Source organism: Mixophyes fleayi, chromosome 8 (assembly GCF_038048845.1).
Source record: "Mixophyes fleayi isolate aMixFle1 chromosome 8, aMixFle1.hap1, whole genome shotgun sequence".
NCBI classification, from domain to species: domain Eukaryota; kingdom Metazoa; phylum Chordata; class Amphibia; order Anura; family Limnodynastidae; genus Mixophyes; species Mixophyes fleayi.
The window spans coordinates 65,373,296-65,445,384 of record NC_134409.1 but is presented as its reverse complement, the minus strand read 5'-3'; positions in this window follow the sequence as shown (position 1 = coordinate 65,445,384).

Genomic DNA, 72,089 nt, shown 5'->3' with positions numbered 1-72,089 from the left:
GACATATTGTTTTTCACTGGTTTCATCATCTCCAACTGTGTTATAGGAGTGCTCTGGGTGACGGCTATCTCCTCGTCTTCATCTTCTAAATCTTCGTCTGCAGGGGGCAGTGACACACCCATTTGTTTTCTCAGGTCTCTTAGCTGTTCTTTAAACTGGACATATTTATCATCCTGCCTCAGGGCCTCCTCTGTATTATTCTTCTGCAGCATTTAGGACTCACAACTACGAAGATGAGCTTTTCAAATGGATTGTTATTGAGGTCTTCACCTTTAGCAGCCGCCTTTCCCGTAGAGCTTAATGTGCTCACAGGTACTTAGATGCCTCCAGGTCTTAAGCTCAGTGTAGTGAAAGCTCATCAATGATGGCCGTTGTCAGGGTGACAAGTGAAAAAGCAGAGTCCAGTATTCAAGCCAAAGGGTCAGGGCAACAGGCAAGGGTCACATCTGAAGGTCAGGCAAACAGGAATCCAACAGCAGGTCAGCAACAGCACAGGTCTGAAGACGCTATAACCGGCAGGTAGGTCCAGTCCTCCCTGCCTTAAATACACAGAGCAGCGAACAGCTGCTCTGGGTATTTAGCACAAAAGCTCAGCCTGACCTAATCGGTCACAGGAGGCTGATAGTGAATAATTTATTAATACGTACACCCCCGGCTAATCTCCCCCCTGGGATGCGACGTTTTGACAGCACCCTTGGATAAATCTTCGTTAGTAATTGGCAAAACCCAGAAACCTTTGTACAGCTTTCAGACTAATGGTCCGCACCCAATCCAAAATAGCCTGAACTTTATTTAGGTCCATAGAGAATCCGGTAGAGGATATTATATATCCTAGAAATGATACACTATGAACTTCAAACTGGCATTTTTAAAGCTTGGCAAAATGATTTTGTAACTTATGGAGAACCGGCTGAACATGGAGCCGGTGCTGAGACAAGGAGTGGGAGTATATTAACATGTCATCCAACTATACGACCACGAACTGATCGAAGAACTCCCGGAGAACTTAATTTCAGGTTTTTGAAGACAGCTGGTGCATTAGAAAGACGGGCGGCATAACCAAATCGTAGTGGCCAGAATGGGTATTGAAAGCTGTCTTCCACTTATCTCCTTCTCTGATGCGGATGAGATTGTATGCCCCGCGGAGATCAATTTTGGTGAAGATGGTAGCACCTCTAAGTTGATCAAACAGGACCGAGATGAGAGGAAGTGGAAAGGTGTTTTTTATATATACATATAGAAACCGTTTCTATATTCCTACACCGTTCACCTGATTTGGATGTAAATACCCTCAAATTAAAGCTGAAAGTCTGCAGTTAAAGCACATCTTGTTAGTTTCATTTCAAATCCATTGTGGTGGTGTATACAGCCCAAAATATGAGAATTGTGTTGATGTCCCAATATTTATGGACTTGACTGTATAGGTGTGTGTATATGTGTGTATGTATATGTGTGTGTGTGTGTGTATATATATATATATATTTATTTTGTGGCAAGAGCCCGCTACTGCTGAAGCACACGCGAACAACTTCTTCCTTTTTATGTAGTTTTATTGTCAGGATGGTAAATGTTTTGACACCGTACAGATTTCACAGCAATACTTGGAGACCTTAAACGCTAGCTAGACATAGCTCAGCTTTCTCAAGACCAGCCAGCTTCCCCAGCGTTGATCTCCCTGAACAAGTAACACAGTCAAGCTTTTATACATGATACTCCTCCCCCAGCCTTAGCTTGATGGGCAGGTGACACACCCACCTTCTTTTTATAAGGAAACGCCCATCACTGCCTCTGTTTGGACTAATCAGACACACCCTGTCTGTTTGCTAAGAGGAAATCATGTAAGTTAGCAAACTTTAAACTACACATACGTTTTTACCTGGTTTAACCTCAACCTAGGTGCATAACTGTGCCAATATTTTATTCTGTTTGTATACTTTCTCTGCCTCTTGTCAGATAAATGCCTCCCTTTGTTACAATATATATATATATATATATATATATATATATATATATATATATATATATTTATTTATTCATGGGGATTTCCCAAGGCTCTGTCTGAGGTGCCCTGGATTTACTTTTTTTCATACTGTGCAGTCTAATATATATAGCAAACCTGTAAATATTTGAGTATAGAGTTTAAATGTGTGGGTTTGCTCCCACAGCCAAAAAGCATACCAGTAGGTTAATTGGCTACAGACAAAATTAACGTGTGTGTGTTAGAGAATTTAGACTGCAAGCTCCTATGTGAATAACCACAAAATAAATTCTCTGCACAGGGCTGTGGAAGTGGTTGTGCTATATAAATGATGATGATTAGTGTACGAGCCTTACACAGCATCATGTTCACAGGGGAGAACATACAAACTCCAAACAGACAAAGCCCTGGTTGGGAATCAAACGCATGACCCCAGTGCTGGGAGGCAGAAGTACTAATCACTGAGCCTCACATGCTGCTCTAATATCCATGTCATTGTTAAAGTATGCGGATGGTGCAGTAGCAAGATTTACACTTTATTACTTTGCATCGCATTTCTATAAAAATGAACAGGTCTGAGCATGGAGTGGCGTCAGTATAAGTTCTCTGGTGGTGAGACAGGAAGTAGGATACTTAGGGGCAAATGTATTAATCTGCGATTTCTGCTTCTCGTTGATATTCGGTGACTTTGACAGCTAAATTTAAAATTGCAATGTATTTAAGGGCGTGTTTTCTCCAAAGCCCACAAATCCAATTTGGTGCTAATTTGGTATGGTGGATTGAAGAGGTCATACTCCGGAGTGAGTAATCTTAACATCTAGGAACAGCAGTGACTAACATTGTCTGGGATTTGACTATCTTGTTACTATATTGAAATATCTGATGAAACGGCTTAGTAATGCCGAGAATTGCGTCAGGCAATAGATTTGCTGATTCTCTTTGGAGTGAAGTGAGTATTTTTAAACCCTGGGGTTGATTCCCTTTTTTTCCCATGTGCAGTACCAGGTGTTAGCAGGAAGACTCAAGGGCTTGCAGCTGAATACTATCTCTTTGGCTCAGCATACATGTTGGAGGAACGGTGAATCACCATATTTATTGTATGGTAATTTTTTCTTACGTATACCCTGTTTTATCTTGCCTTGAAGAGGATACGCACACAGAGCTGTGCCGACTGCCATTTTGCCCAGCTGATAGCTGATTGGTAATTTATGAACCATACACAAGTCGCTTGATATGTGGACTGTGTTTCATGTTCAATTTACTATATACTGACAACACCAAGGATTTGGACTGCGCTGATTGTTTCATTTTAAGTCATGGCACTTCACCCATTCATATATATGTATTTGTTTTAATTTTTCAATGAATAGTAAATTGTATTGTATTGATTTTAAGTTTGCGTTTTTTTTTTGTTTTTTTTTAGATAAATGTTCTTTGCAGGTTCCAGAGCCTGTGGTAAAAGCAGCAACTTAATCAGATTTATTTAGGTTCATAAGCGCTCCTTTGTTGATTTTTTTTTTTTTTGTTACTATATTGGGACTTTGCCATTGTGCTTCCATTCTGGGACCTTGCCTTATCACTTGCTGGACTATTGTTAAGCACCTGGTAAAGAAAACATTGCCTGTTAAAGAGTGTTGCCATTCCATTTCCACTTATTATATTCACTTAGTAAAGTCCTGTTATATCCTCATCCATCATTGACTTGAGAGATCTAAAATGTAAATTTCATGTACACTGCTGCGGACCTTTTCTGGCATTTTATAAATAAATATCATAGTAACTAAATAGTTTACAAAGCTGTGGAAACTGATCTGTGCCACAAGTGGAGAACTGGGTTTAGCTGTTTGAAAAACTGCAAACACCATATGTAGTGAGTTCAGAATTTTTTACCATTTGAACTAGATGCATATTCTCAATCAACCAGATACAATAAAATTTGTAAAAAATCTTTGACTTTTTCCAACTACTCTCTAATTATATAAAGTTTTCAACCAGATCTGAACTCAGAAGAGTCTACATTATGCACTTTTCACTTTTAAATTCAGTGCTCACAAACCAATTCAATGTCATGTCCAGGGTTAATTTTAGGACTCACCTATGTATGGAGAGAACCCAACACTAGCATTAGGGTAGGTGTGGTAGGTTACCTAGTACTATTCTGGGTGACATTTTACTGTCCTTTTCCACACTACAGCTGTTCATTGAAGCCGCTTTATATAAAACAAAATGTTATTAAATTGTATGAAACATTTTTAAGACTAATACTTGGATCCTCCACCCCTTACATATCCAATGTGAACTCTACTGAAAGAGTAATTCAATTCAAAATTATGGCAGTGAACTTTAAGTCTATGTAGTGATACTATCTACCATAGAATTTAATAAACAGTATGAATAATATGAAAGTCATATAAGAATATCAACTCCATTCATAATTAAGTAGAGAAAAGGCTTGTGATAAAAGCAGTGGTGGATTAAGATAATCTTGGGCACACTTGCACCATGCTTGCCAACTCTCCCTGAATGTCCGGGAGACTCACTAAACCCGGGTCTGCCTCACGAACTTCCGGGAGAGCAGGCAAGTCTCCCGCATCCCGCTATTCCATGGCCAAAATAAAGTGATTTGTGGTAAATCGCGTCATTTTGGTCCTGCCCCGGTGACAAAACATTATTTTCATTGAGGGGATGGGGCCAAAATGATTCAATTGACCGTGCCCTGCCCCTCCCGCCCTCTAGTTGTGCCCCTCTCCCAGACTGCACTGCCTGAAAGTAAGCAAGTATGACTTAGATGGGGGTTTCAGTTACCCAAAATCCCCCTTTCTCTAATCAAGGACCCTCCCAGGTATATTAAAGCAACTATAAAACATTGTCTGCAGCCTAGGATGCATTAAAATTAGCAACGGCATATGTTTTCATGAACATTGGCCACAATAAAATGGCCACCATCACTTTCATCTCTAGTGTATTATTTCTACAGTTTTGGATATAGTGCTCTAGTGTTTGATCTATAGAATATACAGAAAGTAAATTACCTGTTATCATGAGCAAATCTCCGGATGTGCAGCACTGGGTAAGTAACTATAACACTAATTTTAATATCTTTTATTTTAATTGAGTGTGAGAGATTAATATTAGCTTTGCAGAGTATATTAATTTGGGCAGATTTATGTAAAGCAATGTTTGCAGTTTACTTTATACCTCAATCAATTTTCTTTTTAACAATACTTTTTATTAAATTTTCCAGAAAATTTTTTGTGGTACAGTAAAAAAGGAGGGGAAAATCGATATAACAAAAGGGAAGGTGGTTACTCAAAAAGGATGACACACCTCAAACAGGTACAAAATGCACAAGAGATGTAAAATCAATAAACAGAAATCATGTACAATACTAGAATGAAAATATATAACATAGCATCCAGCTACAAACCAGTCCTATAAACAAATGCACAACAATAAATAATTTTAGATTGAGATTGAGGAAGTTCTATTAAATTGAAGGCTGGGGGATTGGGAATGACAACAGGGTCTAATGAAGTCTGGCCATTTAAACCATTTTGTGAGAGAGGCAGAAGCAGAGGAGGAATAAGGGTTGTCTATTTTCTCCATATCAAAACTAAATTGAATTTTGGAGACAATTTTGACCATACTGGGTGGAGAGGAATTTTTCCACCTCTGAGCTATAGTCTCTATTAGAATGTGTCCGAAGACATAATATATCTTGTTTCAGAACAGTCCCGGATATAATTGTAAAAGTGTCAATGCAGGATCTGGAGCAATAGCACCCCCAATACAATAGAAATTAAGCTAAATACTTTACTCCACGGTGATTGAATGATTGGGCAATCCCAGAAAACATGCATAATATCTCCAATCTGAGTACACTGTCGCCAACAACACTTGTACTGAGAAGGCCATATTTTGTGTTACAAGAGGACGTAAGATACAGTCAACTAAACAGTTTGACCTGCATTTCGGTATGGTTAATACACTTTGACATACTAAGAGGTGAGGAACACTCTCTTAAACTGGGTAAGAGAGATGGTCATATGGAGGTCTCTCTCCCAGTGTAATTTTGAGGTTTTGAGTGAGATATCTCTGGGATACTAGCATGCTGTACCTCCTCTACTACTACCCCTTGTCAATCTATCCAAGAACTGGGAGGGGGGGTGTATGAGGAGAGTGTTTAATCTTAGAGGTGTCCATTTCCCAATGCTCGATTTGTAGATATTTGTCTTTAGACGTATATATTAAATCGTTCTTGTAGGAGATGGAAGGGCAGAGGGAGGTCCCAGGAAAGCATATTTGTCACGAATAGCAACTTCTAACCAATCCCTGATTTAATATCTTATCATATATTCACACAGTCAAACAATACATCACCTCTATTTTGTCAGGAAACCTCTTCTCACTGCCATTACCAGTCACAAACTGCACTCTGCGCACTTGTGACTTGAAGTGTTTACTGTATGGGGTTACAGACAATTCCAGCACTTAATCTTCCTCTCGCCTATCACACAGGTTACAGATTTGCCGAATCTCCCCCAGACAGTGCTCAGACAACCACACCCACTTCATTTTTGCCACCACCTATTGAATAAGAGCAATAGGGCCCCAAATATACTGTCTCCCACTGGCACACAAGGAGATTTTGTAGACTGTACTGACTAAATGATAACTAGAATCTGATTGGTTGCTGTAGGCAACATCTCCACTTTTTCAAACACGCAGTTTAGTAAATAAACCCCCTTGTGGTTAATCTAATTCTTCGGCAAGCAGATCAACAATATCCAAAATGCAGCATGTGTTATCAGAAGTCAAAGTCGTTCTAAATGAATGAAGTATTGATTGTAATAGTTTGAAGTGCGATTGCGATTAGTACGCTACTTCATGCCGGGGTTAATTACGCAATCGCACAGGCAAACAGAACAAATACTCTTTCCCTCACTTTTACATTTCTAAATAGTTTACATTTAATAAAGTTACAACTCTCAATCTTTTATTATTAAGAATTAGAGATTATTTGCACAAAGATAAACCTACATTAAAAGGTGTTTATGGTTCAGGTCCTAAAAAATGTATGGGGTTTGGTCTCCCATTAATCCACATTTTACCAGCAGGTATATGTATCATCGGAGGAGCGATCACACATAGTGATCGCTAGTTATGATTAGTGTAAGATTAATTCTCATGAATACTCTGTTAATGGGTTAGTTTAAAACAGTGTCTAGGTGGTTCTCTTATGAACAACATGTGCACAGCTTTTGGAGTGATTTGCCCCACCTTTGGGGAAGAATCGTTTGAACTGACCTATGGACTGCATTGTTCTGAATCATCATAACCCTGAACCAATGAAAAACTTTCTTAGCGTTATCCTTGTGTACATTGTGATATCATCACTGTTTTTTTCAAACCAAACTGTATATAGACAAGCACTGGACCTAGTAACTGCCTCTTTGACCACAGACTTCGCAATTGAATGGCTGTTACTGGATTCAGTCCACAAGCGTAATGTATCAATTATACTTTCTTATACTTTATTGTATTTTGTTAGACTTTGCTATTAAATCTCTTGTGCGTTGGAACTACATTCATCGCATCGAACAATCTTTATTGGTGACTATAGTAATGGACATTACAAGACGCTTTGTGGCCTTCTATAAATTCCACCTGGTCTGGACGGATCAATTGCAGAGGGTTTAGTTGATTAGCAATCAGCCATACCACTATGTAAAGTGCGTTCCAAGTGCGGGTCACGGTGACTGCAAAAAACGAAAGCTTTTGACAGAAGCGGCGTGCGGGAGTATCAATGTAGATGTGGAAGGAGACTGCTCAGCAAGCCCAGCACATCACATGGATTAGAATAAGACTAGCCAGCTAAGCGCTGTAGGGTAAGAATTGGCACTGGACTTATACATCTCTTCATTCAGTCTAGCTCACGCAGAACTCAGCTAGGACTCACTCTGCAAAAGGCTGTAAACATTTATTTCTCAACATTCATTACTCTACATTGCATTTTATCTTCTTTTGTTTTCACTACCATAGACCAATTATTGACTCATATTTCCATTTTCACTGTCTACTGTTTTGCGCTCCTTTGTTATGGTTTTTTTATTTTGATGCCTGATAGGAGCTTCATTGTTACATAGTCAGATTGAGAGCGCTCACCTATACCCTATATTTGTTGAGCAGCTTAATTGGTCTGTAATTCTTACAGTCTGAATGATCTTTACCGGGTTTGGGGATTGTGACTATCTAAGCTTCCAACACTTTAAGCTCGAAGCTACCACCACACATAGTGTTATACATTCTTGTTAAGATATAGGCAAGGTCATCCTTAAAACTGACATAAAAATTATTAATGTGTCCATACAGACCAGATGCCTTATCATTTGGAATGCGGTCAATTATGTGTTCAACCTCTTTTTGTGACCAGAGAAGATTAAGGGAAGCCAAGCTCTGTGCATCCAGGGAAGGGAGATGTAAATGTCCAAGGAATGTGGTAATGGAGGTCACAGTCGGTTATGAAGTATCAATGTCGTCCCAGACATGATAAAGGTGTTCATAGTACTTTGCAAAAAGTTTAGCAATCTGCGCCAGCTCATATGTCTAGATAATGCAGGAATCTATAAGAAGTTTTATCCTATTCCTAGCCTACTGACCCCTAAGTTTTCGGACAAGTAAACTACTGGCTCCATGCCAGCGGAATAGAACTTTTGTTGCATCCTAGTTAAGGCGGTGTGTATGTGGGATAGGAAGAGATCATTTAATTATTTCCTTACAGCATTCAGCTTTCGTTTGTAGCGCTTTTCAGGGGCAGACCTAGTTGCGAGTTTTCAAATTAGCCAGTTGAGAGTCAAGGTCTAATTGGGTTTGGGCACATCATTTTTTCCTGTCTGGGCCAATTTGACTATTCTACCTTGAAGGAAAGCGTTTAGGGCATTTAAATAATTAAAAATAGAAGTATGCTCCAGTTGATTTGTGTGTGTGTAATATATATCTATATTATATACGATTAAAGCTCCAGAGACAATAAAAGAAAGCTAGGCATTCTCTGGGGTCTGGGAGATACCTTAGTCTGATTCCAGATTCTAAGGGGACGTGATCAGACTTTGTGATAAGCAAACAAACGTGTGTTGTAAGGTCACTGGAAAATATAAGACCTATTCTTGAATAGGAGTTATATATAGTGAAATAGTATATGTATTCCCTTGCACCGGGGGAGTTAACTTGCCAGACATCACATAGGTCGTATTCCGATAACAATTTATGAAATGCAATGGAGGGGCCTGAATTGGATATGTTGTTGTCAAGACCAGGGCCACGGGACTTATCAAACTTTGGGTTGAAAGTCAGATTAAAATCACCTAAGATAATAAGGTGGCCAAGCCTCACTTTATAGATATCCTCACAGAGCAGTTTAAGGAAGGGCGTTTGTATATCGTTCAGTGTGTAAAGAGACACAATAGTCATTTTTTTCTCGTCTACTGTACCCATGAGAATAAGAAACCTCTGCGACTTAACCTTTATTTTAGAGCGGAGAGCAAAAGAAACACACGTACTTAATAGGATAGCCACTTGTGACAGGATGGACCGCCTATGCCACCCTGTCTGTTGTCGCTGGGAACCGGCTGGGCTTACTTTGCCACCATTCTTTTACGTTATCCCAAATGTGGCCTCTTGCTGCAGTAGGAGGGGCTTACAATGCTGCCACAACTGAGCTCCTTTATGGCGCTCAGAACCACGTTCCTTCTGGGTAACTGTCACTGATAGTGTACTCCTGTACAAAATATCCTCATCTGCGCTCCCTAATAAACAAACAAAAACAAACAAAACAAGCTGCCGATTAGGAGAGCAAAGGAAACCCCAAATCCTCACAGAAAAAACGATATAGGAGAAAACTCCTAGGCGCTAAACAAACAGTACAATAAAACAAATAAATCAGAACAGAACAAAAACAAAAACCACACAATAGATGTATAAAATTATATTCAAGGAGATGGTTATCAACCAATAAAAACACATGCTTCTGGCCAGATAGCATAAAAAACACAAAAAAAATGTCAATTTGAACATAAAATGTGTCCAAAAAAGTATATAAACAATTCCCTAGCTCCAAACTGCAAGCTAATTGTCTCCAATCGCATTCCAAAAATAGCTTTCTCATTTAAATCCAAAGAAAAAAAGGGGATCCGTCATCCCAGCCTCCCAGCAAAAGGAACATAAGGTGAGTACTTACTCGATTCTGTAGAAGAATCTGTCGTGCAGAGAGTTGAAGCATATAGTGGGCTAACTAAAAAGGATCAAGCATGTGGATAACCACCAATCTGTTTATTCAGCTAGCCGTTCCTGCAGCTTCAATAGAGTCCTGTATGTGGTAGCGCCCGGCACATCTAATATCGTAGAACTTCAGCGAGACACTCCCGCCGCTGCAGTGAGTTCCTGATTATTCAGCTAGCCGTTTCTGTAGCTTCAATAGAATCCTGTATGTGGTAGCGCCCGGCACAGCTGATATCGTAGAACTTCAGCGAGACGATCCCGCCACTGCAATGAGTTTCTGTGTGTGGATGTGGAATTTCAGCGGTCCAATGCAGAGTAGTACTAGACACTGGCAAATAGAATGCCCTATTCAGACTTCCTGCTGTGCAGACAGTAGCCAGCAGGCAGAGGCGATTCTGCCGGTTTGAAAGTGAAAAAAATGTTTGATCGATCAAACGAGATTAATAAGTCCAAACCTACGTGTTTCACCTGGAAATAACTGGGGTGCTGGGGCTGTGGGACAGTCCATCCTTAAATGACCAGTTTTCCCGCAGCTGTAGCACTTCCTCTCCATCCTGGGCTCCGATGGTCTCTGATAGTTTACAGGTATAGGGCAGGGCGGTGGCTGGCGAGTGGTACCCGGAGGGTTAGGTATTTGCTTTTGGGGGTGAGTAATAGAGAGGTGTCCCCCTGTTTGTACAGTCCTTTGTCGCTGGCTGTTAGCCTGGCGCTTCTGCCAATGTGGCCTCACTGCCACATACTGATCCGCCAGCTGGGCGGCTGCTTCCAGGGTGCCTGGCTTCCGGTCCAGCACCCATTCTGTCACCTCTGGTGCGCACCGGCGGTGAAACAGTTCTTAGCACATTAAGTCTATTACCTCATCCACAGTCTGGGCACCTGCTGCACGCACCCACTTCCTGGCAGACTCCCACGGAAGGATGGCAAACTCTTCTTGGCTGGCATGGAGGTCCTTTGTTAAGTCCTGGAACTTCAGATGAAAGGTCTCTGGGGTAATAGTGTACCGTTTAAGGAGTGCCCTTTTCACTATATCATAGTCCACACAGCTCTCTGTGGGCACCCAACGGTAGGCCTCCACTGCACGTCTTTGCAGTGTGGGCACCAGATGCTTAACCCATTCCTCTCTGGTTACAGCGTGTAGCCTGCAAGTCCTTTCAAATACCCGCAGGTACTCATTAATATTCCCAACACAGTCTTCAAATTTAGGGCAAGTTAAAGATAAAAGTCCTGATCCTCTAGGGGGTGCCTCACCCCTGGGCTGCATGGCTGGTGCCCTTCCCTCTTGGCGCCATGCCTCGATGACCTGTGCCTGCTAAGCTGCAGATACGTTGTCCCCTAAGGCCGCCAGCTGGATCTTTAGCCCGGCAGCCTTGAGCTCATCATAGGAAAGAGGGGCTGGTTGTGCGTGTGAAGTCTGTTGGGTAGAGGTGTCTGCAGGCTGTTGAGCAGGGATCTCTGCTGTCTGGGCATCTGGGGTACCATGCTGTTGGTGTCATTCTCTCAGCGCTTCTCTCATCTCCACCCTGTTTGGCGAATGGCTGATGTCAATGCCGTTGGCACTGCACAGAGTTTCGAGTTCCGCCCTGGACACATTGGTGTAATCAAACATCCTGTGCGCTCTCCTGGCTGTAGTTATTCCTCTCCTGAATAACCCGGCTCTCCTAATTGGTTCCCGAAATGCCACCTGCGGTTATCCCACTGTTTGCCACTAGAAATCTGTGACAGGATAGACCATCTATGCCACCCTGACTGTTGTTGCTGGGAACCGGCTGGGCTTACTTTGCCACCGTTCCTTTGTTATCCCAAATGCGGCCTCTTGCTGCAGTAGGAGGGGCTTACAATGCTGCCACCACTGAGCACCTTTATGGCGCTCAGAACCACGTTCCTTCTGGGTAACTGTCACTGATAGTGTACTCCTGTGCTGGTACACTTGGGCTGGTAACTCCGGACCTCTTACTATGGATCAGGGTTGCTGTGGATGGATGCTGCCTGGCCTATCACACTGACCAAAGCTGCAGCGTAGTGGCAGAGCGGCGGTACTGGATAGCTGGGTCCAACCTCAGGAACAGCCGGTGAACGGATTAGATTTAGGGTCTAATCTGCAGGTCACAGGATTACAACAATATTGAAGAAGTTGTCAAGCAGGGTCTAGAAGCAAAGAGTGATGATTTTTTTCGCTCAGGTGTCCTGACAAGGACAGTTCCACTGATTAAAGGTATCAGTGGTCAGGTCAGATGGAACATCAGAATGATATATTTCATTGTACAGTACATTGCTTTCTATACAGATTTGGACACAGGCTATTTTTAGAATCAGGATGTACCCTGTTTAACATAACATAGATTTACATGCATCGCAAAGCTAACATTATTTACACTTATCTGTGAAATTCTGGAAACGCTGTGATGTCTTGCAAATTCAGTGATGTCCTGCATCTTGCTTTTAGACACGGGAAATCTAGTAGCAAGTTCTTAATTAACCCTTCCTATCTTCAAAAGGCCTCACACATCAAAAGGCCTGATTAGCATGAGACCTTTTGTTCCAACAGTTGCAGAATACACATTCCCAAAGAACGGTATGAACCTCTCGCAAGTCATTTCCCCACATCACAATACACAGCAGACTTTCTAAACAAAAACTCATTGTATCATAGGGCAGCGCGGTGGCTAAGTGGTTAGCACTTCTGCCTCACAGTGAGTTCAATTCCAGACCATGGCCTTATCTATGTGGAGTTTGTATGTTCTCCCCGTGTTTGCGTGGGTTATCTCCGTGGGCTCCGGTTTCCTCCCACACTCCAAAAAAACATACTAGTAGGTTAATTGGCTGCTATCAAAATTGACTCTCTCTCTCTGTGTGTGTATGTTAGGGAATTTAGACTGTAAGCTCCAATGGTGCAGGGATTGATGTGAATGAGTTCTCTGTTCTCCACTGAGGAATCAGTGTTGCTATATAAATAAATGGTGATGATAATGATATATATATCAAAAATAAGGTATTTCCTTTAGCAAGGGTAAAATAGAAAAAGCAAATTTTCTACCCTGGTCTCAGAAATAACGATTTCCTATCTCAAAATATACACAATATCAAAATAAGTGCATTGGCAATTATATAAATAAGCGTCTTGTGCTATTTCCTTTAAATAAATTTATACCATAAGATATTTATACGTGATCCAGTCACACCACTCCATTCCTGTTAAAGGGACCATCAGCAGCTTAACACATGGATAATCTATTGTCCCTATAAAGGGGGTGCACTTGGGAGGAAAAATGCATTTCCTGCAATGTGATAATATCCGACCTATGTTTATGGAAAGTAGTAAGGGCCAACCACTGTTTGTCTGGGGAGTTAGACCCCTAACATTCAAAGAAAAAAACTTGACTATAAGGGAATCAGATGGGCAGGATAGTAGAGGTGAGGTGTACTGTGGAATGGAGCACGAAAATGACAAAAAAAAAGTACTCAACTGTATTGCAGCATGGAGATGTGTCCCCGGAGTAACACAGAACCAGTCAAAGGAGAACAGGGAGGAAAAAAGCAGAAAAAAAGAGGAAGGGGAAGCAGAACTAGACCGAGGAACTGGGCTAGAGCATTCTCCCAGGGCTGCCTTCAGAAATTATGGGGCCCAGTACGGGCCCCCCCCCTCCCGATGAGCGGCCCCCCCTGCAACACATACTTACCTGGGGGCCCGCTGTCTTGCAGTCCGCTCTCCGCTACTCTGTCTTCAGCCTGGCTGTCACCGTGACAGCCAGGCACCAGAATGCGATTGCAGAGGTAGAGGAATCATTCCCCCTGTGATCATGTGATCTGGCTGAAGACAGAGTAGCGGAGAGCGGACTGCGGGCCCCCAGGTAAGTATGTGTTGCACTGTTGTACCGGGCCCCCTGGTGAGCCCGGGCCTCGTACAACAGTACCCCCTGTACCCCCCTGATGGCGGCCCTGCATACACCATAGAGAAAAGAATATAGCAAAATGTTTTTAGGTGGTTGAGGTAAAGACCACCAATCCAACAAACTGAACAATAAAACACTGGGACAGGTATCATGGAAACCAGGTAAACAAGCTTTTATCTAACAAACAAATAACAGCATGAGACAAATAAGTACGTTTCTAATACAGTATGGCAAAATTGTAATCAGATTTATGGCAGAAAGAGATAAAAGAGAAACCGCACACAAACCAGAAAGTAAACTGGAAAACATATTCAGAGTATACCGTCAAGCACAAGGAGGAGTGCGGACCAATGTAAAAATAGAATAATGTGTACTCAAGCTGTGTTGAGGGTAGCTTATGTAGCAAAACAAAAATAGGGAAATAAATACAATATATGTAGCATGGTTCATGGAGGAATGGCAAGCAAGTTCCAGGTTAAGGAAAACAGACTTGGCCCTTTCCAATTGAGGTACGAGGAGGGGCCTCCTGTATGGAAGAGCCAGGATGTAGAGGAACCTGCTATTCTTCCAAAAACTTTCTACCAGTTTCAAGGGAAGATATAATGTATGTATAGCCATCGTGTTTGACTAAATGGAAATGCCCAATGGTAGGAAATATTTTGCGTTTGTAGCTCTGTTGTGATCAGCTGCGCTGCACATCTCTTGTTGATTGTAGTCAGGGAAAGGTCAGAGTACAATTGAAGATCCCCTAGAGTATCCACATTATCAGAATTTCTGGCAGCACACAGGATGGTCTCTTTAACGTGGACCCTAAGGCGGGTATCCCTATTGTAATTCCCAGAGGCAGAAGGCAGTCGAGGCAAATGATGGATAAGGTTGATGTGGAAATCCTTGTCATCAGCAGTAGACAACAATTTGTGAAATTGCAACAGAATCAGGGATCTCCTGGATTTTGTCATTTCTCCAAGAACAATCCTCCAGATTAGCAAGTTTATCTTTAAGAAAGGGGACTTCATTTTGTAGGTAGTCATGAGTGGAGATTAAGTTATTGTGCAAGGCCACAAGTTCCTCCATTTTGGTCTCCAGGTGGTCTGTTCAATCACCTAATTCTGAGATTTAATTTCCCTTACCGACACTCTCATTTCAGTAACCAAATTGGTTCTCAAGGCCATCAGCATCTGGTGTAGTGTGCGTACAGTGCGAGGAGCGTCCATCTCCATGCTAAGCTCCAGATCAAGGTGCAGGACAGTGGCTGTCTGCAAGGGGTTTGCAGAGGGGGGATTTGAAGGGGGCCTATCCTGTTTACTAGGAGAGGGTCCCTCGCCGCTCCATATGTGTGGTAAGAAGTGGATTGGAGAGGCTAGCGTGCTTAGTTTCTGCTTTTTAGGAGGCATACTGCTGAGTTATACTTTGAAAGATAGAATGTCCTTCGTCAGAAGTTTTACAAAGAGTCCCAGCTGAAAGGGAGATTGCAAGAAGTATCACATGTTTGGCATTTCCAGGCTACTTATCCCTCAAACATTTGGAGGGAGTTGTAAATGGTTAGGTTGGTGAGAGCTGCGATCCTAGACATACAGCTGGACCTTAGTGCCAGTGTGTGGGATAGACAGCGGCTGATATCGGTGAAAAGTTTAGTATTAATTATCATCTTCTCAAAGTACAGGAGTAATTTTCACATGCAGAGCTGTTTTAGAGAAGAGCTGAACAGCAAGTAAGAATGTATACAGAAGTGCTTGAACCAGACCTCAATAGCAGGTGGATATAGGGAATATGAGTGTCCACTCTGCAGTGTCACATCCTAGAGATAGCGGAGGCCCTGGTGAAATAGGGTGCAACAGAGGTGAGTGGGCAGCCCTACTCCATGTAGAAGTACTTTGGGTATAGTGGACACATACCTGTCAGGGAGATAGTAGTCTTGATGTGTTCACCAGGGCCTGAGAGTCATCAAGCAACAACAGTAGTGGCTGCAGCTGTCCAAAGCCATAGGCTGTCCAGGAGTTAGGAGGAGACAAGAAACTAGTGTGGGTTAGGGTCATCAGGACCCCTGATCAAAAACTTAAAATTCCTGGTAAAATTCCCTAAATATTCAGTCAAAATGCAAAGATACATAAGATTATAAATGTAACATAAAAGCTGTTGATCTAACTCCCTTGTGTTATTTCCTTTTGTACTTTCAGTCTGCAATTTGTATAATATCTCGAGTGGAGTTACCTGGTGCAGGACCTCCAGCTTCAGTGCCTGCCCTATCACTTACCATGTTAATTATTTTGTAATAGTAATAATAATATATATTTCCCTTATGGTAAGCAATATAGAAATATTTGCAGAATACACATTACATCTTATTCCCTTCTAGGACATATTAATTCAATTTATACCATATTAACTGATTTCCCATCCTGTGCAGACTCAACCACACTTCTTATTTACAGTAAAACAATTTCACTGTTGCACGTTTGTTTTGTTTTTGTTTTTTTATCTTTGCTTTGTTCTAAAATAAAAATATGTAAAGAACCCCCTACTTGCCACATATGTCCCTTTGATGATCACATGCTATGAAAACACCTATGTTAGGTGAGTCTGAGACACAAAAATCTTTCATGTAATTATTATATATTACACACCATATTGCCTTTTATTTTTACTTTGAGGGATTATTGTGCAGGATTTGTTGAGATTCTACACAAGTCTCACACCTTTCTTATCCTTGTCACATACACAGTAGGATTAGAGCTGGGTTAGTTGCTGGACTGTCCAGTAGTGGAAGTGAGAGACATGGGCATGAATGCTTCCCACCACTTTTCCCTACATAGTATTTCAGTCCCCTGGCAGTATGCTAGAGTGAATGTGGCCAAAGTTATGGTTCCCCCTATTCCTCTGCATCTCCAGTGATCTATATCTTCACTGCTATTATATAATCCACCTCTTTATAAAGTAAGAAAGATGTTAAACACATAAATGTTTGGCTTAATTGCACTTTTTTTTTCTGCTACAGGATATGTTTGTTACTGATTAATGTTAAAATACCATCAAAATAATATATGGTTTCACCTGGTTAAGCTGCTTTCTGTTGTCCCATAAATCACTCTGAAGTTTTACAGCTATTTATTTCTAGTTTGGACTATCTCACCAGAAAATATCAGCAACATTTGCTTATCAATAGCAATCACTGAGCCTTTCTGTCTTAAACCTCTTTAATAATGCATCACTTCCTAATGATTTAACGAGCATGACTGATGAATTTCAATTGTGGTCAGAGTCTACTGTTGTGTAAGTAGATATTGAGTTACTGCAATCTGTGGAAGGGAATTCTGACTTATTTGGAATTTCACCAAGGGTATTTGGTTTCACATAAATAGTATTGGTTTCATTATTTGTTGAAGGGCTTCAGCAGAAATGCTTTAGGGTTCAGTGCTGCTCGGACTGTAGCATGTGCTATATCAGTAATACCAGACATTTAAAATGCATTGCACAAGAGAAAGTATTTGGTAAAAATGTTAATTTGTTTCAGGAAAACCAGTGATGTATTTGTAAGTCACATATCTTATACTTTATAGTGAGCTGACTAAATACCAGTTGTCCTCAGACATTCGGGAAAAGAAATGATGAATGATTAAGGTAATTGTGGCAAATACTATTTAACATATAGAAATACAATATAATGCAATCTGGGAATACAAACCATATGATTAATGATGCTTTACCCGCAACAAGGAACATAGAAAAAGCACTGGGTGTCATTACATTAGGAAACTCTGACAAGAAATAAATACACCACAGCAATTGTTTAGCAGATGCAGGATTAAATCACTTTGTTCAATTTAAACAATCCCAGTTAGATAGTAATATATTAAAGTAGCAGTGTATTTATTTATGTGTTTAGCGCATTGTAATGTTTTTTTCTTGGTATTGACAAATTTTTCTTTGTAAAGTGATCTTCTTCTTTAGGACAGCTGCGCCTTGTGGCAGTCCAGTGAGGGTCCATGGTGTATACAGCTCCCTGAAAAGCTTGATTCATTAATGGAGGAGTGGCTGAAACAACTAAGATATATATATATATATATATATATATATATATATATATATATATATATATAGTGAAGGCAGTATCTAAATAGGCTGCGATCATCAAATCATTTAAAATATTGTAAACCCCCCCCCCCACACACACACACACACACACACTTACTATTCTGGTCATTGCTGTTGTAGTGGAAACTCAAATATAAATAATGTTTACATTACATTTTAAAATATTAAATGTTTTCAAGTTCCAGGTGCTAATGTCAAAGGTTCAGGTTCAATTAGCTGCGAGGTGCCTCTGGAAATCACCTCAACGTCTGGCTGCGCATCCTGCTGGCTAATATGGTACAAAAATCTCTGCTCATTTTCCCTCACAATTCTATGGGACGAAAGGGAAAAGCTGATAAGCAATTTGTCTCCGTGGACTGTTATGGAGACACATTGAGTCCCAGGGGAGGGCTGGCAGACTTTAGCCCGGGGGGCAAGCACACAGCACTGGCCCATAAGTAGTGGCCCATCCTTAAAGGGTGGATTTTGGTACAATACATATTTATCTGTATAAAAAAAGGCTATTTTAGTGTTGGTTAATCTATATATATATATATATATATATATATATATATATATATATATATATATATATTACACATTTTTATGCCCAGAGCTGTATTAAGGCTCAGGGGGCTATGGGCACTTTAGACAGGGTAACATGGTTATCATTTTAGATAAATACACAGGCAATACTGTGTGTACTACAGTTAGGTGGATGCAGCTCTGCCTTCACAAGTAGTACAGTGTGAAGCAGGACATACCTTCCAACTGAGACAGTCGCCCAAATTCGGGACTGTCCCACCAGATGCAGGACAGTTTGCAGACTGTCCTGCTCTCTCCTACCACCTGTTCTTTCACCAGTTGTGAGTGCTGATTTCTTAACTCATTTGCTGCTTGTCTGGATCCTGGAATGTTGGCTGCCCTATTAGGAAAAAAAATGAGTACATAAAATTTAGAAAACTCCAAACAGTTCCAGTGTTAAATTAATAGCACCCACGTTTTATAATTAGGCCTCCCTCCAACCCTAACCTAAAATAATAATATTCTCATTTGCTAAATAGATCTAATTCTCTCCAACCAACCCTAACATTAAATAGCAAACACATTTAATAGATAAACCAATTTCTCTCCCTCCAAACAGCCTCATCAATAAATTAAATTGCCCCACCACCACCCCACAAATAAAATAGCACCCATTAAATAACTAGCCCCCTCCTGCACTCCATCATTAAATAGCCTACCTCCCACACTAAATTAAGACCCCCCTTCCCTCACATATTATATTAACATGCTCCCCCTTCCCTCACACAGTATAAGGAAATGCTACACACACACACACACACACACACTATATTGAAATGCTACACACACAATGTATGGACATCTCACACACACACGGTATTGACATCTCACACACACTGTATTGACATCTCACACAAACTATATTGACATCTCACGCACACACTACATTGAGAACACACACACACACACTGTATTGCCAGCACACATACAGACGCACTACATTGCCAGCACACATACAGACGCACTACATTGCCAGCACACATACACACGCACTACATTGCCAGCACACATACACACGCACTACATTGCCAGAACAAACACACACACACTACATTGCCAGCACAAACACACACACACACACACACACACAGACACACACACTACATTACAGAGTCCAGCCGTCACTTACTGGATCCAGTATCTGGCATGCTCCAATAGCCGCTCTTGGCAATGGTTCCTGTGCTTCTGTTGTTTTGGTACTCCTTCTGGTTCTGATCCGGCTTGTCCTGGCATTCCCTCCTGTTCTTTGTTTTGGCACTGCACAGCCTGTCCATGGACCAGTCCCAACTATGTCTTTCTTTTCATCTGTAATGCTCTTTTCACTCCTGGGGGTATATTTACTAAACTGCAGGTTTAAAAAGAGTGCAATGTTGCCTATAGCAACCAATCAGATTCTAATTATCATTTAGTTAGTACATTCTACAAAATGACAGTTAGCATCTGATTGAATGCTATAGCCAAAATCTCCACTTTTTTGAAACCTGCAGTTTAGTAAAAAAAAACCCTGGAGTGAGGGCAGATGACCACAACCTGTGAACTTACCAGCAGTGGAGCCCAAACCCCATTGTGGGGCTCCCTGGTGAAAACCGGGGGTTTATTAACCTCGACACCTCTGTTACTGCCGGAGTGAATCTAGGTTGGAGAAAGAGAATCCTTTCAACCTTTAGAATCATGACAAATATCCTTTGTTGCCATGTTTTTCCAAACTCCCAGATCTCAGTTACAGACAGTTTTGCATAAGCCTTTAAGTAAATCTTACTGAAAATGCATGAAGTATGTCACCTATATTCTTTCCAGTCAAACATAGAAAACTATAACTAAAATGATATAATCTATACAATGGAAACACTTTGGAAATAATGTGACATACTATTCTATAAATGTGAACTTGTGACTTGTAAAATGTACTAGTTTACCTTCTACTATATTTTAATAATATATGTCACTGATTATACCACTATACTGCCACAAATTATCTGCTCACAAATGGCAGAAAACATCAGAACTTACCTTGTTCCCTATGTGACATACAAGCTCCTAATTGTAATCCAACTTGACAGTTGCTACAGGCTATTTGTCAGAGGAGGCCTGTTTTCTCGGTATGTCTATTTTTAATAGTACCTTAAGATCAAACATGGCCTCTCTGAATGATATTATGCAAAGGTTATCATAGCAATATTGGTCAGTGTTTCCTAAAGGCCCATTTTAATTAATTCATCCACAGATTAAAGTAGTTTAAGTGTTATTTGCTAAATCTAAGATGATATTTCCAATGTCCTAGTAATACGATTTGTCACAGTAGGATATAATTAGGTTGAAAAATGTTAACAATTAAATATTTGATGTCAAGGCATTGCGTGATTCTTCACTATAAAGTTAAACACACATAAAATTAACTGATTTTCATTACCATTGTCTATAGTTTTATTTAGTTTTTATTAAGTAGTGTGTGGTTGGTCTCTGTTCAGAGACACAGTATCCACAATATGCCTTAAGTGTCATGTGGGCACAGAACACATTTCCAGCTACATGCGCTACAAACCACCTTTTTCTCGTATCCAACGAAGTAAACCAAACATTGAAAATTTATTTTAAAATTGCTTTTGGGGGGCGTGGCTTCATTGCCAACATGGCTGGCCGTTTCCTGTAGGAGCTCCGCTGTAACCTACTCTGTTTTGAACCCAATAGTTGGGCAATGGCTGGTGCTGCAGAATCATCTGTTGTCTCAAACTGAGCCCTCCACCGCGCACAGTCGCACTTGGTATCTTAGAGGCTGCACTTTCCCCGCAGCCCTGCTTTGCAGCCATTGTGGTAAAGGCACGACTCCTGCAGAGCACCAAACTTCTTTTAACTTGGCACTCAGTGCCACATTCATCACTCCACTACACCACCTCAGGGATCACCTCTCTTGTCTTTTTTTTTTCCTTTCCTTTATTTAGAGAATAATTTATTAGTTCCTGTAATCAACCTGGATAGTGTAAATAAAGACCTTACATATTTTCATACAATGCCTTTCTCTTTTACTCTTAACAGAGCAAGGCTAAGATTGGCTGTCAATGCTTTACAATGCCAAAAAGATGAGTGGAAGTTTGATGTTGTCAGGGGCAGGCTGGGCTGAGAATGAAGGGGGCATCTACACCCTGGGTTGGTTCCATAGTGGGCTACCTTGGGCTGAGGAAGACTGGGCCTCCTGCATTTTATTTTCCTTTCCTATGTTATTAATAGACTGCTGAGTCAAGTTTTGCCCCCCGGGCTAAAATTTGCCAGTCCTCCCCTGTTTGTTGCAACTGTGAAAGAGGCTGGGCTTTTATGGGCTCAGGAAACTCTGAGTCATTTGTGGATGCCTGTGATTGAATGGGTGCTGGAGGATGACTTAAAGATATTGCTGCAGATAGTGTGTGGATTATAACCTGTTGAGCAGCCAACCCTGGGTCTGTAATGCTACCACTTGTTGCTGCTGTTTCTTCAGAAATCATGTTGAAAATTTGGAATTTTGACCTCGTCCTTTCTCACCAGAACCTTTTTTGTTCCACACCATTTGCTCTTTTTTTCGACACTCTTCATCCTGTAATCACTTTAGCTGCTTTTTAGAGTCTGCTTCTGTGAAACTATCATTAATGTTGGACTGAAAGTCTTCTAGTGTTGTTACTTAAGGATTATCATCTATGATCGCAACACTTGCATAGCTGTTCAGGTCAAAATGTGACAAGGCAGCCACCTTCTCTTTAGGCTTTATTTTACCATTAGTTAAGGCTCTTTTTTCTTCTTGCCTAAAGCATGATTGGGGAGGTACATCCATCTTCTGTGTGTGGGCCATAAGGGTGGTAGTGGTGATGGTGACCACTGCTGCCACCTCCAGATAAATATGCTGCATTCATCCCTGGAGTCTGGTCATTTATTGGCCATCTTTTTCCCTTCTGCAATGAAGTGCCACTTCTTCTTTCAATTCTGGGTCCCGAGTTGTGTCTGTTGGGAGCTCCAGTATTTCCAGTGATTTTGACGATCCATACAAGGTCTCTGAGTAGAGAAACTTCTTTTGGTATTCTCTCTTTTGGGTGGTGACTGAGCTAAACCATCAGTTGCTGGTGGCAGTAAATTGGATATTAGTTGACATGGCTGCTTTTCTCTCATCCCTTTCCCTTTGCTTACTAAAGTCACTACTTTCAGAGGCTGTTTCCAATTCCTGGTTAGCCTTGTCAGATGAGTTATGATTTGACAAATCTGGGGTTCTGTTACCTGGGAAACCTGAAGCGAGTTCAAAGACATTGTTTGAGGTGGTCACTACTTGACTAGAAGACCTGAGAACTTCTACAGGTATGCCAGCATCTTCTCTTTCTGTCTCTTTTAAGCGTCTGAAACTTGGAAGCTTATCCTGTCTGGGTAATGGGGTAAGTGTGTGTACTGTGTTTTTCCACTACAATTTCTTTTGCAAGCTCAGATGGCCTTATAGAAACTTTGGAGTTCATCTGTACATTTCCAATCTCCTCTATTCCTGTTTCACTGTGTGTGCAGACTCACTGGATAAACTTCTGGACAAAACAGGTTGGATATCAATGTGATTGGCTTCTTCCGTAGGGGCTTGCTTCTCTGATCAATTCCTGTGTCCTTTTTTCCCTGCTTGAGGTAGCTGGACAGGTTCTGGATATCTAGTAGAAGCATTGTGAAGATCTGGCTCTCGTGGTCTTGAGAATAGATTCGATTTTTGCTGATGTTCAAATGGATTATGGTCTATTGGATAAGTTTCAGAAATGACATTATGATCCACAGATGTTTAAGTCCTGTCCTCTTCAGGCTATTCTGGTTCTTTTGCAGAGGAAGAAACCTGTGCAGTGTCTTGGTGTGGGAAAGGTAGACCTCCCCACATCATACAGGGCTCAGAAATTGGGACACCATGGTCTCTCACAGATCGAGCCATGTGTTCATACGGTCTAGGTGCCGTTGCTGAAGCTTCCATTTGTTAACGTCTCTATAAAGGCTTGGTTGGTATCATTCCAGGATGCATCTGTGGCATATTCATGTCAGGCCTTCCAGACATTATCCTAAGATCCATGTAAGGTTGCATAATTAGCCAGTGAGGGTTGAAGGCCATAGAAGTCAAATGCTGATTCTGTTGTCATAAGGGTTGTTAAAGTGGCCTGTTTGGGTGTGGAGGCACAGGAATGCATGAAGGTTGTGTCTGAGCTGGCCGAGAGAGTACACATGGTTGCTGTTGCTGCCACTGCTGATGTTTCAGCCGGTGGTAGTCAGCATATCGATGCTGACTACCCCGAAAAGATATACCCCGACATCTTCACACCGAACGGCTCCTTCCCAACCAGGCTTCAGGACGACTGATGTGGCAACTGACTGCAAGGCATCGCGACGAATGAAGAAGCCGACGAGACTTGATGATGTTACTGGCGACCGCAACACTGTTATCGGTGCTGTTAAGGGGGTAATGTAAGTATGCGGCCATGGACAATGTACAACGCTTTGCAAAGTACATTTTGATCTCCCAAATGTCACAGGGCTTTCATAGTGAACTATGGATCGGGAATGTTCACAGGACCTTGAGTGCTCACCACTGCTCGTTATGCTTGGCTAGATTGTTTATAACTTTGGGACTTCAAACTCCTCAGGGATGCCTGTCTCTCCTTGGTCTGGGTAATTTCAATGATTATTGACACTTGCATAGGTTCAAACTCATGTCATCTAGCAAAGCACACATTGAGATTACATTACAAGGTTACATACAATATACATTATACATGAATTCAACAGAAAATAACAATCAGTCATTAGATATACTACATAATTGTCACAATGTGGTACTACAACAAGGGGATAAGCAGGTGGCTTTGGGAAAATTTGCTGTCTATAAATTCGGTAATAAGCCTGGCAGGTTCTGTCAAATTTACTCAATGGCAGTAAGCAGAATGCCACTATTATGGGACTGTTGAACCACAGAGGGGAACTGACACATAAAGACACCTATATAATTATCATCTTGCAAGACTTTGCAAACAAGATCCAATAAATAGTGATCTTAAGCCTTCTTTTTGGAACTCGATCACTCTGCTGACACTCACACAATTGAATATTGATACTCTCATGTCACCCATTACAGAGGCTGAAGTTCTTAAAGTGGTTAAAAATTTGATGTCTTTTAAGGCCCTGGGCCCTGATGGTTTCAACAGGGAGTTTTATAAAATTTTACTAAAACAAGTCTCTGACCCTTTGGTGGAATTCTATAATACTATTCTTGTTAAACATGATTGCCCCCCCCCCCCCCACTTTAATACGGCAACCGTTAAGGTTCTTCCTAAACCTGGTAGGAAATTACCTGCCTTGTTCCACCTAATATCTATTCTAGATGTAGATTACAAATTGTTTACCAAAATTATGGCAGACTGATTAAAGGTTTTGCTCCCTACCATCATAGCTTATTTGGGGGGAGGCACTCTGTTACTAATGTCTGAAAAATGTTGACTCTTATTCAGGCCCTGGAGGTTTCTGGTACAGATGATTCCACTTTATTGCTCTCTATGAATGTTGAATATTCGAGACCCTCCAGAGATATGGTTTCCTAGAAGACTTTGTTAAAGTTCTACAAAATCTTTATTATTTTCCCTGCACTAAAATATTGGCCAATGGATACATGTAGTTTTCACTTGTAGTGGAGAGGGGCACAAGGCAAGGTTGTCTGCTTTCTCCATTACTCTTCATGGTGGCTTTGGAACCATTGGCTGTGGCTTTGAGAACCAATCCGTATTTTCAAGACATCAGATTGAGGCGTTGTGACAAAAAGTTTGCACTTAGTGCAGATAACATGTTTCTCTTGGTTTCTGAACAAAAATGGTCTATCCTGGCTATTATTAATGCTATTCATAGATTTGGCTCTTTTATGGGTTACAAAATGAATATAGATAAATCGGAACTCATGCTACTGACAGAAACAAAACATATTGTACATGACACCAACATTGTTTCACGGTTTACTCTATCTCCATCTAATTAATTATTTAGGAATTTATATTCCAGCTAAAATACATAATCCTTATTGATTTAACTATCCCCCTGTCATTGATAATGTTACAACACTCCTAGTAAATTGGTCTAATCTTCTCTTGTCATTACTGGGTCACAATGCTGTTATAGAGAGTGTCATTTTCCCCAAGCTATCTTATCCCCTTCAAATGCTTCCACTCAGTCTCACTAAATTTGACCTTTTCACTTTTATAGGTTATTATCTAGAGTTTTATGTCATAATGCTAAGCCCCGAATTGCTAGGAATAAATTAATTATTGCAAAGAATCAAAGGGGCATAGGATTACGAAATATATTGTCCTTTACTAAGGCAGCCTTGATCTTATACATATCGGACTGGTTTCTAAACCAAGAGAAAAAGCAAAAAGGCGCTCTACAAAGCTGATAAGTAATAAATAATAAATAGGCTGAGTATACTGGCAGCTACAAAATAGGCATCCTATTGGAATGCCTCAAGTGAATATAGTATAAGGAAATAGGAGCGCTAGTATAACAGACAGATTTATTATATTAAAATATCATAAAAATACAACATATCACATATGAACCTAATACTATTCATGTAATTCACATAATGTGTAGCCAAGGATATATATCCTAGAAAGGCAATGAACTGCATATATGTTCTCGTAGATCATATAGAGTGAAGACCTATCGTTATATAACAACCCTAAAGAGCAGTAATTAGCAAAAATACAAATAAAAATAAAACCATGGAAATCTCTAATAAAAACTAAAATATATATGAAAGAGGATTATGAATTCCTGCTGATGTACATAGCATAAAACCAAGATCACTTTAGTAACACTTTACTATTTCACCCCTATTCACCGGCACATTATTACACCTCCCAAGATCTGAAATCCAATCAGGAATTCCCTAAAATATCCTTTTTAAAAACACATATAAAGCTTGGATCCAAATCAGTAAAAATATATAATAGGATTTTTAGATATTCTAGATTTATTCCAAATTGGGGAAACCTGGATTTCCTTCTGAGACTTGACAATGTCAATTTTCTCACATGGAAAACTATAAGTCTTTCTGCTGTAAAAAATGTATTTGACCCTGGGGGCACTATGCATAGTTTCCAATAACCTTGTGATAAATTTGACTTTCCAAATTCTCAATTTGTAATGTGTCTACAACAACGTCATTGCATCCACTCTCAATTCTTAACCTGTAAAATGCCAGATCCAACGGATGCCCAAGACTCTCTTCCTTTTTGAAATTTAATTCCTATAGGATACAATATTTGTATGTTAATCTTATCCATACTGATACAGAAAAGACCTGGGCCTCTATCTGGTGCTCATAGCAAAATGATTCCCTAACTAATACCGCTTTCATACTGCCGCCCCGGCAATATCCCGGGTTTTTCAAGCCGGGTTTTTGCCGGGGCTCGGAGCGTCCCAGCTCAGAAACACCATTCATACTGCACCTCGGACCCGGGAATTTCCCGGGTTGACCCCATTCATACTGTATTCAAGTCTGTGCCCTGGCAATTTGTGGGAGTCCTCACCAGAGCAGTTTTCATTGGCTGAAAAATGGTGATACACAATATAATAATACAATAATACAATAATGAATAAAGGATACCTCCAATTGGCTTATATATTTAGTCGTACTAGTCTAGGAGGGCTTTCTGAAAGGCATAAAGAGATTGGGAAACATATATTTAAGGGAAGGTTGTAGGAGCTTTTAAAGCTAGGCATTGCATAATTCAATGATTACCCCAAAAGACTAGACTTCTAGATGGAAAATTAATGGCCTCTTTTAGGCAAGCATAAAATGAATGAGAAATGCCTAATTCCAAATCCTCCAGAGACAGGCAGACAGCCAATCAGCTTGTTTTCTGTGCAACCTGGGTTGAAAAACCCGGGTTGCACCATTCATAGTGCAGGCAACCCCTCGATAAATCCCGGGTTGAAGACCCGAGTTTTTAGACCCGGGATTTTTGACTTTTACCATTCATACTGCACCAAGACCCGGGTCGTTTGAGCTCGCCCCGGCAAAAACCCGGGATTTTGGTGCAGTATGAATGGGGTATTACTTGGACTCCTTGATACAACACTTTGAATCCACATGGTAATTTCTGACTTCATGCTCCAGGAAGTTCATTTTAAAACAATCACCAGGCCTTATCTTTACCAACATTCATGCAGATATAGGGTGAAGGGGGAAATAGGAACGTGTCCTAACTGCAAAGCGCAGCAAACAAATATTTTCCATAATTTACGGAGCTGCCAACAAATTTATAAATTCTGGAATAAGGTGGTTTATTTTATTAACACCAGTTTTAACATATGCTTGGATAGACAGCTTGCCATCTATTACATTATATCCTGTTTTAACAGTTATTTTCACTGCTGCCAAGCAATTGATATTGCGGCAATGGACATCCTCGTCTCCACCTCTCCTCAGTACGCTAAAATGGGACGAGTTGGATATTATATATTTGGATAGGAGAGCCACCCTCCCAGATATAGAAAAAAAATGTGGGAAAATTCAATAAAAAATGGGATGTATACCTCAATTCACTGGATGCCATTGCATAAACTAACGTTATGAATTTGTTGGAATCCACCGTGTGGTATTTTCTCAGACAAATTGACTAATGTGTTAAGATATATCTTCCCTTGATTGTTTGCCTTCTCCTTTTGATCCTCCTCATTTTGTCTTTGAGGATTTGCTTTCCATTCTTGTCCTGACCCTCTCCCGTCCCCCACCACTACCCTCCCCCCCCCTCCCACCACCACTCCTCTCCCCATTTTTTTGTTTCTTTTGTTTACGGAACACTACCCATACTGTTTTAGATGTGAAGGGGATACATTGAGATGCACAACTGTTCAGATTTTATTTTGTCTTTTTTATTATAATTTAATTTTGCCATTATTTGCCATAACTTTCTTATCTTTTCTGTCTGCTCTTTTTATAAGTTTTATTTTTATTTATTTTTGTGGCACAACAGATTTACTCAGTACATCTGTCTGCAAATGTAATGTCTTCTTCGTTTTTTTATGTTTGCACATTTTCTGCCATTTCTCTGGCAAGACTTGTTGCTGTTATATTGTCCATTTCTGGCTTCGATGTACCAATTTATTGAACAATTTTATGTTTTGTACTCCTATTGTGATTTTCTTGATCTAACCGTCAATAAAAAGAGTTTGCGGAAAAAAAAAAAGTGTGTTTGATATTACACATAATAAATATTTTTCACTATTTAGGTTACCAGCTTCCCCTGCTACAGTAAAACACACATATTTGACCAGAATTGTCTTCTCACTGCTATAAATGCATATATTGACATTTTAAAATAAATACTTGTTTTTATTCATAATGCATGGGAATATATATTAGATAGGAGGGCTTTGTGTAGAGATAATATGGATTTAGAGCAGAGACCAAGAAATGGCATTCTGCTTGCTGGGCTTGGTTACCTTAAGTTAAAAACACATGTTAAAAATGGTGAGGTGTGGAAAAATAGACAATCAGATTTTAATATTTACATTAGACACCTACAAAAGGAAATAGGCTTTGTCTACTTTAAACCATATTTATAAATAAGCCACTTGAACAACTGATTGTCAGAGGTCACAGAAAGAAGGCACCTGTAGTGACATAACCAATAAGCACTGCTTGTAATAACTGGAAGGAAGTATAATGAACAGCAGGGGATAGTAGGCTGATCAACAGGGCTTGCAGAAATATTAACGCCTGACATTAAGTGCACATGAGGGTGACAGCCCATTCCCTCAAGGTGAGTGATTTTTACATAGAAGTTTTGATGATCTATTTCCGCTTCAAGAGAAAATGAGACATAACCTAATAGCAGTGGTAAAACGTGCAATGGGCTCTATGATAGCAATTTCACACTGTCACATTGAGGTGGGGTAGGGGTTTGGGAACTTAAACTGTCCCTGGAAATTTTTCTGAAAGTGGCCTCCTGGTGTAGGCTGGACCAAAGTATAAATAGGCAGGATGTGACATTCACATTTAAATAGTCATTCTTTCTCCCAATGACATTAAATTAAAAACATTCACATTTAATAAATAGGCATATTTCCCCCAAACCCATCACCATTAATTTAATAACATTTACATTTAAATAGGCCTTGAATGTTGTGGTAGATGGACTCAGTTGTCTATCTCCCTTGTTCTCTCTGCAATGGTGTGCAGTCCGTACCAGCCCCATGTGATGCAGGGGGAACAACTACTCATGCCCCCTTTCCACCAATACCTCATGTCTTCATACCCTGCATCAATTCCCTACTAATTCCTTACTCTCTTCATTTCATTGCTGGGGATGGCCCCCTATAGACCAGGGCCAATCGTGATAAGATAGGGCCAGGGATCCATGTCCCACCTTTCCTAATTAAATAAAAGAGGACAAAAATGCTTTAGGTGGCCCTATGACATAATGCCTAGTTAATTTAAAGCAAACTGCTGATTGGTCTGTTTTTCTCACAGTTGCACATTTGATCAATGTAATCACATGTAGCAACAGCATCACTAATTGAAGTCCTATAGATTGCGCTAAGTGATTTTCTGGCTTTTGGCCCATATTCCTAGCCATTAAAACCCTTCCCATAAATCCACTAGAATCCTGCTCAAAGAATATTTCCTATATTCATTTCTCATAATAATAATGTACAATATTCCATGTGTGGAATGGGGTGCTCAGGAGTTTGTAGATGCAAGTCTGATGAGCAGACACATCCGGCAGGTGCTCCTGTCCCCCCTCTCTCGTGATAATGGAACAGGAGAGGGGGGACAGGAGCAGGCTTGCTCCCTCACAGCTAGGCAGCATTAAAGCTAAGCAGCATTAATTGCATGCACTGAGTGCAATGGGCTCCCGACCTGCATATACGTAGGCTTAATGAGTGCATGGATCCTGTACATGCGCAGGTCAGCCAAACACTTTAGACAATGAAGTTTTAGTGCGTTTTTGCTCTGGGACCCCCACAAATCTTAATCTGGTCCTAGCTACACACGAAGAGTAATTACATTATCATATTCAAGTGTATTCTGACATTGGACAGTTACATTCTGACAGTGCAGCTCTTAACAAGCAACATACTTTATTAAGAATATTGTGCAATCTCAGGTACTGTACAATGGGAAAAATTTGTGACAACTTCCAGAGTTCATACTTGTTCAGATCAAATATTTTATATCCAAATTTTTGCCAAACCAGCTCTTATAAAGTTGTTCAGTTTTGGTGGTGGAGAATATATATCATAGTCTTCAATTGTCCTTGAAGCTAACATGTTTTGACCTTTGAATTTGTCCACTCTCACATATAAGGTCCCCATTATTAGTCTACAAATATTGTTTTAGAATAATGGTGTAATCAGGAGTGGATAATGTGCTGTATTATGCCAAAATAACTCTGGGGGTATAATTTGTACACAAGTAACAGTTTCTTAATAGTTAATTTAAAATAACAATGCTCCATCTTTAAAGGTAAAAATGCTTTTTAATAAGCATGTCACAATCTGTAACCTCCCAAATTGAACAGCCCTATAGAATGTCTCACTTTGTAAATAAGTGATAATGATAGTAAATTTGTATCCTTTTAGACAGTAAAATGAACCTACAATTTGTAAAAACTCTTGTGAGTTCCAATACATATTCTCTTAGGTCATTGCAAATATACTGTGTATACAGTATAAGGAATTGCAGGCTCAAATACAACCTTTTCACAGCACTGTATTAAATTGTGTAGCTGCCTATGACCTTTATGTGCAGTACTGGATTTACTGTGTAAGCTTAGAGAGCAAATATCATAGCAGCAAATAAATAATTTTATGTTCATTTTTGTTGACGTTTTTGACATGCATTTATAATACTACTATAAATGATATGTGTATGCACAAATACTACCCACTGAGCTATTGTGGAACATAGAGATTTGTGATGACGATTAGATTTCAAGCCCTTTAAGAAACACTCCATTGAATTTTAAAATCTGGAATTGGGTAAAGTTCAGTAAGTTAACATCCTGAGCTTTACTCATCTCGAATGTATTGCTTGTTAGATCCACCTTGTACCTCAAAACCTTTAAAAATCCATACTCTCAATGGGACATCAGAAGCAAGTAAAACTCATGGTTGAATATTAACTTAATGATTCCACCAAAAGCTAATATTAAGTTTTGGATGGAGTTCTTTAAAACCTAGCACTGGGAAGAATAAACACATCTGATATGCCATTCAACTGATCCGCTGACACCACCGAAGCCAACAATAGTGTTGTACTATTCTGTATAGTGCTATTGCTTACCTTATTGATACAGCTAGCATCATTATCAATGCCCCTTGCCTATATCAACAACACTGTTGCCTATTAAAATCAGATGCTTGGTGCTTGTTTGAATAACTTTGTTAACTTGTTCCTATATTAGATTTTCTGTTGGGTATAATTACCCTATATTGGTTTTTTAAATTAGGACCCAAAATTGTAAAATTGAAAACAAGAACAACTAAATTGGGTTACGTTTTCTCATTATATTACATTTGTTTATTTTGTTCCAGATTCAGAAATCTGTTAAAATTAGCATTAGCTATTATAGTTCCCAATGGCAAAATCCAGGATTGTCCTTGAAGACTTGAAACACATGGGAGTGCTTCACGTACTCCTAAAACGTGCTGCTTTAATTGGAGACATCCTAATTTAGTTGTTAAACTGTTATAATAACCAGTATAATACACATACAAATGAGGGGAGTACTTCACTTGTATTACATATATTATACTTTTAGTAGTCTGCACTAAAATATTTATTTCTTACCTAGTTTGGCCTACTGACCCCTCCAGGCACCCAAAATTTAGTAATACTATATTCTTCAGACAGTGGACCAAGTTCAATAAATGTATGCTATCACTCATTTGTTGCCTTCATTTTATTTGGCATGTGCATCTCCAGTAAATCACCAGCAAGCTATAAATGAAAATTGTTTTGTTAGTATAAATTATAGTTACCATTATCAGTACACAAATAGTTAATAGCACAGAATTGAATTAAATATATAGTACATATCACAATACCAGTCATGAAAAATTCACAAAATATAACACACATTGTAAAGGTTGTGTGAGCAGAATATAAATTCATTATGACTTTTAAGGGTAAAATGTCAAGAATCCATAATAACTCAAATCGTGCTTTTGATGTAGAACTCAATTCCAGGTAAAAAATACATTTATGCAAGAAAAGTCAAAATAACCTTTATGATCTTCAAATACCAGCACCTAATGTTCTTTGCATTTTTTATTGCTGAAATTTCAACTTCTGCTCATAAAAAGGGATACAATTTCTGGTTATGCAATGTATGAGCTATCTCAAGGATACACAGATGGGACAGCAGATTTAAAAAAGTCCAGTAAGCAGATTACTCTTTAGCACATTTTAAAATTTAAGCCATAGAAAATGAATCCGTATTGGCCTTGCTTGTCTAAAGTAAGATACAGATTTTAAAATATAAAGGAGCAAGAGCACTGGATGATGGAAGTAACCAAGGACAAACACAGGACTTTTAAAGGGGGTTCTAAATGCTTGATTTTGGAAAGACGTGTTTGGGTAAATCTACTGGTGAAACATATGATAAAATTGAAAAAGGGAATATTTTGTGGAACAGTTTTGAATATTTTTCTCATTTCTAATCTTAAACTGTTGGAGCAACATAATTCCGGTACTCTTAAATCCTTTTCTTTGCCTTCAAGATCTGGAATTATGCTGCAGAAAATAAGCATTGAGTTTGTCAACCTGTTACCACTTTTGGCACAGGGTAGATAAGAACTTAGCTCTAACTTATACTCTTGCTCTATAGACTGCAAATGTCCTCAACTGTTAATAATATATAATTACTTATATATTTTCTGCCATTAATGCACACTGCCATTTGCATAAATCACAAATAGATGAAGAAATATTATATTCTTTAAGAGCCTGATGCGAAGTTAGACACAGCAATTTACGTAAAAAATGTCTACTTAAATTGCATCCAAAAAAATACTCCAGAGCAGCAATTTTCCATGGTGAATGATATATCCCTGTGTGCCCTGGATGCCAGGGCATGCTGGCACTTGGAGTTCTACAAGTGCCAACATGCTCTGGAAGCCATTATTATTCTTATACTTGTAATACTACAAGTGCCAGCATACCAAAGCAGTTTAAGGCTGCCAATGCTTGCTGGTACCTGTGGTTCACCTGTCATAAATGCATCAACCTATTCGTACAGCATTTACAACCCCATGCCAACCATTCCAGGGGTGTGGGAAAGAGCCTTAGTGTATTCCGCATGGGCATTTTTATGTTTGGTGGGGGGGATATTTGTGTTTTGGATCCCACTAAAGAATTCAGCTTCATGTCTAATGGCCTAGGGTTGGTTTTCATTATGGTAGGGGGACTGCGTGCTGCAGGTTTGCCTGCTATGGTGGTACCAGCCCTGCCTGTCATAGTTTTATTGGGGGAACCCCATGCTGTTTGTCCTCCTATTTTTGTTGATGCCAGTCGAGAGTTTGAGGAAGCTTATTTAAAAAAAAAATAGTTTATTATACAACAGTAAGGTTCCTGCAGATGATCATTATCATCATCAGCAGTATGTATCTTTCACCAGGGGTAAAGTAGCTGCAACAGATATGCCTCCTGACGTTGTAATGCCCCTTCCCTACACCTGTCCCTCCCTCTAAATGTAAGGAGTTGTAAGTGTAATATGAGTCTAGTGTATGGGAACAAGTGTCTGGGGTTGGGGCTGGCCTGTTCAAGAGGGTAAATTGGATATGGTTTCACTTGGCCCTCTCTCATTAGGCCCGTGTAGTTTTCCAACATCTTGTATCCCCTTCAGAAAGCTCACTGCAGCAACACTGTTATCCAGCACAGTAGTATTGGTTTCTGTGAAATCAGAAACCACACAATCTCTTTGCCCTGACCCCCAATCTGTCAGTTTCTTGTCCCAGTGACACAATACCTGTTTCAGGCTTTCCTTTGTAGGAATAGGGTTGGAGGTAACTCTGGAGGTAACCCCCTGCAAAACCCTCGTCCATTTTTCATGATCCAGCGCTCACCTGAACGTGCGTGATGTGTGTGTGACAAATGGTTAATCAAAAAGAAACAACTGCTATGTTTGATAATGATTAAACATTTCACTGTCTACTGCTGCTGCTCCTGCTGCTGGGGGTGGTTTTTCAACCCAGAAGCAGACCTAGAAGAAGACTACTTGTAGTTTACAACAATTGACTGTTAAGCAATCCCTTGCAAGAGGAAGCAAGTATGATAGCTGTCATCCAGTCGCACATCGGATCACAGGCGACTATGCTAGTACTAGAACTGTGTCCAATATCCACCATTTATGCAGCAGGGTTTTAGACAGTTAATTGAGGTCCTGTGTCCCCAGTACCAAATTCCATCTCAACACCATTTTAGTAGACAAGCAATTCCTCACCTGTACCAGGAGGATACAAAAAACAAAATTATTGTGCTACAAAATGCCATTCTACCCACTGTACACTTAACCACAGATTGTCACACTTTTACACAGAGAATATCACCGACTGGTATTAGCGCTACTAACCTGAGAGGCGCGGAGTCTAACACACCACCGGTGTTCACCAGGGACCCCCGCAAGGAGGTTTGGGCTTAGCTGCATGCGATGTGCAGGTCGCGGTTCTCCCAGGAAGTCACCAGTGCAGCAAATAGGGTAGTCAGACAGGCCGAGTCGAAACCAAGGAAGCGAGGTACCACGGAGAGTAGGCAAGAGTAGTCAGGGACGGTCCAAAGGTCAATACCAGTGCGGGCAGCGAAGTACAAGGGAAATCCGGAAGAGAGGTCAAACAAGCCAAGGAGTCTATACACAGGAGTTCAGGAACAGGAATGCAAACTAAATGCTGGAGCAGGGTAGAACCAATACTCTGGCACTAGACAGGTGTCAGAGGCTGCTTTAAGTACTCTTAGGTGCCTCCTGATTGGGTTAGGGAGATTTAGGCGGTTTAGACATGCTTGCTGCAGACAGGTGAGTAGAGATAGAGTTCTGCTGCTAGGCAACAGGACGTGGATTGTGGAGAGAAGGTGTCCATCTCCGGCGCCTGTGGAGAGCGCGGAGACGGCACCTGACACAGATATGTGGACAAGCGGAACTGGCCAAATCAAGTACAGCAGCAGCGTCTAACACACAATGCCAGGCCTTTCAGAGGCAAGCTACTCTGTGTATCTCCCGCTTCACTAAGAGGCTTACCGTTGATAGCCTTTTAAAAAAATCTAAGGGATGTCATTGCAACATTGCTTATGCCGCTTGGACTCTCCACAGGATATGTGATTTGCTTTCTGATAACGCCATCAATATTGTGAGAGCATTACAGTGAGGTGAATTCCATCACATTTTCTGTTTTGTTCACACAATCAAGTTGGTGGTACAGAGCTTATTAGAAAATGACAGTGACATACAGGAGATGCTGTCTGTGTCCCGAAATATTTCAGGACATTTTAGGCAACAGCATGTACGAGATTGCAGCAGCTAAAAGAAGAATACAATTTGCCCTGCCACCAAATGAAGCAAGAGGTGGTAACAAGGTGAAATTCCACCCTTTATATGCTTCTGCGGATGGAGGAACAGCGAAAAACCATCCACGCTTACCCAACAAAATATGACATTATGAAAGGAGGGGGAATATACTTTAGTGCAGCGTAGTGGAGAATACTTTCCGTGTTGTGCAAGGTGCTGAAACCATTCGAACTCGTAACCTGTGAAGTGAGTTCAGACACTGCCAGCTTAAGTCAAGTGATTTCACTTATTAGACTTTTGGAAAAGCAGCTCAAGAATTGAAGGCGGAGATGAAATAAACAAATTCCGCTAAGTATGTCAGATTTGTATATCAAGTACTTTATTTGCTTTGCCAGGATCCAAGAGTTATCAACATCTTGAAATCGGTTCACTACATTTTGGCAACTGGCAACTTTGACCCAGATCTCAACAGATGCTACTGGTCAGCATGTTGACAGGTCAAGTGGTACATGACACTATAACATCTCCTCCTTCAGTTTCTCAGGCAACTGCTGCTAGGTAAAAACTAAGCTTTCCCAAGAGTCAGTGGTGATGCAGATGAGTCAGCACAACATTTTGACCTCTGGTCTGGTCTAAAAGAATTGCTCAAAAATAGTGACAGCTCTGCCGTAAAATAAACTACAAATTCCAAGATGAAGGCTTTTTACCGGCAAATACATCAAAGTACAGAGACTTCTGTAATGATGGATTCCAGCGGGGATGAATAAAATTTTGTGAGGATGAGGGTGAGGATGATGACAGTGTAGATTGCAGGTGGTGGGATCTAACTGAGAGAAGTGAGCTAGCTAATACTGGAATGCTTATTAATATTTTGGGTAGATTGGCATGTTGGCAATTTTATGTTTTTCTAGAGTAAACTTTCCCTTTATTAGAGAGGTGTTTTTTTCTTAACCAATGTAAAAGCTTGTTTTTTGGATTTCAGTTTCCCTGACTTAAACCCACTATGCCCTTGAGCATAGGCTTTAGATGACGTAGAATGACTAGTATCATCATGACTTGTGCCAGCAGCTGGTTGCCATAGCGATGCTGCTGAGCTATGGCACTGGAGACTGACAGGAACACTGCTATACCTTCTGTTTCTGTGTGAGTAATGGCACTGAGCAATAGTACTGAGCAATGTAACTGTAGACTGGAGAGTGACAAGAACACTGCTACCCCTCTTTCTGTGTGAACAACAGCAATGAGACTGGAGAGCGACAAAAGCAATGTGGAGAGTGTCAAGAACACAGAGCAATGCCACTGGACTTATAAGAACATACCACCCCTCCTGTTTCTGTATGAGCAATGGCACACAGCTATGTCACTGGAGACTGATGAGAAGAACACTGCAACCACTCTTGTTTCTGTATGAGAAATGGCACAGAGCAATGTCACTGGAGACTGATAAGAAGAACACTGCCTTCCCTCCAGTTTCATTGTGAGCTATGGCACAGTACAATATCACTGGAGACTGCCACCAATTGCACTGAAGGCTGACAAGAACACTGCTACCCCTTCTGTGTTTGTCTGTGAAATGGCTCCTTATCTTTGTGGACGGAGGTACTTATAGAATCCAAAACTTGTGAGCTCTGACGACGCAACAATGACGCTTTGCCTCGTTTTCAGTTCCGAGGGCGCACAAAAGTACCCAGCCAGCTCGGCTTGGTACTCGGATCTATGATTTTTGGGTGAGCTCGGTTTTCTGACCCGTTCGCTGGTGGGTGGAGCTGGACAGTTTAAAAAAAATACTTACATACTCACGTGATCACGGCACCGGCGTCCCTCCTCTCTGCTCCGTTCACACTGAATGGCGGGTGTGACGTCATCAAATCACGCCCGACATTCAGTGAGGAGCACCGCAGAGAGGACCAAGCAAGAAGAAAGAAGAGAAGAGAAGACAGAAGAGAAGAAAGAAGCTAACAAAAGGTAAGTAAAGGAACGGAGAGGCAAGGGGAGGAAAGCAGAAAGGGACAGTATGATAAAGGGGGGAGAGAGGCACAGAGTGATTAAGAAGGGGGGTGGGGGAGACAGGCACAGAGTGATAAAGAAGGTGGGAGGCACAGAGTGATAAAGAAGGGGGGGAGAGAAGCACAGAGTGATAAAGAAAGGGGGCACAGAGTGATAAAGAAGGGGGAGAGAGGCACAGTGTGATAAAGAAGGGGGGAGAGACACAGTGTGTTTTAGAAGGGAGGAAAGCAGCATGGAGGGCGCAGTCTAGTTGTGATGAAGGGACACAGTAATGTGTGTGTGATGGCACAGGGGGCTTGTTGCAATGTAGTGTGTGTGAGGTCAGTGGTGGCTAATTAATGGGTGCTATTTTATTTGTAGGGTGATGGTGAGGCAATTTAATAGTGGGGACTATGAATTTAAGATGGGGTGGTTTGGGGGCTATTGAATGTGGGGGTGAGTTTTGGGAGAATGAGGTCTATTTATTAAATGTGACTATTTAATGGCAGTGATGGTTGTGGGAAATAGGTATTGCTGGGGCTGTCTGCAGGGAGGGAAATAGGTTTATTTATTAAATGCGAATACTATTATTTTAATGTTGGGGCTGGAGGAAGGCCTAATTATTACTCGTGGGTGCTATTGATTTAACATCGGGGATGGTTGTAATTTTCTAAATGTACCCATTTCTTCCCAAAATAGGGTCCCCATCATTCCAGTATCCAGAGAAGCCGCAACTAAAGAAAGCAGCAGCCACAGGTGGTGAAAGTGAGAAGAACAGGTAGGAGAGAATAGGAAAGTATGTGAAATGTTGTGATTCTAGTGGGACAATCCCAATTTTTGGTGAGTTTTCTGCTCAATGTCAGCGGCAGGCCAAGACTGTGAACTGTTTATGTACACACTGCATTCTTTCTATACTACACTATAGTGCTAGATGTCCTGAAAGTCATGAGGGCTGGAACAGATGTCACGCTCCGGTAAGCAGGCACTGCACCTTTGTGTCAGTGGTGTACACAACAATGCAGGTTTTTTTTCTGTAGGAGGGTGGCTTAGCGTTTCTTATATGCTAGCCACGCCCAATGATGCATAGCCACGTTCCAATAGTATGACCACACCCACACCAACAGCAATAATACTGTAACATTATTCTGTGTGCCGGGATCTTCATCTGTGTAAATTCTTGCTTTTTCAAACTGTCGGGAATATGAGCATGTCACCCATCACACCTTCGCAATCATCATGTCGTAGTAAGTATTGTTGGATTTTTCCGATATTTAGTATCCAAACCCATGAGTCTATAGTATTCTGAGCTGCTAATAGTAACAGTCTCAGGGCCTGACTCATAAAGGAAAGTTAAGTAAAAAAAAAATGAGTAAGTAGTCATCTGGACAAAACCATGTTACAATGCAAGGGGTGCAAATTAGTTTTCTATTTTCCACATAAGTTAAATACTGTCTGTTTTTCGTGTAGCACACAAATATCAACTTTAAATTTCAGTGTACAAATAAGCTTTCAAGTATTTGTGTGCTACATGAAAAAAATGACAGTATTTAACTTATTTGCAAAATAGAAAACTAATTTGTACCCCTTGCATTGTAACATGGTTTTGTCCAGGAGACTACTTGCTCAATTTCTTTACTTAACTTTCCTTAATGAATCAAGCCCTCAGAGGCCATCCACAAATGTTTTTCCCTGTTGTATTCACTCATTTCTAGGGATAAGTAAAAATGAACAAATTGCTCAAAATTAATATTTATGACTTGACAAAGAATCACAAAACTGGCCACTGTAGACGGCAGTATTAGAAAAGCAATGCACCTTTGCAATATGAATGCTACTATGACTGCATGTTACTTTTAGGATATATATTATACACTACATACATTGGTTCAAGTAGTCTGTCATAAGAGCACTTCTTCCCTCTGCTTTGATTGTGTGGGATGCTTCAAAGTATAAAGGGAGGGAAAGTGGGACAGGCAATAACCAGACACAGGAGAAGGGATGATTCAGTGACATTTTCCATAATGCTATATCTGCATGGACAGTTTGATGGCTATATAGTCATGCAACTGATTACAGTATACTGAATATATATATATATATACACACATATATATATATATATATATATATATATATATATATATATATATATATATATATATATATATATATATATATACATATGAATGTATGTGTAAATATATATATATACTAGCAGAATACCCGGCGTTGCCCGGGATTTAAAGAATTTTAAGACACAACTGTGTTACAAAGTGTTTCTCTGAGTTTGAAGAGACCAGTTACTGGATGAAGCGGCATTAAACCATTTCCAATATTTAACAAATGATCAGCAAACTGACCGTCCATTGTGTTGCCATGCAGAGAAACTCTCATATTTGTGGTTAGTCGCAAAGTGCGAACATGCCTGCAAAGATGTGATGATTTAAGGCATGCATTAATTTCATCCGCCATTGTTCCTTTTTGAATGACCGGCAATGTTTGTCGAAAATTTCCAGCCAATACAACAGTGACTCCACCCATTAGTAAATCATTGCGTCTTAAAAATTGAAGTGTTTGATTGAGGGCCTGTAAAGCATTTTTGTGTGACATGGTGCATTCATCCCATACAATGACCTGACATTGCTGCAGAATCTGAGCTTTTTCTGTTTGTTTAGTGATATTGCAGACGGGAGTTTCACTTCGGGCCAGATTAAGTGGTAACTTGAAAGCTGAATGTGCTGTTCTTCTACCAGGGAGCAAAGTTGCAGCAATTCCAGAAGAGGCCACAGCAATAACTATCTTGGAATGTACTCGAATTTTAGCAAGTAACAACTTGATGAGAAACGTCTTACCTGTTCCTCCGGGTGCATCGAGAAAAAATATATTTCCCCTTTTTTTTGGAACTTCTTCCAAGACATTGTTCCAGACATTCCAGAGTTATGGTCGTTTTCGATGATTTTTAGGTGTTACCCCCCTCGCCACCCCCACCCTTAGGAGTGCTAGGGGTGTCTTGCCCCCACAATATTTGTTGTCAGACTGTAAGTCATATGTGTACCAGGTTTGGTGTAAATTGTTCCAGACATTCCAGAGTTATGGTAGTTTTCGATGATTTTGAGGTGTTACCCCCCTCGCCACCCCCACCCCGTAATGAATTTCAATTTTAAATTTTTTTAGTTGCCTCCGTCATGCTTTAATACACTCATATGCCAAATTTCATGATCTTCGCTTGAAAAATGTGGATTTGTATAGAAAGACAGACAGAAGGACAGAAGGACAAATTTTCTCTTTTATATATTAGATATATATATATATATATATATATATATATATATATATATATATATATATATAAATTACACATACATTCATATGTATATATATATATATATATATATATATATATATATATATGTGTGTGTGTGTGTATATATATGTGTGTGTATATATATATATATATATATATATATATATGTGTGTGTGTGTATATATATATATATATATATATATATATATATGTGTGTGTGTATATATATATATAAATATATATGTGTGTGTGTGTATGTATATATATACTATATATCTATATATCTATATATCTATATCTATATCTATCTATATATATATATATATATATATATATATATACTTTTTATATATAGGAATATAGATAGATATATACTATATCTATAATCACACATACACAGTATACTAAGTATATAATATATATATTGAATACATATTGTGTGTGTGTGTGTGTGTGTGTATATAGTATCATTAATATGGTCATGTACTCATTTTTTCTATCATGTTGTGATTGAGGATTTTTATTCTCTGAATTTTTCATGAGCCAGGGATGAATCACAATTTTATTTGCCAGACGAATTTATGAAATTTGTTCAAATTCACAAAATATTGGCATATAACACTGGTATAAAGGCACTGCAAACTTTGGATAAATATTTATTAATTTCATTCTGTATGATATGACTTATGATATGTTGTGCATTACATAGAGGAGAGGCAAAGGATTTCATGTTTTAACCTGACGATTTGCAGAAAATGTTAATTATCTCTAATGGTGATTTAATGAGATCTATTGAGGAAGCAGAAAAGACTGATTTATATGTTTCAATTACATCTCACTGGAGCAGTTAATTATGGCTCATTGACTTCCACATTTATGGGAAGGGGGTGATGACATGACTCAACATCTATTTTATTCCTCTAGGACAGTATAAAATGCACCCCCAACCTTTTTTGTTAATCAACAGCACCAAAAGCAGATAACTTAAAATAGAAGCAAGCGTTATCATAATGAACCACATACCATGATAAGATAGTGAATGAGGGGAAGCAATAGATGAACTTACATATTCAGTCATGACTTCACAAGAGAATATTGCACAAAATGTAAGTTAATGAAATATATTCATGAAAATGAATGTTGGATTATGTTACTAAACACAAGGGATAATCTATCATAAGACAAGATCTCCAACCCAGTAGAACTCTACTGAAAAACAATTATTTTTGTCAGATCCTGAGACTCTTGCATGCCAGGTAAAAATGGGCATCTGCTACTGGTATATAATTAATACTGCTGACATATTACTGGGCATTTACTACTGGCATATATCTACTGCTTGCTAATTTCTGCTTAACCGCTACTGGTATATAACTACCACTGTGGCATATTTTTGGGCACATTCCTTTTGACTTATTCCTGGGTAACTACTAATGGCATATAACTACTACTGCTGCCATTTTACTGTGTATTTACTACTTGTGTATAACTTTTTCTACTGGGCTATGTTTGGCCATTGCTCAAGGGCATTTTTAGAACTTTAGTAGGCCTTTTTGCAAGAGCAGTGGTTACCCCCCATATGTGACATGGAGAGAAGGGCAAGGAAATATATGTGACAAGTGGAGAATGGGGAGGGTATACGTGGAATATGCCCCCTCCACTTGTCACATATGATCTCACACCATCCTGCCCTTTTCATTTGGGTCCCAAGCCCCATCCATTACACACATTATCCTAACTGCTCTTGTTCGGCTGCTCCAGGTGTAAAGGCAATCTGTACAGTGTGCTAGAGACTCTGAATGATGATGTCACCAGTGCTCTTCACAGACAGCCCCCATCATTGAGCAGCAGTGTAAGATGCTGTGTAGTTCAATTCAGCACTCTGACCTCCTTCTCCATCAAACACTGCAGCAGAGCAGGAGCTGCTAGTAGGCGCAGATTAGGAAAGCAGCATGAAATGGGACAAACTCCTGACTACGTAGGACAGTTCCCTAAAATTGTGACCATCCAGCCAGAATCAAGGCAGATAGTCACATAAATTTGCAGAGAGAGATTTGAATAAAGTGAAGCTGTTCCTAGCAAGTTACGGAGTAGGCATACTGACAAATACCCCCAGCACACTGCTATAGCCAGCAACAGTTCTGCTATTTCTACTGTAGATAAAAATGCAAAAGTCTTAGTTGCACACATTTGCAAATGTATGTTGAAGCCACCCACCACTCCACGGTGCTTTTGCTAATAGGGTGGTCCTACTCTAAACAATGAAAGTCCCATATATTTGGGCCATACATATGTGTTTTTAAATTGAGAGCTAACTTACCAAAGAGGCACCCCAGAAGCCTCCAAATAGCAATCCAATGCCAGCACTCCCCCTCAGCTACTGACATCAACATGGCTCTTTTTTGTATTTTTTTTTTAATTGTGAACAGTACACTGTAGATAGGGACTGTTTTGTTTCAGGTAGCAGTTGTGTGTATTAAATATATTTCTAGGTGCACATCAAGCAATGTAATAAACAGCTATACACACATGACATGTCATATAAACCCACCTGATGCCCCTGACTCTCTTGATTTTTTTTAAGCCATAAATAAGGCTAAACCATGCAGTGTTTTAGGAGAAATATGAGGCTGCTCCCAAGTGCAGAAAGAGAGCATGCACTTTGTGGTGTTCTGGGTGTACCATGGTGAACCAGTGCAAAACCAACTTTAAAAATGACCTATTTATTTAGTATATAATAAAGTAATTAGAATAAGAAAAAACCAAACCAAGCATAAAGAGTCAAGCATATATCATTTAAGACCTCATACGGGTGGGGTGGGCCTTAGATAGATACAGTAACCTTATGTCAGCCACTTCAATTTGTTGCCATAGATAATATTGTGTCTTGATCACATTTTATGAATGGTTTTACCGTTACCTATATCTTATCTATAAATAGATTGCACTCACATTTATAAATAATTATCTAAATAATGATTACGCTAATTGTATTATTGATTTCCTTGTACTCGCAAACTCGAATCTGCAATGGAAAGTCCTGGAATTATATCCATTCATTGATCTTTAATACGTTTTATTAAAGTAATTAAGACATCTCAAAGACGTTTCTTGTACAATATAAATAGTTTCCCTTTCACATTATTTGTATTATGTTGCTGTATATTTCTACTCATTCATATTTTAAATATTTATGCTCATCTAGGTTCCTTTATGTCTGTTCTATGGACTAGTTATAAAAATAAAGTATATTACAGGGAGATAAGCCGTAAATCCAGGGCCTGATTAAGGGTTCAGGCTGCCCTAGGCCAATACGTTCGTAGCGGCCCTTCGCCTTCCACTCGTCATTAATTTCAAATCCTGCGTCCTTCAAACCCACCCCCACCAATGTTTATGCTCCTGAGCTTTCGAAACTCAGATTCATTTGGCTTTTTAAAAGGGTCATGGCCATGTTTGTTTCTCATTTTTTTTTCATTAAAGGGCAAAGATGCAAAAGTAGAGGGGGCTGTTAAGCCTGTGACTGTCACCATTTGTGTCTCTCCTACTTGCTCATCCTCAAGCCTTTTATCATGGGAGTATGTCAAGATTAAAACATTACTACACTTTTATTTCATGTTTTCTTTTTTAATTTAGAGAAAACTGTTTTTTAATATTTTACATTGAATTTCAATGAATTCCTCTCCCTCTCACAATTTTGCAACCCCCAAAAACCTTGCGCCCTAGGATGCAGTCAGTCTATTGGATCAGGCCCTGCGTAAATTCCACAAAGGGTATTGTTTGCAGGATTTAGGGCTTCTCCCTATTTACCAAAGCCCCCTGCCAGTAAAGAACAGGGGTGTGTATGGGTGTGGGTGAATTGCGGCAGAAAATACTTTGTTGTTAGAATAAAAGTATTTTTTGTGTTTTATTCTATTTTTATATTTTATGATTTTTCAAGTTTATTTTTTTTTTTTAAGACCACGGAACCTGAAGCCCAAGTCTGGGCTTTCTCTTCATGTTCATATGCTGATTCAGCATATCGGCTCAAGCATGCGCAGAGGGTCACAAAACTAGCTTGGTAAGTGGTAAGACTCTTCTTACAGCTGACAGCAGAGCCAGTATCATTGGTGAGCAGAGCATCACTCAGTTGCCCCAGTAACATTTCCTTAATAAATTGCCCAATAAAATGTTTTCAATTAGTGAGATAGGCAGCGATGGAAAATCTAGTTATTGCAGAGGTCTTAATAAATAGACTCCATAGTATTAAGGAATATGTGCCAAGTAAATGTAATTTCACTATTCTTTAATTTTACAAGATCATGCTGGTAAATTATTATTGGGATTTAGTTTATTTATATTACCATAATCTTTTATTTATAAGGTGCCACAAGACTCCCACAGCACCATACATAGGGCATTAGAACATACAATAAAATTACATAAGTACATACAGATAAGAACAATGGGTACAGATATGCAAAATAATAAATATATGGACGCAATTAAGGCTGGGTGCACAATAAAGATGCTCACTGACCCCCGTGTTTTGGTTTTGGATCTGGATTAGCTTTGGGTTTTGGTTTTGGTTTTGGTTTTGCAAAACCGCCCTTGCGTGTTTTGGTTTTGGATTTGTTTAGCTATTTTTTTTTATAAAATTTCATTTTTAGGAGTAAAATCACATAATTTTGTTATTAGTTTGTACCTACATTATTATTAACCTCACTAATACGAAATACGAAAAAACCTCACTAATACGAAATTTCAGTGATTTCCATTCAATTTTTACCATCTCACATGTCACAATATGCTTTTCATACACTTTCAGCCAAATACTGCAGCGATCTGGCTGGATGGTAAGCGACAGAGCAATGACTCAAACACAAGGCAGTTCCAACCACATCTAGGACACATTGCAATGAGCGCTCCACCTGTTTCTTGGATAAGTGAGGTAATTCTACAGCTAATACATGGCAACGAGCGCTGACCCCCCGGGATGCGTGCTTTTATCAGACACACACCAATCCAAGGTGCCAGACAACGCACTAAAAAGAGCTATTTAAATTCACAGTAAAAAACCAGTTCACCAGTGAGCTTAGAATCAGCCCCAATGAACTGCTTTAAGGACGCTATTAATTAAAATGACCAAAGCACCTTTTCTCTTTGGGTGTATATTACACCCTACACTTATTAGTGCAGATTATGAAAATTAAGCCTGCAAAAACTTGTAGATAAATAAAAATGACCAAAGCAGCTCTTCTATAAGGGTGTATATTACACCTTACACTACTTAGTGCAAATTCAGAAAAATATAGTGCTGCTATATTACTATTTCAGCACTCAGTAAATACAGCTTTTTTTAGAAAGGGTAATATGACACCCCAAACACTTTGTAGTGCAAATTCTGAAAAATGCCTGCTCTATACTGCTCTATTCCTTCTCTATTCTGTGACCTAGCCCTTCTCTTTCCCTCTCTCAAATGACGCTAGATCGCTGTAGAGGTGGGTATTTATTCATTCTAAAACTTGCGAGATCCGAGATCTGATGACATCACAGTGACGTTTTGCTTCTGTCACACGCCGGACTCCCGCTGCCTCCCCGGGAGCCGGCGGGTGTACCCACTAACTACAGAGGCCATCCCCACCAAGACCCGCTATTTCTTTCACTTACCTGGTCCACGCTGCTGTAGCTCTCCAGCGCTGTCTCTCCCCTTCTTCCGTTCAGCGCTCAGTGGTTCTGCGCATGCGCAGAACCGTCTAACTGTTTTATGTGTTCTCACTGCCCTCTATTGGCTGTCCAATTGGAACTGCACTATATCTACTTCCTCTGACCTGAACTCAATGCTGGTTCTTTCAGTCAGTCCCTGACTTTAAGATTGGAAACAGCTCCTGTGTTTTGCTATTCCCTCAAGCTTCCAAGCTACGTCTCTCCGGGGAACTCACCTCCAGGTGACTACGCTGCTAGCATTCCGGTAAAGCACTTCCAAGTGGCGACACTATCTTTTCCTGCTAACCAGCTCCCTAGTGTCTACTTCGCTGAACATCCCAGTTATATTTCCTCTCTCGAGTGACAACGCTGCCAAACCTCCCGCCTAAACACCGCTATCAAGTGACAGCGCTACTTCTACCTGATTCTACGCTCCGTCTGCTGTGTTCGCTGAGAACTTCTCCAGGGGACCGCGACCTGCAAGTGGAAGCCGCAAAAGCCCATATTCCCTTGCGGGAATCTCTGGTGAACACCTTTCACTTGTTAGACTCCGCGCCCCTCGCTGAAGTAACGTCAATCTCGGCTGAACTATCAGGATCCAGTTGAAGTCTCTCTGGTAACGTGACACTAAGAACCAGCCATGTCAGATCCTGATAGAGAACCTTCCGCCAAGGACATGCTTCAACACCTGGTTGGAAGAGTGGAGCGTCAGGATGCAGTTCAGATGCAACTTCTGCAAGGTTTGCAAACTCTGGCATCCCGTTTAGACGCCTTACAGGAGACCCCGCCTCAGCCGGCTGCTCAACCACAAGCAGTCGAAGTCCCTGCTGCAGCCGCTTCCTCTCTGCGTTTGCCTACACCCTCCAAATTTGATGGTGATCCTACCTCTTGCCGAGGCTTTTTAAATCAGTGCTCCATCCAATTTGAGTTATTACCTCAGAATTTTCCTACTCCCAGGTCAAAAGTCGCTTATATGGTCTCCCTCCTATCCGGGAAAGCCCTGGCATGGGCCTCGCCTCTTTGGGAACGTAATGACAATCTCCTCAATGATGTTTCCGCCTTCACTTCGGCATTCAGGAGGATTTTTGATGAGCCGGGACGAGTGACGTCCGCTGCTACTAGCATCCTAAGACTACGTCAAAATTCCCGTTCTGTGGCTCAATACGTTATTGAGTTTCAGACCCTAGCTTCCGAGCTCCAGTGGAACGATGAGGCTCTTGTTGCTGCCTTCTGGCAAGGGCTGTCTGATAAAATCAAGGATGCCCTCTCTTCTCAAGAATTGCCACCCACCTTAGATGCCCTAATTTCTCTCTGCAACCGGGTAGATCTTCGGCTTCGGGAAAGATCGTCCGAGAAAGACCTTCCTAGACGGTCTACCTTTCGTCTAGCTCCTCGTTTTCAACCACCAACATCTACGGATGAGCCTATGCAACTGGGGCGCTCCCGTTTATCTCCGGATGAAAGAGAGAGAAGAATGAAGAATAAACTATGCTTATATTGTGGAGATCCTGGTCACCTCCTGGCTTCATGTACCCGGCGTTCGGGAAACGACAAACCCTAGCCTGCACTGGAGAGGTCAGTCTAGGGACTCTTACTTCCTCTCCAACTTCTTTTCCAGATCTAACGTGTTCTTTCCCTGTCACTTTACATTTGCTTTCAGGGCCCCAGTCGTCCAAGGCCTTGTTGGATTCTGGAGCAGCCGGGAACTTTATGTCACAATCTCTGGTTACTAGGCTAGCGCTGCCCACTGTTCCGCTGAAAAAGCCCTTGGCTACTACGGGCATTGACGGTTCCCGTCTCCCTAATGGTAGTATTCTTAAACGAACAAAACCCATCTCCATGCAAGTTGGGGCTCTCCACTGGGAAAAGATTTCCTTTCTCGTTCTCCCACTAACCACCAGCCCAATCATCCTAGGTCTACCATGGCTTCATCTACATTCACCCCATCTGGATTGGCCTTCATCACAAATCATTGCGTGGGGCCCTGCCTGCTCTCGCCAATGCCTAACACCAGTCAAACCTCTCGGCTTCACACAGATTCCTTCAGAACCCACCACAGTTATGTTACCGCACCAGTATTCTTCCTTTTCAGATGTCTTCTCTAAAGCCTCCTCTGAGCGTCTACCACCCCATCGAGCTTGGGATTGCCCCATCGATCTCATTCCGGGGAAAACTCCTCCACGAGGTCGAGTCTATCCGCTCTCACTGCCCGAGACAGAGGCTACTACACTCTACATCAAGGAAAATCTGCAACGTGGTTTCATCAGACCTTCCTCCTCACCCGCCGGGGCCGGGTTTTTCTTTGTGAAAAAAAAAGATGGAGCTCTCCGTCCGTGTATCGACTACAGAGGCCTGAACTCCATCACTATTAAAAACCGCTATCCCATTCCATTAATCACCGAACTCTTCGATCGCATTAAAGGTGCGAGAATCTTCACTAAACTCGATCTACGCGGAGTTGACAACCTGATCCGGATTCGCCCTGGGGATGAGTGGAAGACGGCTTTTAATACACGGGACGGCCATTATGAATATCTAGTGATGCCGTTTGGCTTATGTAACGCCCCAGCCGTTTTCCAGGGGTTTGTGAATGAAATCTTTCGCGATCTGCTATATTCCAATGTAGTAGTATATCTGGATGACATCTTAATTTTCTCCAAAGACCTTCCCAATCATCGTTTACATGTGGCTGAAGTTCTTTCCAGATTACGTACCAACCATTTGTTCTGCAAATTGGAGAAATGCATATTTGAGGTCCCTAAGTTGCCTTTCCTGGGCTATTTGGTTTCTGGATCCGGTCTACAAATGGACCCGGGAAAAGTTCATGCTATAATCAACTGGCCCCAACCAACTACACTCAAATCCATTCAACGTTTTTTGGGTTTTTCCAATTATTACAGGCGCTTTATTGCTGGTTACTCATCTGTGGTGGCACCTCTGACAGCTCTCACCCGAAAAGGGGCAAACCCGCAAAATTGGACCGCAGAAGCATTGGAAGCGTTCCAATTTCTCAAAAGAGCCTTTTCATCGGCACCTATCCTCCAGCAACCCGATGTCTCTCTTCCTTTTTTCCTAGAGGTGGATGCATCTTCCACCGGTGTAGGAGCAGTTCTTTCGCAAAAAAGTATTCAAGGCAAGTTCCATCCCTGCGCTTTCTTCTCCCGCAAGTTCCTGCCAGCAGAGAGTAATTACGCCATTGGGGATAAAGAACTCCTGGCCATGAAGTTGGCTCTAACTGAGTGGCGTTATCTTCTAGAGGGGGCTCGTCACCCGGTTACGATCTTCACGGATCATAAGAATCTACTCTATCTCCAGTCAGCCCAATGTCTGAATCCACGTCAAGCCCGCTGGTCCCTCTTTTTTACCCGCTTTGATCTGCGGGTCACCTTCAAACCCGGTATCAAAAATAAGAAAGCGGATGCATTATCCCGGGCTTTCCCAGGAAATTTGGGATCAGACACCTTGCTGGAACGTCCCATCCTGGACTCCAAATGCATTAAATTATTCTCAACTTCCTCAAACCCCATTCCCCCCCAGGGAAAAACATTTGTTCCTCCTCATCTACGGAAGAGCCTTCTTCACTGGTGTCATTCTTCACGATTTACAGGTCATCTTGGCTCTCGTAAAACATCCGAACTACTCTCTCGACAGTACTGGTGGCCCAAATTCCACTCCGAAGTTAAAGATTTCGTGGCTGCCTGCCCTACCTGTGCCCAAAACAAAATTCCTCGCCAGGTTCCACAAGGGTTACTTCAACCTCTTCCACTACCTACCAAGCCATGGACCCATCTTAGCATGGATTTCATCACTGACCTACCTCCAGCTAACAAATTTAATACCATCTGGGTTATTGTGGATCGTTTCTCGAAAATGGCACACTTCGTTCCACTCATCGGCCTTCCATCCTCAGCATGTCTAGCTCAACATTTCATTAAGGAAATCTTCCGACTACATGGCTGCCCCTCTGAAATTGTCTCGGATCGTGGGGTACAATTTGTCTCAAAATTCTGGAGATCCCTTTGTCATCTTCTGGGTATCCGTCTGAAATTCTCCTCCGCATATCATCCCCAGACCAATGGCCAGACAGAAAGGGTCAATCAGGATCTGGAGACGTTTCTCAGGATATTTTCTTCAGCCAACCAGAGTAATTGGGTGGATTTGCTACCCTGGGCAGAGTTCGTACATAACAATTCCTTTCACGAATCCACATCAACCACTCCGTTCTCCGTGGTATTTGGAGGCCATCCGCGTATGCCAGAGTTTTCAGCCCTCCCTCCCACCCAAGTTCCAGCAGTTAACACTCTTCGACAGGACTTTCTATCCATCTGGTCTCGAGTTCGAAAGGCCCTTCAGAAATCCTCTACTCGCTACAAACTGGCAGCAGATAAAAAACGCAGAGCTATTCCTCTTTTGAAGGTTGGCGACAAGGTGTGGTTATCTACAAAGAACATCCGTCTTAAAGTGCCCTGCATGAAACTTGCTCCTCGCTACATTGGTCCTTATAGGATCATTCAAGTAATCAGTCCCGTGTGTTTTAAGCTACGGCTACCACCCACTCTACGTATTGCCAATGCCTTTCATATTTCCTTATTGAGACCACTCATCATTAATCGGTTCTCGGTTCCTGTCACATCTACCACTCCCCTTTCTCTCCAACAAACTGATGAATTCGAGATCAGCCATATTCTGGATTCCAAAAATTCTAGAGGAACAATCAAGTATTTAGTGGATTGGAAGGGGTACGGTCCCGAAGAGCGCTCCTGGGTACGGGCTGCAGACATCCGTGCTCCTCTTCTGCTGAAAAAATTTCATTCCAAATTTCCAAAGAAACCAGGTCCTAGGTGTTCGGTGCCCACCTCTAAAGGGGGAGGTACTGTCACACGCCGGACTCCCGCTGCCTCCCCGGGAGCCGGCGGGTGTACCCACTAACTACAGAGGCCATCCCCACCAAGACCCGCTATTTCTTTCACTTACCTGGTCCACGCTGCTGCAGCTCTCCAGCGCTGTCTCTCCCCTTCTTCCGTTCAGCGCTCAGTGGTTCTGCGCATGCGCAGAACCGTCTAACTGTTTTATGTGTTCTCACTGCCCTCTATTGGCTGTCCAATTGGAACTGCACTATATCTACTTCCTCTGACCTGAACTCAATGCTGGTTCTTTCAGTCAGTCCCTGACTTTAAGATTGGAAACAGCTCCTGTGTTTTGCTATTCCCTCAAGCTTCCAAGCTACGTCTCTCCGGGGAACTCACCTCCAGGTGACTACGCTGCTAGCATTCCGGTAAAGCACTTCCAAGTGGCGACACTATCTTTTCCTGCTAACCAGCTCCCTAGTGTCTACTTCGCTGAACATCCCAGTTATATTTCCTCTCTCGAGTGACAACGCTGCCAAACCTCCCGCCTAAACACCGCTATCAAGTGACAGCGCTACTTCTACCTGATTCTACGCTCCGTCTGCTGTGTTCGCTGAGAACTTCTCCAGGGGACCGCGACCTGCAAGTGGAAGCCGCAAAAGCCCATATTCCCTTGCGGGAATCTCTGGTGAACACCTTTCACTTGTTAGACTCCGCGCCCCTCGCTGAAGTAACGTCAATCTCGGCTGAACTATCAGGATCCAGTTGAAGTCTCTCTGGTAACGTGACACTAAGAACCAGCCATGTCAGATCCTGATAGAGAACCTTCCGCCAAGGACATGCTTCAACACCTGGTTGGAAGAGTGGAGCGTCAGGATGCAGTTCAGATGCAACTTCTGCAAGGTTTGCAAACTCTGGCATCCCGTTTAGACGCCTTACAGGAGACCCCGCCTCAGCCGGCTGCTCAACCACAAGCAGTCGAAGTCCCTGCTGCAGCCGCTTCCTCTCTGCGTTTGCCTACACCCTCCAAATTTGATGGTGATCCTACCTCTTGCCGAGGCTTTTTAAATCAGTGCTCCATCCAATTTGAGTTATTACCTCAGAATTTTCCTACTCCCAGGTCAAAAGTCGCTTATATGGTCTCCCTCCTATCCGGGAAAGCCCTGGCATGGGCCTCGCCTCTTTGGGAACGTAATGACAATCTCCTCAATGATGTTTCCGCCTTCACTTCGGCATTCAGGAGGATTTTTGATGAGCCGGGACGAGTGACGTCCGCTGCTACTAGCATCCTAAGACTACGTCAAAATTCCCGTTCTGTGGCTCAATACGTTATTGAGTTTCAGACCCTAGCTTCCGAGCTCCAGTGGAACGATGAGGCTCTTGTTGCTGCCTTCTGGCAAGGGCTGTCTGATAAAATCAAGGATGCCCTCTCTTCTCAAGAATTGCCACCCACCTTAGATGCCCTAATTTCTCTCTGCAACCGGGTAGATCTTCGGCTTCGGGAAAGATCGTCCGAGAAAGACCTTCCTAGACGGTCTACCTTTCGTCTAGCTCCTCGTTTTCAACCACCAACATCTACGGATGAGCCTATGCAACTGGGGCGCTCCCGTTTATCTCCGGATGAAAGAGAGAGAAGAATGAAGAATAAACTATGCTTATATTGTGGAGATCCTGGTCACCTCCTGGCTTCATGTACCCGGCGTTCGGGAAACGACAAACCCTAGCCTGCACTGGAGAGGTCAGTCTAGGGACTCTTACTTCCTCTCCAACTTCTTTTCCAGATCTAACGTGTTCTTTCCCTGTCACTTTACATTTGCTTTCAGGGCCCCAGTCGTCCAAGGCCTTGTTGGATTCTGGAGCAGCCGGGAACTTTATGTCACAATCTCTGGTTACTAGGCTAGCGCTGCCCACTGTTCCGCTGAAAAAGCCCTTGGCTACTACGGGCATTGACGGTTCCCGTCTCCCTAATGGTAGTATTCTTAAACGAACAAAACCCATCTCCATGCAAGTTGGGGCTCTCCACTGGGAAAAGATTTCCTTTCTCGTTCTCCCACTAACCACCAGCCCAATCATCCTAGGTCTACCATGGCTTCATCTACATTCACCCCATCTGGATTGGCCTTCATCACAAATCATTGCGTGGGGCCCTGCCTGCTCTCGCCAATGCCTAACACCAGTCAAACCTCTCGGCTTCACACAGATTCCTTCAGAACCCACCACAGTTATGTTACCGCACCAGTATTCTTCCTTTTCGGATGTCTTCTCTAAAGCCTCCTCTGAGCGTCTACCACCCCATCGAGCTTGGGATTGCCCCATCGATCTCATTCCGGGGAAAACTCCTCCACGAGGTCGAGTCTATCCGCTCTCACTGCCCGAGACAGAGGCTACTACACTCTACATCAAGGAAAATCTGCAACGTGGTTTCATCAGACCTTCCTCCTCACCCGCCGGGGCCGGGTTTTTCTTTGTGAAAAAAAAAGATGGAGCTCTCCGTCCGTGTATCGACTACAGAGGCCTGAACTCCATCACTATTAAAAACCGCTATCCCATTCCATTAATCACCGAACTCTTCGATCGCATTAAAGGTGCGAGAATCTTCACTAAACTCGATCTACGCGGAGTTGACAACCTGATCCGGATTCGCCCTGGGGATGAGTGGAAGACGGCTTTTAATACACGGGACGGCCATTATGAATATCTAGTGATGCCGTTTGGCTTATGTAACGCCCCAGCCGTTTTCCAGGGGTTTGTGAATGAAATCTTTCGCGATCTGCTATATTCCAATGTAGTAGTATATCTGGATGACATCTTAATTTTCTCCAAAGACCTTCCCAATCATCGTTTACATGTGGCTGAAGTTCTTTCCAGATTACGTACCAACCATTTGTTCTGCAAATTGGAGAAATGCATATTTGAGGTCCCTAAGTTGCCTTTCCTGGGCTATTTGGTTTCTGGATCCGGTCTACAAATGGACCCGGGAAAAGTTCATGCTATAATCAACTGGCCCCAACCAACTACACTCAAATCCATTCAACGTTTTTTGGGTTTTTCCAATTATTACAGGCGCTTTATTGCTGGTTACTCATCTGTGGTGGCACCTCTGACAGCTCTCACCCGAAAAGGGGCAAACCCGCAAAATTGGACCGCAGAAGCATTGGAAGCGTTCCAATTTCTCAAAAGAGCCTTTTCATCGGCACCTATCCTCCAGCAACCCGATGTCTCTCTTCCTTTTTTCCTAGAGGTGGATGCATCTTCCACCGGTGTAGGAGCAGTTCTTTCGCAAAAAAGTATTCAAGGCAAGTTCCATCCCTGCGCTTTCTTCTCCCGCAAGTTCCTGCCAGCAGAGAGTAATTACGCCATTGGGGATAAAGAACTCCTGGCCATGAAGTTGGCTCTAACTGAGTGGCGTTATCTTCTAGAGGGGGCTCGTCACCCGGTTACGATCTTCACGGATCATAAGAATCTACTCTATCTCCAGTCAGCCCAATGTCTGAATCCACGTCAAGCCCGCTGGTCCCTCTTTTTTACCCGCTTTGATCTGCGGGTCACCTTCAAACCCGGTATCAAAAATAAGAAAGCGGATGCATTATCCCGGGCTTTCCCAGGAAATTTGGGATCAGACACCTTGCTGGAACGTCCCATCCTGGACTCCAAATGCATTAAATTATTCTCAACTTCCTCAAACCCCATTCCCCCCCAGGGAAAAACATTTGTTCCTCCTCATCTACGGAAGAGCCTTCTTCACTGGTGTCATTCTTCACGATTTACAGGTCATCTTGGCTCTCGTAAAACATCCGAACTAGTCTCTCGACAGTACTGGTGGCCCAAATTCCACTCCGAAGTTAAAGATTTCGTGGCTGCCTGCCCTACCTGTGCCCAAAACAAAATTCCTCGCCAGGTTCCACAAGGGTTACTTCAACCTCTTCCACTACCTACCAAGCCATGGACCCATCTTAGCATGGATTTCATCACTGACCTACCTCCAGCTAACAAATTTAATACCATCTGGGTTATTGTGGATCGTTTCTCGAAAATGGCACACTTCGTTCCACTCATCGGCCTTCCATCCTCAGCATGTCTAGCTCAACATTTCATTAAGGAAATCTTCCGACTACATGGCTGCCCCTCTGAAATTGTCTCGGATCGTGGGGTACAATTTGTCTCAAAATTCTGGAGATCCCTTTGTCATCTTCTGGGTATCCGTCTGAAATTCTCCTCCGCATATCATCCCCAGACCAATGGCCAGACAGAAAGGGTCAATCAGGATCTGGAGACGTTTCTCAGGATATTTTCTTCAGCCAACCAGAGTAATTGGGTGGATTTGCTACCCTGGGCAGAGTTCGTACATAACAATTCCTTTCACGAATCCACATCAACCACTCCGTTCTCCGTGGTATTTGGAGGCCATCCGCGTATGCCAGAGTTTTCAGCCCTCCCTCCCACCCAAGTTCCAGCAGTTAACACTCTTCGACAGGACTTTCTATCCATCTGGTCTCGAGTTCGAAAGGCCCTTCAGAAATCCTCTACTCGCTACAAACTGGCAGCAGATAAAAAACGCAGAGCTATTCCTCTTTTGAAGGTTGGCGACAAGGTGTGGTTATCTACAAAGAACATCCGTCTTAAAGTGCCCTGCATGAAACTTGCTCCTCGCTACATTGGTCCTTATAGGATCATTCAAGTAATCAGTCCCGTGTGTTTTAAGCTACGGCTACCACCCACTCTACGTATTGCCAATGCCTTTCATATTTCCTTATTGAGACCACTCATCATTAATCGGTTCTCGGTTCCTGTCACATCTACCACTCCCCTTTCTCTCCAACAAACTGATGAATTCGAGATCAGCCATATTCTGGATTCCAAAAATTCTAGAGGAACAATCAAGTATTTAGTGGATTGGAAGGGGTACGGTCCCGAAGAGCGCTCCTGGGTACGGGCTGCAGACATCCGTGCTCCTCTTCTGCTGAAAAAATTTCATTCCAAATTTCCAAAGAAACCAGGTCCTAGGTGTTCGGTGCCCACCTCTAAAGGGGGAGGTACTGTCACACGCCGGACTCCCGCTGCCTCCCCGGGAGCCGGCGGGTGTACCCACTAACTACAGAGGCCATCCCCACCAAGACCCGCTATTTCTTTCACTTACCTGGTCCACGCTGCTGCAGCTCTCCAGCGCTGTCTCTCCCCTTCTTCCGTTCAGCGCTCAGTGGTTCTGCGCATGCGCAGAACCGTCTAACTGTTTTATGTGTTCTCACTGCCCTCTATTGGCTGTCCAATTGGAACTGCACTATATCTACTTCCTCTGACCTGAACTCAATGCTGGTTCTTTCAGTCAGTCCCTGACTTTAAGATTGGAAACAGCTCCTGTGTTTTGCTATTCCCTCAAGCTTCCAAGCTACGTCTCTCCGGGGAACTCACCTCCAGGTGACTACGCTGCTAGCATTCCGGTAAAGCACTTCCAAGTGGCGACACTATCTTTTCCTGCTAACCAGCTCCCTAGTGTCTACTTCGCTGAACATCCCAGTTATATTTCCTCTCTCGAGTGACAACGCTGCCAAACCTCCCGCCTAAACACCGCTATCAAGTGACAGCGCTACTTCTACCTGATTCTACGCTCCGTCTGCTGTGTTCGCTGAGAACTTCTCCAGGGGACCGCGACCTGCAAGTGGAAGCCGCAAAAGCCCATATTCCCTTGCGGGAATCTCTGGTGAACACCTTTCACTTGTTAGACTCCGCGCCCCTCGCTGAAGTAACGTCAATCTCGGCTGAACTATCAGGATCCAGTTGAAGTCTCTCTGGTAACGTGACAGCTTCGTTTTGGAAACCGAATAGGCGCGAGAGTACCGAGCCGACACAGCTCGTTACTCGGATCCCCGAAGTTCGGATGGGTTCGGTTTCAAGGAAACCGAGCCTGTCCATCTCTAGTACACACTATATACAATTCTCCTAATGCAATTTCCTTAGTGATTTTACCAACGATTGAAAGAAGAAAGTTCTTATCAGCATGCTGATTGATGTGTACACACTAGACACATTGTACATGATTTACGTTCAGATCTGTGCTCTTCATCTTTCATTACCATCAGCTGAAAAGATTCTGACTCTGCATCTGTAGAAATCTATGGACACTGCTGGTCCTGAGTGCATACACACTGCAGAATACGGGTTACATTGTTCCATTGTTGAACGAGATTTTTTGTCTGCTATAAAAATCAAATCAAGCCATTTGATGTGCTTTGAAACGATAATTGTTCTTCATTGCAGCGTACACACTAATGCAATATTCGTACAAATGCTCATTTATTGTGTGATTGGCCCGATAATCATCTGAAAACCCTGTAGTCTGTACCCAGGTTAACAGAACAAATTGTGTCGCATACAAAAACAATTCAGCATAAGTTAAAACAGAGACAGAGATCAGGACCAAGAGTGGGCAGACATGAGACACAGAGAGCAGACAAGAGACATAGGGTAGAGGACCCTGCCTGTGAGAGCTTACATTCTAAAGGAAGTGGTAAAGAGAGCCAAAAGGAGCAAATTGGAACAATATGCATAGTGTAGTTCACTATGGCGCAGAGGTCTGCAAGATATTGAAGCCAAGATGGAAAGAGAACTAGATAGGGTCATGATGGTACAGCTGCCTAGGTGTTACATGGTTCTGATGTTGCTGAGGCCTATTTGAGCAACATGCACGATGGTGCAGGGATCATAATGGTTGTGAGGATGTGGAGTTCTTTATATCACTTGGACTGACACCAGGTTTAAATCCAACGTAATTTATTTAAGTGTTGAAGGTACACTTAGAAGTCAGGAACATCAACAGAACACACCAGCGTTAACACAATCACCGCAGGGGTAACAAAGTCCGGCAAATGGCAGGTTACAGTCCCCAAAGTAGATGACTGGCAAAAGTCCCAAAAAATGGAATCCTGATGGCAAGTTTACTCTGACCAGAGCATCACTTTTTAAGTCAGTCTTTCCCAAAACAAACACAGCTCTGGACTCTCAAGTCCCCTTTTTATCCCCTAATCTGGGTGACTGTGGAAATTGACAGTACCCATGACTTGAGGTATTCTCTGATAGGATAAAACATGTAACTGGCCAAACCTTCCCACCTCTCCCAGGTGATATGAGCTAGGAAACCCCCCAAGTCAGGGGCAGGCGGGGCTGGGTGGAGGGGGGCATTTGCCCTGGGGTGGTCCCATAGTGGGCTACTTTGGGCTAGGTCACTGGGCCACCTGCATTTTTTTCCCTTTAAAATAGGATGCTGAGTTGAGTCTTGCCCCCGGGCTGAAATTTGCCAGCCCTCCCCTTCCCCCACTGTTAGGGCTCCTGGAAGTTTGCTAAAATACAAGATAGGACAATGGAACCATTTTACTGTCTATGGGTCGAAAATCCTACATAATTCTTCCGATCAAGGTAGTCTATATTGCATGTTGTTACAGATAACCCACCTGGCTTAATCTAAACATAACAAGTTCTGTAGCCCATAAATTTATTTCTAACACATTTCCCTCTGGTTTAGTCAGAATCCACACAGAGTTTATGAGAGAAGTATAATAGGGCACAATAGCAATGACCATAAAGGGAGTCGGCATCAGGTGGAACAACCAAGTCTCTTAATTCCCTGCACTGCATTTCCCTCGCAATGGTGTCTGGGCATAGGTTGCATAGAAATCTGGATGGTGGCAAGGGAGGTATGACAGTGGCAATGCAACAGCAAGGCAACAGTATAGTAAAGCAATGTTATTGTAGAGCAATCCAATGACAAAGGCAATGCAGTACAATACATGTTTAGTTAAGAGCCGTAAATACAAATGCAATAGGAAAATAGTTTGGGAGGGGGAATTAGTGGCAGAAGTGCATTGAATAGACGGGGCAGGAGTAAAGTGATGAGAGAGTTTGTGAAAACCAGAAGTTACAAGTAAAAGGTAAGTGTCAGAGATAGGGTTGGAGTTGAGCAGCTGTATGGTGAGAATGTGACAGGGAAATAAAGAGAGAAAAGTAAAGATTTAATAAACAAATATCCAGGACAGTGAAAGTAGACTGTAGTGGCAGCTACAGCAGTTGACGATTGTTACTAGCAAGCATCAGAGATTGTTCCAGGTATATTCAACTGTGACACATAACTATGCATTTCATTATAATTTGTGAGAAAAACAATTAAGGCTTGATTCATCTCCGGATGTAAGTCCAGTTGCATGCCATATCTTGCGTGAAATTGCTCTGCGCATGCTCAGAAACGGACCTTACTCCAATGAACACAATTGCGTCCACTTCATCTGTGAATGCAAATGACAGTTACTACTGCCTACAACTTGAAGGGTAAAAAGGGGGAGGGAGGGAGCAGATCAACATAGGCAATGTGCAGTAAAGTTGTAACCAAGCAGATGTGGGTGATTCACTGAAGTACGCTTGTTTTCAGACTTAAGGTTTGTACCTTTTTCAGATCATGATAAGTGACGGATGACAGTGATGACCAAACACAGCATTCTCAAAATCTAATGGGATGATTGACAATTCACCTGGACACCTAAGACCACTTATCTAATTAAAAAACAATTTGTAAGATCATGGCAGGGGGACGCCATTGTGACATTTCGTCTCCTAAAAATTACTCCAAACCATTCAAAGAAATTGGAAAAAGGGTAGGTGAAACTTTCACATGTGCGTCTCGATAGCAACAAAATATAATGATTTTATTCTATTTTGAAAGCATTGTATAACATGTGCGAAGGTTTGAAATTGTCTTTCTGACCCTTTCGAAGCATTTGCTGATATTTGCATTGCAAGATATTTTTATCAAGGTATTTTTAAGTTCATAAACTTGCATATATTAGCATTGCAGATTTATTTTTTAAAATCTTATAATCCTTTATACATAGTTTCATACATAAGGATTGCTGTTTTTGCTTTTTTATTTAGATTTTTTTTTTTAAATAAAAGATAACATGACATTCTCTATTATACTGATTTTGTTTTTTATTATTCTTTTGTAGAACAAGCTTTGTTAGCTGTATGTTTGGTTGATAATGTGCAATTTCTAAGGGGACCCAAAAGTCTACAACGCATAATTTATTTTTTTCCTCTTCATCTTTTTCATGTATAGCTAATCATTGCAGAAGCAATGAATTAGGCATCGTCCCCTTAGAAAACAGCAACTGCTACACTGTCGCTGGCCGAGAGAGTGTGTCTTTAGGCTACGTGTCAGCCTCTTTGGGAAGTCAGATGCTGAGGTAATTCGTCGCTGTTGGCTTCCACTTCCACCCTGCGCATTGTTCAAAATGACCTAGAAGATCTGCGTAATATCCCTACAGCCATATAACAAAGCATAAAGTGTGTTTCAAATTGGGGCCCTTCGGGATAACAAATAGTAAAATATATCATTTTTATTGATATGCATTAAAAATGTAACGGAAGTTGTCAGATTTATTAGAACAAAATATTAAAACAAAAAAATAATTAAAAAGGTTTTGTAAGTTAATTTAAAATGCAAAATAGGATTGCATGGCTTTGCTGCCTTAATATATATCAAAAAGTATTTCTATAATATGATTTATATATATTCCATTATTTATTGTGAATTTTGGTGATAGCTAGATATAATTGTAACATAATATTACTAAATAAATTAATTTGCTCACCAGGAAAAAATAGGAGGTATGTATCTTATTGACATTAGTAAATTTAAGCTCACAGCATGGAGTGTATAGCCCATATATGGGTTGCTATAATTAAAATTAATTGGGATATGAATGGGAGAATATCATCTTAATTCTATCTACTAGATTGCCATATATATATATATATATATATATATATATATATATATATATATATATATATATATATATATGAGGTCCCTTTTATTGTGTATTGGGAAGTGACCTAAAAATGAATAAATTGATAATGACAACAGGAGATTGTGAACATCATACAAAGGTTTAGCTTGCCCAAAATGAAACTGTAATAGTATAAAGCAAAAATAAACTATGTATTGGCGTTTTCTGCTCTGCTGCCTCTTCTTATCCGCTGTTACATTAGCCACCTTATTATCTATTATCGCTTCCCAGTTTATTACAGGCAGGGACTGTTATGTTCGTATTGTTGCTATCAATAAATATTGTACGCTGCTATCAACGCACTAAACAGATTTAATAGCAAGATGTAACAATTTGCAATAAAATAAAATAAAGTACAGCCGGTACATTCGCAGCCCACTAGATCCAGCAAACAGTCATTCAGTCCTGAAGCCTGAATGATGGTCACAGGGCATGTCATAAAGTAAACAAGACAATTGTAAAAGCATTCTCCATTGGTTCAGGATTTAGGACCGTCCAGTACAATGCAGGTCATAGGTCAGTTCAAACAATGCTCTCCAAGGGTGGGAGGCAATTCACTCCAACTGTTGCCTACATGTCTTCCCTCAGGAGCCCGCCGAAATACTGATTTAAACCAACCTATTAGAATTCCAAACACAGTACCATTTTGAGCATTAATCCTTTATCATCCATAACTAGTATACGTGGGGTGTGATCGCTTAGCCGATAGTAGCGGATTTCTGATGGTAAAAAGTGGATTAGTATGACACTAAACATGATACATTTCCTATATCCTAAATCTTAAATGTCAGATAAAGTGGTTTTAACATTATTATATTAAACTTTTAAATCTATTATATTTGCATAAAAAACTATGTGCTGGAACTTTATTAAAGTGAACTATTTAAAATGCATGTGTCAGTGTAAATGTATTTATAAGTGTTTGCTAGTGTTATTGCATAATAAGCCCTTCCACACTGCTGAGCATTATTCACTTATTATCACATAAAACAAATTAAATCGATGTTTATTAATTTGAAACAACTTCATCCAATTACTTGTCTTTCACAGGTCCAACTAGATCTGCAATCTAGTTGGCATTACTAGGAAGATGTAATTTAACAATTTAATACTCATGGTGTTCAATGCATAGGGTATGAAAAATGAAAACAAAAGATATGACAATATGCATACACTTCAAACTTACACTAAATACAATATATATTTGACTTGATGCCAATTTTATCTATGCATACATTTATAACTTAGTTATTCTCTGAGGGATCATCATAGCAAATACATAGTATTTGTCAGGCGCCGTTCCTGCACTTTTCTTAGGTGCCAGGGATGGACGCCTGTCCTCTCTCGCTGCCTGCGTCCCTTTGCTAGGCAATGGGACGCTCTTCCTGCTTTCAGGCGGCCACACTGTGTGTGAATGCGCAATGATGTCCACATCCCGTTGGCAACGGGACCCCTTTCACTCGCTCTGTTGGTGTTTCAGCTGCAGCTGATCGTCTAATCATTCTCTCCTATCAGGGGTCACTTCCCTTTATTTAAAGTACCTCCTGTCAGTATCTGGTGCCCTAGTATTGGTTCACCAGCTCCAGCGTTTTGTTCCTGTAGCTGTATTTGTGTTTGGCTTCTGGCCCTTGGCTTGATTCCCGGACTTCTCTCTCGTTTTATCCCTGGTACCGCTTTTGTCCGTTCTGGCTTTGACCTCTGGCTTCCCTCTGACTATTCTCTGGAACATCCTCATGTACTTTGCTCCTGTTTGGCTTTTGACCCAAACCATTCGACCATTTCTGTTCACCACGTAACCGCACTGGTGACTAACTTGGAGAAAAGCGACCTGTGCACCTCACCTCAAGTCCGTACCTCCTTCAGGGGGTCTCTAGGGAATACAGGGGATGCGTTAGACTCCCCACCTCCTTGCTTATGTGTGCCAGTACCAGTAGATGGTAACTCCAACAGTTCAAACGTGACAATACTCTGGCCATGTGTGGACAGGATGAACCATCAGCCCGCGATCTTTTAGTACACCTGGCCCAAAGAGTGGATCAGCAGAAATCCAACCATGCCCAACTCTTGCAATGCATCCAAAGGGTTGTATCCCACCTCGATTCTCTGGTCCTCCAGCAGTACCAACCGTGACTATTTCTACATCTGCAGCCGCCACTACCACCCGCACTACTAGCACCGGGGGATTACGTATCACATCACCATAGAAGTATGATGGCAATCTCAAAAAGTGTCAAGGTTTCCTTATCCAATGTGCCATACAATTTGAATTATCACCTGAGAATTTCACTTTTGAGAGGACAAAAGTGGCATCTCTGGTCAGGCTCTTGCCTGGGCATCACCCCTCTGGGAATGAGATGACCCCATTCTTCAGAATCTTTCCTTTTTCATAGAAAAATTCTGCAAAGCATTTGATGAGCCGGGTTGAGTATCCTTTGCTGCCACTGGTCTTTTGAACCATCACCAAGGTTCTCTTTCTGCCGGCCAATATGCAGTGCAATTTCGAACCCTTGCTTCCGAACAATGGTTCTGGTTGCTACCTTCTGGCAAGGATTGAACAATCTCATAAAAGACAACCTGGTCTCCCGGGACTTACCTACCAGTTTGGATAATCTATCATCACTTTGCATCAAAGTGGACATTCGCCACAGGTAGAGCATCCAGGAATAAGATCAGATTTGCCGTTCTTTTCCCTGCTTGGCACCCCATTTACAGTCTCCTGTACCTACTACTGAGGAGCCAATGTAAATAGGTCGGTCATGACTATCTGCTGAGGAACGTGATAGTCGTATGAAAAAACGCTAATGCCTTTACTGCGGGGAGGCTGGGCATCTCCTCTCTTCTTGCCTCAAGAAAGGGAACACTCCCTCCTAGGTGTTTATAGGGAGGTCAACCTAGGATCCCAGTCCTCTACTCCCTACAATCAGCATGAATCCAAGTTTCTTATGTCAGTCACTTTACACTCTCCTGTTGGTCCTCAGTCATTACTAGCCTTCGTGGACTCGGGATCCGCAGGGAACTTCATATCTGTTACTCTGGTATTATTGTTATTATTATTATTATTATTATTATTATTATTAATGCTTACTTATAGGGTGCCACAAAGTGTCCGTAGCGCTATACAAGAACAAACAATAGTACAGTACAACGTGAAACAGCACAGTACAATTAACAATAAGCACTATAACTCTGGAAGCTCAAAGCACAGCTAGAGGGAAAGGCTGAAAGGGTGAGGGATATTCAGCACAAGCTGGTAACCTGAGTCCAAGAGGGTGGGCGCGTATGACAGGTTAAGAGCCACTGAGAGGTACTGAGAAAAGTGAGAGGAGTCAGAGGGCAGAAGGTCTAAGAGGAGGTGGGCTTAGTAGCTGGAAAGCAAAGTTAAAAGTGATGGAAACAGGAGGAGAGATGGCTCTGCTCAAAGGAGTGTACAACTAAAGGGAGGGGTAGACAGACTAAAAGACGCAAGGGTGAAATTGTAGCCGACAAGATGGGTAGTTAAGCGGATGACTGAAAGGCTTTTAAGGAAAGGTGGGTTTTTAATGTCCATTTGAAACTGGACAGATTGGGGGATTTTCTGATGGAGCAAGGCAGCTTGTTCCAATCGAGGGGGGCAGCGCAGAAGAAGTCTTGAATACGTACGTGCGTGAGAAGAGGCAATAGGGTGTATGAGCTCCACATTTCTACTCTCCAGTTATCACAGCTTCTGACTTTGACGGTGGTAGATGGTAACCGAATCTCCAATGGCTCAATTACCCAGATTACTGACTCCATTCAACTGTTCGTAGGAGCTCTTCATTTCCGAACAGATTCATTTTTTGGTCCTTCCGCAATCTGTCAACCCGATTGTTTTGGGACTTCCTTGGTTGTGGCTCCATTCACCAAAATTTGATTGGCTATGTGTGCAAATGGTTTCCTGGGTTCCCTCTTATGGGAAACATTGTCTACAGACAGTGGTACCTCCCAAATCCACTATTCCTTGCCATGCTGTAACTTCTCGTATTATGCTTCCTGAGACTTATTCTGATTTTTTTGGATGTGTTCAGCAAGTCTGCTTCTGAGGTGTTACCCTTTCATTGTCCCTGTGATTGTCCCATCGATCTCATTCCAGGCAAGAGCATGTAGGGTGTATCCACTATCTCTTCCGGAGATCTGGACGATGTCTGAAAATGTTGTAGAAAACCTCGAACGAGGATTTATCCGAAAGTCCTCTTCCCTTGCTGGCGCAGGGTTCTTCTTCGTCAAAAAGAAAGATTGTACCCTTAGGCTATGTATTGATTATTGTAAGTTAAACACAATTATGGTAAAAAAATGTTATTATCTTCCTCTCATTTCTGAACTCTTCGATTGGATCCGTGGGGCACAAATCTTCACAAAGCTGGACCTCATGGGTGCCTGTAATTTGATCAGAATCCGGCAAGGAGACGAGTGTAAAGAGTGTAAAATTGCATTTAACACTAGACTATGAACATCTAGTGATGCCTTTTGGGCTCTGCAATGCGCCCGCAGTATTCCAAGAATTTGTCAACGCGACATTCAGGGACCTCCTTTACCAGTCCGTCGTTGTCTATTTAGATGATATTCTAATCTTTTTCAAGAACCTCTCTTCTCTCTGCCTATATGTTAAGGAAGTTCTGCTTCGGTTACAAGAAATTCATCTATATTGTAAATTGGAAAAATGTCTTCTTGAATGTTCTCAGGTACCTTTCCTTAGATATCTTGTTTTCGGTACTGGTCTTCAAATGGATCCAAGCAAGGTGGAAGCCATTCTTTAATGGGCCCAATCCGTTGGACTGAAGGCCACGCAACGTTTTATCGGATTCACAAATTATTGCAGACAATTCATTATAGGTTTTTCCACTCTCATTTCCTCTATCACTGCCCTTACTCGCAAGGGAGCCCTAGTCAAGTCTTGGCCTGAGGAAGATGCCCTTTCATTTGAAGCCTTGAAGGAAGCCTTTTCTTCTGCACTGGTCCTGAAACAGCTGGATTTATACAATAACTTTTTCTTAGACGTTGATGCTTCTTCGGTTGGTATTGGGGCGGTCCTCTCTCATAAAGACTTCTCCGGTACTCTCAGGCCTTGTGGTTTCCTCTCTAAGATGTTTCCCTCCAGCAAAGCCAACGACAGTATTGGAGATAAAGAACTCTTGGCTATTAAGGTTGCCCTTGAGGAGTGGCTTTATTTACTGGAGGGTGCCAGGTTTCCTGTCACAGTATTTACAGATCATAAAAACCTCACTTATTTACAATCTGCTCAATGTTTGAATCCCTGCCAGGCTTGCTAGTCTTTATTCTTCAGTTGATTTCAATTAACCTTTACCTTCCTCCCTGACACCAAGAATTTTAGGGCTGACGCGCTCTGCAGATCCTTTGACTCCTCTGATTTGGGTTCTCCTCTGCCTACTAAACCCATTATCTCTCCTGCTAAGATTGTGACTTTGACAAGATCCACCACCAGGACCCCTCCCACTGCTCAATCTTTTGTTGAGACTCACTTACACAACAAAGTATGGAAATGGGCTTATAGGTCTAAACTTTCTAGACATGCTGGCATCAAAAAGACGGTTGCTCTCCTTTCTTGTCTTTATTTGTGGCCCTCACTGGTCTCTGACGTTTGAAAATACATCCAAGCCTGCGAGATCTGTGCCCGACATAAGTCACTCAGACAGCCTCCTGCCGGTCTTCTCATGCCTCTTCTGATTCCGGTCCAGTATTAGCATGGATTTTATTACAGATCTTGCTAAAAGTCATGTATTCTCTTGAATGTGGGTGGTAGATGACCGATTTTCTAATTTTGCTCACTTTGTCTCTCTCAAGGATCTACCGTCTGCCTCTGAACTGGCATCTTTATTTATCTCAAACATCTTCCGTATCCACGGTTGTCCTCAAGAAATCATCTCCAACCGAGGAGTGCAATTTGTTTCCAGGTTCTGGAGGGCCTTTTGCAAACTACTTGGGATTGATCTGAAGTTCTCATCTGGGTACCACCCACAGACGAACGGTCAGACTGAGCGGAACAACCAGGATTTAGAGTCTTACCTCTGATGCTTCTGTTCTGTACAACATTCTTCCTGGATCAACATTTTTCCTTGGGCCGAATTCTCCCACAATATTCACCAACATGAATCCACTGATACTTCTCCCTTCTTTATCATTTTCGGAAGACATCCTGTTTTACCGATCTTTTCAGACTTAATCAATTCTTCTGTACCTGCAGTTCAGAATTTAATCAATAATTTTTCCCAGACCTGGACCCAAGTTCAAACTAAGTCGCAACAGTCCTTGAACCATTATAAACTTTTTGCGAACCACCATCGGAGAAATCATCCTGTGCTTCGTATAGGCAACAAAGTCTGTCTTTCAACTCGGAATCTCAAACTCAAGGTTCCGTCCACTAGGTTTGCACTTCGTTACATCGGTCCTTTCCCTGTTTCCCATGTTATTAATGTGGTCACTTACAAACTTCAGTTACCTCCCTCCCTTCGGGTACACAATTAATTTCACATTTCCTTGTTGAAGTCTATTATCCTTAATGAATTCTCTAAAAGTTCTTCTCCTCCTCTGGATGTCAAGACTGCCCTAGGTGAGGAATTTGAGGTGGAACGAATCTTGAAGAGACAAATTCTCTGGGGCAAATCCAAATTCCTCATGCATTTGAAGGGCTTCGGTGCTGAGAAGAGATCATGGGTGTCACACGCCGGTCCCATAGACGGGTACCGGCATTGTTACCTTCTTCCTGAAAGTGGTGATCAAGGTTACTAACTTCATTATCAAGGCATCATCTGTATTTGGTTCTTCGCATGTGCTACCTATTACCCTCACTTATGACCTCCTACCTGTTTCCATTGGTTCTAAGTATTTTGGAGCACTATTTAAACCTCCCATTGCCCTCTGTTCAGTGCCTGTTCTTCGAATTACTCACTCTCTATAGAATTTGGCCTCCTTTGCTCTGACACTACCGTTTTTGTCTTGTTCTTATGTCCTGGATCAGCTGAACTTCTCTCTGCTGTTGCCGTTTACGAACTGCCTGTTGAACCTGTACTCGTTGCTGTTGCTCCGAATCACCATCTACGAACCAGCTAGTTCACACCACTGCTTCTTCTCCATTAGAACTGCCGCGCACCAGTAACTTACCAGTGGCTCTGATTCATCCTTCACGGATCAACTAAGTTCTATTCCTCCGTTACTCCTGTACATTGAACTGCTGTTAACAAACTGCCTGCTGCACCTGTATTCATAACAGCTGCTCTGGAATCACCACCTATGGATCGGCTAGCTCAACGCCACTGCTTCTTCTACGCTAGGACTGCCACTGTACCGGTAACTCGCCCGTTGTTCTGAATCACCATTCACGAATCAGCTAAGTTCTATTTATCCTTTACTTTCATATATTGAACTGTTGCTGTACCAGTAACTCACCTGTTGCTTGAATCATCATTTGTGGATCAGCTAAGTTCTATTCTATGTCTGCCTCTGTTTGAACTGCCGCTGTGTCAATGATTCGCCTGCTATGCTATGAGTTATTACCCACGGATCAACTAGTTCTACCTCATCATCACTTTCATCTGAACTGTTGCTGTATTAGTTTATCTGCGGTTGCTCTATGTTGCCAGCTACGGATCAGTCAGCCCTAATCCGTTATCTCTGTGCTTCAACTGTACTGTATCTGTATCCATCTGCAGTAGTCCTAACGTATCATCTATATCTCAATTATCACTTTCCAGTATTGCCGTCACTTGTATTGCCACTGAACCAAGACTATCAAGCTCGTGCTTCCAGGGTCTCTCTGACTACCCGTTACCAAACCGTTGTTTCAAGCTCCACTGTCACTCTGTCAACATTGATTCAGGAGGCCGCGACCTGCGAGATAGGAGCAGCGAAATCCATACCCTCTTGCGGGGGTCACTGGCGAAAACATCCTACTCGTTAGACTCCATGGTCCTGAGTAAGTTCTACTCTCAGGCAGAGACAAGGGATCTACTAAATATTATTCAGATTCGTGACCGTAAGAAAAGGTCACATGTCTGATCCCCCAGTGGAGCCCTTTGTGAAGGATATGCTGCAGCATCTCTTAGCACGGGTTGAACAGCAAGATAATACACAACGCCAGCTTCTGCAGTGCCTCCAGACTCTTGCTGGTCCTCTTGATACGCTTCAAGCAACTCAACCTGTTGTTTCTTTTTCTCTTTCTGAGCAACCTCTTGGTCATCAGGCCTCTGCTGCAACTTCCTCCACGCTCAGGTTACCCACTCCAGCTAAATTTGATGGGGACCCAAAATTTTGTTGTGGCTTCCTTAATCAGTGTTCATTCCAGTTTGAACTTCAACATCAAAACTTTCCTACTGATAGAACTAAAGTCGCATATGTGGTTTCTTTATTGACTGGCTAAGCTCTAGCCTGGGCTTCCCCACTCTGGGAGAGGGAGAACCCTCTGCTCAGTAACTATGCATCTTACCTGCTGACCCTTCGTCGGATTTTTAATGAACCTGGTCGAATCTCCTCTGCTTCTGCGGGCATGCTCAGGCTATGCCAAGGAAACCACTCTGTAGTCCAATATGTTATTGAGTTTCGTACATTATCTGAACTATCCTGGAACAATGGTGCATTAGATGCTGCTTTCTGGCAGGGCTTATCAGATTGTATTAAAGATGTACTGCCATCTCATGAGCTCCCTACTACCTTGAACGCCATCATATCCCTGTGTAATAGAGTAGACCTGCGTTTCAGAGAGAGATCAGCAGAGAAGGAGGTGTCCCGACGCCTGATCCATAGACCAGTTCCACATTCTGTGTTACATCCTTCCAGTGTTGATGAACCTATGCAAGTTGGGAGATCTCGTTTGACCCCTGAGGAACGTGACAGAAGACGCCAAGGCAAACTATGTGTCTACGTTTTAGGGGAGCATATAACCTTATTCGCATTCGATCCAGAGATGAATGGAAAACAGCCTTCAATACCCGCGATGTCCATTATGAGTATTTAGTAATGCATTTTGGCCTCTGTAATGCCCCAGCAGTATTTCAAAGTTTTATCAATGAGATTTTCCGGGATCTTCTCTACTCCTATGTTGTTGTTTATCTGGACGATATTCTTATTTGTTTTTAAGACTCTAGATACTCATAGGGAACATGTGTCTAAAGTGCTTACCAGACTCCGCAGGAATCATCTGTACTGTAAATTAGAAAAATGTTCCTTCGAAGCTGCCTCCATGCCCTTCTTAGGTTTCATTATTTCAGGATCAGGGGCCTGATTTATTAAGGTTCTTAAATGAAGAGGTATCTTATTTTTGTCTCCTGGACAAAACCATGTTACAATGCAAGGGGTGCAAACTAGTTTTCTGGTTTGCACATAAGTTAAATACTGACTGTTTTTTCATGCAGCACACAGATATCAACTTTAAATTTCAGTGTACAAATAAGCTATCAAGTATTTGTGTGCTACATGAAAAAACAGTCAGTATTTAACTTATGTGCAAAACAGAAAACTAGTTTGCACCCCTTGTATTGTAACATGGATTTGTCCAGGAGACTGAAATAAGATACCTATTCATTTGAGATCCTTTATGTATCAGGCCTCCAGGTCTCCAAATGGACCCGGAGAAGGTTCAGGCCATCCTGAACTGGCCACTTCCATCTACTCTCAAGACTGTCCAATGTTTTTTGGGTTTCGCTAATTACTATCGACAATTTATTTCAAACTACTCCAGCATTGTCGCTCCCATTACTGCCCTTACCAAGAAAGGTGCTAATTCAAAAAACTGGCCAGCCGAGGCCCTGGAAGCTTTTTCATTTCGCAAGAGAATGGCTTCTCCTTAGCACCCATTCTCCAACAGCCAGATCTTTCACGGCCGTTCTTTTTGGAAGTGGACGCCTCAGCAGTCTGTGTCGGAGCAGTTCTCTCCCAACGGTCACCATCTAACCAATTGCTACCATGTGCTTTCTTTTCTCGAAAACTCTTACCTGTCGAGCAGAATTACACCATTGGTGACAAGGCATTGCTAGAAATGAAGTTAGCATTTTCAGAGTGGTGTTATCTATTGGAGGGAGCTCAACATGACGATTTTTACAGATCACAAGAATCTGCTGTACTTACAAACCGCACAATGTCT